The sequence below is a fragment of the Medicago sativa genome, chromosome 7 (genome assembly GCF_051527215.1).
Source record: "Medicago sativa cultivar Bolivia chromosome 7, Bolivia_mono, whole genome shotgun sequence".
Lineage (NCBI taxonomy): Eukaryota > Viridiplantae > Streptophyta > Magnoliopsida > Fabales > Fabaceae > Medicago > Medicago sativa.
Genome location: NC_140755.1, coordinates 19,350,749 through 19,411,696, shown reverse-complemented (window position 1 = coordinate 19,411,696; position 60,948 = coordinate 19,350,749). Strand labels below are relative to the sequence as shown.

The window sequence follows — 60,948 nt, the reverse complement described above, 5'->3', positions numbered from 1 at the left end:
CTTAAACATCATGAAACTTCTTGATATGCAAATGCATGTGGTACCAATCAACAACAAAATGAGCATAATAGGCTCTTCAACGTGTGAGCACAAAGGCTGCCGGGCCTAAAGCCCCCAACTTTAATGAGCACAATGGTTGCCGGGCCTAAAGCCCCCAACTTTAATGAGCACAATGGCTGCCGGGCCTAAAGCCCCCAACTTTAATGAGCACAATGGCTGCCGGGCCTAAAGCCCCCAACTTTAATGAGTATGCAATAAACTCAACTTCCAACAACTTAGACTACAACATAAACAACTCATACGACTCATAATCATGGACCACTCCTTGAATCCTACAACATAGACCGACTCATGCAACTTCAGAACACTAACAGTCAAAAGCAGGGAACAGCAGCAAGATACAACATTTAATAACATTTGAATGCGTTAACATCATCTAAGGTATGAATTACATCAACGTAAATACCATAAAGCATCATTATAACATTCATGCAACCACACTTCTAATCTCAGTCACCTGAACAAACTGCAGGGTCTATAAAAACATCCTAAACATCTCTCTTACTTAATTCTAAGGTCAACTCAAGACTACACGTGCGAAGGGATCGCATCGGGACAATTTTGGGCAACTAACAGCCTAACTCGCAGTGGCGAGTAACTCTGCTCGCAATGGCGAGCAAAGCGTGCATTCTGGGTTCCTAAGTCCTTACTCGCAGTGGCGAGTTATTCTGCTCGCAGTTGCGAGCTTACAGGTCACTCGCAGTTGCGAGTTGCATTGCTCGCAGATGCGAGCTCTGGGTTCTAGCTCGCCGTTGCGAGTGTTCTTGCTCGCAGATGCGAGCGATGAATGTCAGTACGGCCAGAAACCTAAAAATCACAACTTTTCACCTATATTCATGATTCCTTCATCCAAATAGCATCTAATTATCATCTTAAGTCATATCTAAGGTCTGTACACTAATTTTGCATCAATCTAACATCTGTTCTTGATTCATTCATCAAAATTGATCCTAAACCTAATTCTCAATTCTCACCAAAACTTAACCTAATCATGCTAAATTCATCCTATAGAATTATACCCTTAATAATATTGAAAATTAGTCTCACCCTTACCTGATAATAGCAGAATCGCAGCCCTCCTTTGGTTCTTCTCTCTTTCTGACTTTTCTCCCTTTTTCTCCAAAAACGTACGTACTACTTTTCCTAACTTATGTCTGTCTATTTATCTCTCTTTTTTACTCTTCTAACTACTAATTGCTCATCTCACCACGCAGCCCAATCTTTAATATTTTTATTTTATTTCTCATATCTTATTTTATTTAATAATAAAATAAGTCACACCAACATAACAACTTCACAACATCAATATACTTCACGTCATTCTAGAAAATCACATAATTTATCTATAAATCATGCAAACTATTTAAATTCTTAAATCATATAAATATATATATATAAATAAATATATAAATCCTCATTAAATTAAGTAAATAATTAAGACGGGCGTTACAACTCTCCCCAACTTATAGAATTTTCGTCCTCGAAAATTTACCTCAAGCAAACAACTCTGGGTAAGACTCCATCATCTTACTCTCCAGCTCCCACGTCAAGCTTTCACCAGTAGTGCCGCTCCAAACAACTCTCACTAGAGGTATTTCTTTGCCTCTCAACGTCTTCATTTTGCGATCATCAATCCTCAAGGGTAAAGTCTCCACTGTAAGGTTGTCTCTAACTTGCACGTCATCACTCTGAATCACATGGGACGGGTCTGGAACATACTTCCTCAGCTGCGACACATGAAACACATCGTGCAAATTCGATAAATGCGGTGGTAAGCCAACTCTATAAGCCACCGTGCCAATTCTCTCAGATATCTGATAAGGACCAATAAACTTTGGAGTCAACTTCTTTGACTTCAATGCACGACCAACACCGGTCGTTGGGGTAACTCTCAAGAACACATGGTCTCCCTCTTGAAACTCAAGGTCTTTCTTACGCTTATCATGGTAACTCTTCTGTCGACTCTGCGACGCTTTCATCTTCTCTTGAATCATTTTCACCTTCTCAGTAGTCTGTTGAACAATTTCTGGTCCTAGAACCACACTTTCACCGGTCTCAAACCAACACAACGGAGTCCTACACCTCCGACCATACAAAGCCTCGAAAGGTGCCATCCCAATACTTGAATGATAGCTGTTATTATAAGTGAACTCTATCAACGGAAGATGACTATCCCAAGTTCCACCTTGCTCAAGTACACAAACTCTCAACAAGTCTTCGAGTGACTGAATTGTTCTTTCCGACTGACCATCTGTCTGAGGATGATAAGCCGAACTCAATCTCAACTTAGAGCCTAAAGCCTCTTGCAAACTCTTCCAAAATCTAGAAGTAAATCGTGGGTCTCTATCTGACACAATGCTCGAAGGAACACCATGCAGCTTCACAATGTCTCGAATATAAATATCTGCCAACTGAGCCACATGAAAACTAATATTAATCGGAAGGAAATGTGCCGACTTCGTCAGTCTGTCAACAATCACCCAAATTGCGTCATTCCCTTTAGGAGTATTTGGCAAACTCGTCACAAAATCCATGGATATACTATCCCATTTCCATTCTGGTACATCTAACGGTGTCATCAACCCAGCAGGTTTCTGATGCTCTACCTTCGACTTCTGACAAATCAAACAAGAGTACACAAATTGTGCCACATCACGTTTCAATCCTGACCACCAAAACAGCTTCTTTAAATCATGATACATCTTTGTAGCTCCCGGATGAATGCTCAAGCTACTCCTATGACTCTCTTCCAGAATCATCCTTTTTATCTCATCATTGTCTGGAATACAAATCCTACCTCGGAACCTCAACACACCTTGATCATCGACTTTAAAGTCACCATCTTCAGTTTGATTACTAGCAACCAACAAGTCCACAAACTTAACATCAACCTTCTGTGCATCTCTAATACTTTTCAAGAAATCGTTATCAATTTTCAGCATTCCTAACTTAACGCTCCGAGACGACATTTCACAAACTAAGCTCATATCTCTAAACTGTTCAAGTAATTCAAATTCCTTCACCATCATAGCAGACATATGTAAACTCTTCCTACTTAAGGCATCCGCAACAACATTAGCTTTACCCGGATGGTAATTCAAACTAAAGTCATAATCCTTCAACAATTCGAGCCACCGTCGCTGTCGCATATTCAATTCTTTCTGATCAAACAAATACTTCAAGCTCTTGTGATCACTAAACACCTCGAATCTCGAACCATACAAGTAGTGTCTCCAAATCTTAAGGACAAATACGACTGCAGCTAATTCAAGGTCATGAGTAGGATAGTTTCGTTCATGAGTTCTCAACTGTCTTGATGCATAAGCAACAACTTTACCATCTTGCATAAGCACACCGCCTAAACCCAATTTGGACGCATCACAATACACCGCAAAAGGTTCATCAGGTTTTGGCAAAATCAAAACTGGAGCCGTCGTCAAACGCTTCTTCAATTCATTAAAACTGTTCTCACAATGAACATCCCACACAAAGGTTTTACTTTTACACGTCAACTGAGTTAACGGAAGTGCCAACTTAGAAATCCTTCTATAAATCTTCGATAGTATCCTGCCAAACCCAAAAAGCTTCTAATCTCTGTAACTGACTTAGGAGTCTCCCATTGTGATACTGCTTCAACTTTAGATGGATCGACTGCAATACCACTACCAGAAATAACATGGCCCAGAAAACTTACCTCGTTCAACCAGAATTCACACTTAGACAATTTAGCATACAACTTCTTCTCTTTCAGCACTTGCAAAACGATTTTCAAATGTTCTGCATGTTCTTCTTCTGTCTTAGAGTAAATCAAAATATCATCGATGAACACAACCACAAAGCGATCCAAAAATGCATGGAAAATGCGATTCATATACTCCATAAACACGCCAGGCGCATTACTCACACCAAAAGGCATCACCTTATATTCATAATGACCATATCGCGTCCTAAAGGCCGTCTTCTGCATGTCTTCATCTTTTACTTTAATCTGATGATAACCCGACCTTAAATCAATCTTGCTGAACACACGTGCACCCACCAGCTGGTCCATCAAATCATCAATTCTAGGAAGTGGATATCTATTCTTTATAGTTACTTTATTCAGTTGTCGATAATCAATGCACAACCTCATACTTCCATCTTTCTTCTTAACCAACAATACCGGCGCTCCCCAAGGTGAAACACTCGGTCTAATGAACTTCTTATCTAGCAATTCCTCCAACTGTTTCTTCAACTCAGCCAACTCAGAAGCTGACATACGATAAGGTGTCATAGACACAGGCTTCGTTCCCGGAACAAGGTCAATAGAAAATTCAACTTCTCTCTCCGGTGGTACATCAGGGATTTCATCAGGGAAAACTTCAGGAAAATCACACACCACCTGCAACTTATCAATCATTGCTTGATTCTCCAAAGATAAGGATGCCATCAAGGAAAACATCAAGATCCCATCGCGTTCTAATTGCTTCAGCTGCTTAGTAGACAAAAATTCTGCTCCACTTTCCTCTTCAGCAGAAGAGAAACGCACCGACTTACTAAAACAATTAATGAGAACATGGTTGTACTCTAACCAGTTCATACCGAGAATTACATCCATTCCACTCAGAGGCAGACAAACTAAATCAATCTCAAAATCACGATCAAACATAGACAAAGGACATCGTAAACAAACAAGAGAAGTAGTCACCGAACCCTTAGCTGGAGTTTCGACGACCATTTCTCCACTCATATCAGACACAGCAAGACCCAACTTAGAAGCACAATCAAAAGCAACAAAACAATGTGTAGCACCAGTATCAATAATAGCAACTAAAGGAGTATTGTTAATATAACAAGTACCTCTGATCAAACGATCCTCATTTTCAGTCTGAGTACCAGTCAAAGCAAACACCTTCCCTCTAGTCTGAGTCTTCTTCGGATTCGTACACTGAGACCCAATATGACCCTCTTCTTTGCAGTTAAAACACACAATGTCCGCATGCTTACACTCTGCAAGTGTATGTCCTTTACTGCCACAACGAAAGCACCGTTTAATATCCTTAGTGCAAGCATTACTCTTATGGCCTTTCTCGCCACAAGTGTAACAAACAACCTCAACACCAACATCCTTCTTGTTTGACCTCCTCTCATCATTAGCTCTTCCTTTTCCTTTGTCAGCAGGAGCACTGTAAGGCTTTGGGCGACTTTGTTGGCCCTTACCCCTCTTCTCACTCATAATCTTATAATGAGCTTTGCTGTCATCTTCATAGATTCTGCATCTGCTCACCAAAGCAGAAAAGTCACGGATCTGTTGGTAACCAATGGCTCGCTTAATATCAGCACGCAAACCATTCTCGAACTTGATACACTTAGAGAACTCAGCATTGTCCCCAGTGTAGTGTGGATAGAACTGAGCCAGCTCCACAAACTTTGCTGCATACTCTGTCACCGACATGTTTCCTTGCTTCAGCTCAAGGAACTCGATCTCTTTTCTTCCGCGAACATCCTCAGGAAAATATCTGTTGAGGAACTCTCTCTTAAACACAGCCCAAGTAATAACTGCATCATCCTGCTCTAGGGTAGGTTGGAGGCTCACCCACCAGTCATCAGCTTCCTCAGCCAGCATATGCGTTCCAAAACGCACCTTCTGATCATCAGTACATTGCATAACTCTGAAAATTCTCTCAACCTCCTTGAGCCACGTCTGTGCTCCATCAGGGTCGTACCTTCCTTTGAAGGTAGGAGGATGATTTCTCAGAAAGGTCTCCAACATTCTCACATCAGCATTCGCACCAGCACCAGCATTTGGATGTTGTCCCACAGCTTGGGCTACAGCTTCCAAAGCAGCAGCAATCGCAGCATCATTTCTTCCAGCCATTCTAGTCCTCTTATAGCAAATAAGATTCGCAGCCTCCAGGTCTCTTCTCTGCACAACACACAACATTTAGAATATCATAATAGTGGTATTCCAACTCCTAAAGACACAACTCGACTCACTACTTGGCCGAACGGACCGACCTGCTCTGATACCAATTGTAACACCCCGTTTTCCCAACATAAAAATTTCATTTAAAATCAGAGTATTTAATTCATAACAGAATGCTACACACTACTTTAACATCTCAAAACAGATAATAATAATTATCCTTCAAATTCAACATCATGAAAAATCTTAAACTGTTGCAGCGGAAAATAGTTCAACATTTTAAAGTCTTGGCACGCAGGCCTTATTGGAAAATCTCATAAATTAGTTCATAAAAGAGACACGTAAGGAATAGCAGTAAAAGCAAGCCCCCATCCCGTTACGTATCAGAGCACCTAAACACCAAGTGAGGAGTCCACTCACGAATGCCTCTAATCTTTATTACCTGCACATTACCCACGGTCGAGGCAACATATACGCAGAAGGGGTGAGATTTCATAATCAATACATTAAGCATATAATCCAATAAAATGCATTTAACAACTTAAACATTAATAACATATCAACAAATTGACAATTAACATATTTTTCATTTCATAACAAATACAATCATCAAATACCATTACTAATTTTCATCACAAATCATAATCAACTTAACACTCAACTTGACGACACAACTCATCTTTGACCATGCAACTCTATCAACTCAACAACAACTTGACAACACAACTCATCTTTGACCATGCAACTCTATCAACTCAACAACAACTTGACAACTTAAACATCATGAAACTTCTTGATATGCAAATGCATGTGGTACCAATCAACAACAAAATGAGCATAATAGGCTCTTCAACGTGTGAGCACAAAGGCTGCCGGGCCTAAAGCCCCCAACTTTAATGAGCACAATGGCTGCCGGGCCTAAAGCCCCCAACTTTAATGAGTACAATGGCTGCCGGGCCTAAAGCCCCCAACTTTAATGAGCACAATGGCTGCCGGGCCTAAAGCCCCCAACTTTAATGAGTATGCAATAAACTCAACTTCCAACAACTTAGACTACAACATAAACAACTCATACGACTCATAATCATGGACCACTCCTTGAATCCTACAACATAGACCGAATCACGCAACTTCAGAACACTAACAGTCAAAAGCAGGGAACAGCAGCAAGATACAACATTTAATAACATTTGAATGCGTTAACATCATCTAAGGTATGAATTACATCAACGTAAATACCATAAAGCATCATTATAACATTCATGCAACCACACTTCTAATCTCAGTCACCTGAACAAACTGCAGGGTCTATAAAAACATCCTAAACATCTCTCTTACTTAATTCTAAGGTCAACTCAAGACTACACGTGAGAAGGGATCGCATCGGGACAATTTTGGGCAACTAACAGCCTAACTCGCAGTGGCGAGTAACTCTGCTCGCAATGGCGAGCAAAGCGTGCATTCTGGGTTCCTAAGTCCTTACTCGCAGTGGCGAGTTATTCTGCTCGCAGTTGCGAGCTTACAGGTCACTCGCAGTTGCGAGTTGCATTGCTCGCAGATGCGAGCTCTGGGTTCCAGCTCGCCGTTGCGAGTGTTCTTGCTCGCAGATGCGAGCGATGAATGTCAGTACGGCCAGAAACCTAAAAATCACAACTTTTCACCTATATTCATGATTCCTTCATCCAAATAGCATCTAATTATCATCTTAAGTCATATCTAAGGTCTGTACACTAATTTTGCATCAATCTAACATCTGTTCTTGATTCATTCATCAAAATTGATCCTAAACCTAATTCTCAATTCTCACCAAAACTTAACCTAATCATGCTAAATTCATCCTATAGAATTATACCCTTAATAATATTGAAAATTAGTCTCACCCTTACCTGATAATAGCAGAATCGCAGCCCTCCTTTAGTTCTTCTCTCTTTCTGACTTTTCTCCCTTTTTCTCCAAAAACGTACGTACTACTTTTCCTAACTTATGTCTGTCTATTTATCTCTCTTTTTTACTCTTCTCACTACTAATTGCTCATCTCACCACGCAGCCCAATCTTTAATATTTTTATTTTATTTCTCATATCTTATTTTATTTAATAATAAAATAAGTCACACCAACATAACAACTTCACAACATCAATATACTTCACGTCATTCTAGAAAATCACATAATTTATCTATAAATCATGCAAACTATTTAAATTCTTAAATCATATAAATATATATATAAATAAATATATAAATCCTCATTAAATTAAGTAAATAATTAAGACGGGCGTTACATCCAGGGCATCAAGCCCTCACCCATCATGTGAATGACTAAGCATTCCAGGGCATCAAGCCCTCAACCAACTTATATGAGTATTCAATGGACTCAACTTTCTACATATTAGACAACTTCATGAACATCTCTTATAATTCCATTAATGTGGACAACTTCCTAGATATTTACAACTTGAACTGACTTATACAACTTCACTAAGATTCAACAGTAACATAGACAACATATGAACAATTCACAACATATTATCATCAATGTATGAATCACATTAACTTAAAACACCACAAGTATTCACTTAATGTATTTATATCAACGTCACTTTGCTTATAACATTAATCAAGGTTCAACAGCAACAATCAACAACAAATGCAGCATATAATAGTGCTTGAAGATCATATCATCATTAAAGGAATGCATCATATTAACTTAACATCATAAATAATACTTATAAACCAATACTTCTTTGCTAATAATCACAATCACCTAACTCGGCTTCTGTGCAGCTTTAATCAGTCTAAACAACTCTCATTCTTAATTCTATGATCACTCATCACTACACGTGTGAAAGGATCGCAAACAAAACGAATTTGGGCAACTAACAGCATTACTCGCAATGGCGAGTGTTCTTGCTCGCAGTGGCGAGCGTTTCTGGGTTGCTCGCAATGGCGAGTGTTCTGCTCACAGTGGCGAGCATCTGGGATACTCGCTGATGACATCCTGTCATTACGTAATATTAGGGACTTATTGTGACATTTTGATAGAGTTCTCATGCAATTTATACTGTTCTGGAGTGCAAAAAGCTTAAAATTTGAAGTCTGTTCGAAGGAAATCGCGCCACGCCAATTTACAGCCGTGCTGCGATTTTTGAAACAAAATTACACACTTCCTGTAAAGAGGAAATCGCGGCACGCCATAATACAAGGCGCGGCGCGATTTTGATGGGTCAGGCCCATGACTTCTATAAATACTGCACTCAAGCTGAAGAACATGGGTTACGATTTTGGAGAACGAAAGTGCGATTTTAACACCCAGAAGGCTGCAGCGGAGAGGATTTCATCATCTCTAACCCAGTTTATGTATGTTTTAATTCTTTCATTGATTATGCTATTTGTAAACTCAATTATGAGTAGCTAAATCTCTTAGAGATTAGGTCGGAGATGAACCTATGTAACCCTAATTGATCATATGTTGCTGTGAAACTCTATTACTTATTAATGATATTCTAGTTTTCATTCAATTCAATTGTTCTTACTGCTTTTTATATCCTGATCAAATATAAACATGATTTTGTGAGATCGAATGACTACTGACCATAGCTTTCGACTTAGACCTAATTGAATTGTTCTAATAAACATGGTTAGTCTAGGAATGGATAATCGTTTGTTAGTGATATTAGGTTAACGTGCTTAAACCTTTGATGATTATTAGACCACCTAAGGAATTAGGGGCTGTAGTTTAAAAAGAGGGTCCTAACTCAAGGGATTGATTAGGGCTAATTTGTTAATCATCGTAAACTAGAAGAGGGTTCATAACAAATAGGTGCAGTAGACCAATTAGGGGAACTTAGAGGATTCGACGGATCTGATCTCATCTTTCTCTCATATTTTCTTAATCAAATCTTTACTATTTTATTTGATTTCTTAAAATCAAACCAAATCTACTGCCTAGTGGCAAAACAAAATAAACTTTTATACATCCTACTTTTATAACGAAATTGAATTATTGAAGTTAAAAACAGTCCTCGTGGGATCGATATTTTTACTACTTCGATAGTATTTGGTGCACTTGCCAGAGATCTATCAAGTTTTTGGCGCCGTTGCCGGGGACTGTTGAGTCATTTCAACAAGGCAATTACGTTATTATTTAGGATTTCTGTCTTTTATATTTTTGTATATATATATTTAAAAAAAAATATTATGTTCTTTGTTTTCTTCTCATTGTACTGTGCTACTGAAAAGTTTATCCAAGTTTTGCAGCTATGATAGACAGGGTACTCCTCTATGACACAGAAGAGATTGCTAAGTTGCAGTATGAAAAATATATGTTATCTTTTAAGATCAAAATTTTGGACAACAAAATCTCGAGTTGTGATCATCATGAGGCAAATCAACCAGGTAGTGATGGTGAAGGGAAGAAAGAGATGATCAACATCGATTACAATACTCAACTTCAGAATATTTTAGATGATTTCTTGGTGTCAAATCAAGTTTCATTTGAGAAGTTTGATGTTCAGTGTGGTGATCTTGTTGAGAAAGCACATGAGTCTCAGAGGAAGCTGGTTCAGATGAAGAGTGAGTGTCACAAGGTTGAGGTGGAAGAAAAACCCAAAGTGAGGAGTGTTGATATATTCCCAAAGTCTGAACCAACGGAGGTTGAGGAAATCACTCGTGTGCAGATGGATGCACGTCCTTCTCTACGGTGGGAGAGCTTAAACTCTAAAGGTTTAACAGTGAGAGCATGGGAGCATCTACTTCTTTGCTACAAATTCATGGAATTCCTACCAAACAAGAGGAAGAAGAAGGATGATATATTCTTTCTGACATATTTGCCACCCTAACAGTGGTTGAAGCGTCAAGCTCAATGACGTAAAAGAAAGCGCTGGGTGGGAGGCAACCCACTATTTATTTTCAGGTATGATTTTATTGCTTTCAAAAACAAAAACACAAAAATATTTTTCTTTTCTTTTTAATATGAGGCAGGAAAGTTTTCGAAAAATTGTTCTAGTACCTCCTATCAAGAAAATCATGCAAGGTACTGATGTCTTGCATGATTCTCTCTTCAAAAGTTTTTCAAAAATTCAATGAACTCAGGCATTTTTCAAGAAAACAAAATTTTTGGCCTGAGGAAGCAAAGCATGCTCCCTGTTTGATCAAAATCGCGCCGCGCCTTGTTATATGGCGTGCCGCGATTTTGCCTACCAGTCTATAAAAACCCAGCTTTTCCACCATTTTTCCCATTCCATTCTTCCTACCTTTCTCTACCAAAACTTCCCTAAACTTCCCATTCACGAATTTTTCTCATATTCATCTCCTTATTCACTTACTAAACATCATCAAATCACAATCCTATCACAAATTCATCAATCCAAACCACCATCAAACCACAATCATTCCCAACTTTCCCAAACTTCACAAAACTCCCCTTTCACCATCTTCCTAAACCACAAATGGCCTCTAACCAACGAAACACCCGCTCAAAGAAAGCCACCAACCCCAAGCCATCCACAAGCAAAGCCAAACGCCCTCGTACCGCATCCGAACCACCAGAAAACGCCATTCATTTTATCAATGACCAAGCCCAAGAGTTCCACAAAGCCATGAAAAGTTTTGAAATTGTGGGGGAGAGGAAGTTTGAATTCACAAAGCTTGTGAATTATCCGTTCTTTGAGGCTGAGTTACGAAGGAGAGGGTGGACGAAGTTGAATGAGATGATCGATGAAGCGAACAACAAAACCGTGATCGTTGAATTCTTTGCAAATGCACGGGTTTCCGATACACCCTTTCAATCTTTTGTTCGGGGCAAGACCATTGATTTCAGCCCTGAAGCGCTTAATGAATGGCTGAATGTTCAACCACCGGAGGAGTGTTGGGTTGAGAAACAAAGGAGGGAGAGATTTGGTATGACAGAGGATACATTTTAAGACATCATTACCACGATGTGTAGGCCTGGGTCTACTTGGAAAAAGTCCCGGATGCTTACCTATGCTGAGATGTTACCACGATGATGTGAACATGGGCTGATCTACTGATGGATTAGCATTTTCTGCTTTGTATTTTATTTTCAGTCATTTTTCTTTTGATGTATTTTCTTTCTTTTCTTTTTAATGTCGAAGTCCATTGAACTATTTCCCTATTGTAATTGCTCCTGCACTTGTTTATTATTAATGAATTTGTTTTGTTTCATGTGACCTATTCCAGTTTAGTAACAGTTGTTTGATGAAACGGTATTCCAAAAGTTCTCAAGGAGGGGTGACTTGATTCAAAGGCGAAGTGTACGGCGTTGCTAGGTAGTCACATACTCCCAGAAATCTCAGCCATAAGGTTCATTGCCAAATCTTGTTTTTCAATTTACTTATATTTAGATTAGTTTTCCATGCAACTACATTTCTAGAACTTGCATTGTTTCTCTATTATTGATTGGTCTTTGTCAATTACACACTGAGGCAAAAGTGCTTGGTCCTGTGAGCCTTTTTGAAGCCTACCCTGTTTTAATTTGTTGAATTTATCCTTTCTTAACCAATTGTGAGCCGGTAGGATTAGAACTTTTTGTTCGGTGACAAACTACATTACAAGCCTAGAGACTTTTAGGACTTGTCCCTTAATGTATTTTCTGAGTTAAGGCATTGTAGAATGTTGCTAAAGATTAAGTTTGGGGTTGCTATTGGAATTTGCAACCAACTAAGTTTGGGGTGGGGGTACTAGAGAATTAGAGAACAAAAATGAAATTGACATGCAAAATACACACAAAAATGGTGTATTAAAAAAAAAAGAAAAAGAAATTGAATGATGAAAAAGGGACAAAACATTGAAAATCCGAGTAACTTCAAACTCGATTGTCCCTAAATGTTAAAAATATTCTCTAGTACCTTTGCATTGATTGCTATTTCAAAAGGTGAATGATCGAAGGATTGAATTTTGTGCTTTAATTTCCGTAGGAATGCCTAACTCAAATTTTGTGTAGCCTACTTATCCAAATATATCCCACCTTTCACCTAAGCCCCGTTATAACCCTAAAGACCTCAAAAGTGTGTAATGATATTGACTTTGATTGATGTTTAGAAACTTTTCAAGCATATGGTAATATGTAGACCTGCATGTCGACTGGTAGAACCCTATTTCAATTTGATGCGAGGAGTTGTGAATTGGTGGATGCGAACAAGTCAAACTAGCTCATCTTTAGCTAGAAGGAGAATGAACTTTTGGGTACTATCGTTTTGTCAGGTAACTGTTATTTTACTGTCGTTTGTCACTGTTGCAAGCAAATTCCTTGAGGACAAGGAATGGTTTAAGTTTGGGGTTGTGATGACATCCTGTCATTACGTAATATTAGGGACTTATTGTGACATTTTGATAGAGTTCTCATGCAATTTATACTGTTCTGGAGTGCAAAAAGCTTAAAATTTGAAGTCTGTTCGAAGGAAATCGCGCCACGCCAATTTACAGCCGTGCTGCGATTTTTGAAACAAAATTACACACTTCCTGTAAAGAGGAAATCGCGGCACGCCATAATACAAGGCGCGGCGCGATTTTGATGGGTCAGGCCCATGACTTCTATAAATACTGCACTCAAGCTGAAGAACATGGGTTACGATTTTGGAGAACGAAAGTGCGATTTTAACACCCAGAAGGCTGCAGCGGAGAGGATTTCATCATCTCTAACCCAGTTTATGTATGTTTTAATTCTTTCATTGATTATGCTATTTGTAAACTCAATTATGAGTAGCTAAATCTCTTAGAGATTAGGTCGGAGATGAACCTATGTAACCCTAATTGATCATATGTTGCTGTGAAACTCTATTACTTATTAATGATATTCTAGTTTTCATTCAATTCAATTGTTCTTACTGCTTTTTATATCCTGATCAAATATAAACATGATTTTGTGAGATCGAATGACTACTGACCATAGCTTTCGACTTAGACCTAATTGAATTGTTCTAATAAACATGGTTAGTCTAGGAATGGATAATCGTTTGTTAGTGATATTAGGTTAACGTGCTTAAACCTTTGATGATTATTAGACCACCTAAGGAATTAGGGGCTGTAGTTTAAAAAGAGGGTCCTAACTCAAGGGATTGATTAGGGCTAATTTGTTAACTATCGTGAAACTAGAGAATCATTAGTAATAATAGGTGCAGTAACCAATTAGGGGAAACATAGAGGATTCGAAGACCTGATCTCATCTCTCTCCTATTTTCTTAATCAAATCTTTACTATTTTATTTGATTTCTTAAAATCAAACCAAATCTACTGCCTAGTGGCAAAACAAAATAAACTTTTATACATCCTACTTTTATAACGAAATTGAATTATTGAAGTTAAAAACAGTCCTCGTGGGATCGATATTTTTACTACTTCGATAGTATTTGGTGCACTTGCCAGAGATCTATCACTCGCAGTGGCGAGCGATTCTGCTCGCAGTGGCGAGCGATTCTGCTCGCAGTGGCGAGCGATGACAGTAGGCTCGAGCAGAATCCTAAAAATCTCAACTTTTCATCTATTCTCATGTTTCTAAACATCAAACTACTTCTAATAACATTTCTATGGGATATTTAAGGTCTGTTCATGATTCTCTCCTCAATTCTACAGTTCTTCATCATCTAATCATCAAAATCGCTCATAAACCCTAATCCTCTTAATCTCACAAACTCTCCCCAACTTGTTAGATGTAATCTAATGATTTAACAACTTAATATTAATGCAAGATAGTCTCACCCTCACCTTAATATGCAGAAATCGCAGCTTCCTCTCTCCTTGGTTCTTCTCTTCTCTTTTCTCCTCTTTTCCTCCAAAACTGAACGTACGTTGTAAACTATTCTCTCAACCTAGCTTCCTCTATTTATATCCTTTTTATTCTTTCTAAATCTATTTTGGACCCAACAACTTATTCTTCTTTCTATTCTAACCCCCAATTCTACTTACACTAATAATTCTCATATTCTAATAAATAATAGAATAATGTCACATAATAAAATACTAACACCTCATATAAATAATTAAATCACATAAATAAATTCTAACTTAATAAAAATAATTAAATAAAAGGAGGGCGTTACAACTCTCCCCAACTTAAAGAATTTTCATCCTCGAAAATTTACCTCATATCAATGATCCTCACTCTCCGTCTGAGTACCAGATAAAGCAAACACCTTCCCACTAGCCTGAGCCTTCTTAGGTTTCTTGCACTGTTGTTATACCTTAATTTTGGACCTAAAAATACTTGTTCAAAATTTTCTTTCATCTTTGATATATGTCTATTATTCTTGAACATTTGCCAATTTGCTATTGTTTACGCTGACATTTCACTCTGCTTTATCTCTCAACTTAGCTTCACAAATCTTTTCAACTGTGTATTTGTCCATGTTTTCTTGCATTTCAAGTCATCCAAAACTGTTTCTTGCATTTCAAGTCATTTGAATTTGTCTCTGATCAATTGCATCTTCCTCTGCATCTTATCTCAATGTTATTTGCAAAATTCATGAAAACGGGTATTTTAGTCATTTCCTGCATTCAAATTCATTTTAGTCCTTGAAAATTGTTTGTGTCTTTTCATGTGATTTGTATAAGTCCTTGTTTCACTCTCATGTTAAAATCCACTTCAAAAAAAAATTACATTTAAAGTCACTTTGAGTCAGTTTAGCCCCTAGGGGCATTTTAGTCATTTCCTGTGTTAAAATTCTTTTTAATCCCTAAAAAATTGTCTCTGAGTCTTTTAATTTGCCTGTATAAGTTCTTGCTTTAATTCCCTGTTAAAAAACCATTTTAAAATTGCATTTGAGTCTTTTTGAGTCGTTTTAGTCCCCAGGGGCATTTTGGTCATTTCACACGAAATTTCGACAGAGAGAGGTTACGTTAAAGTACCTCATTTAGTAGTTGGTTCATTTTAGTCCGTTTTGTTATTTTTAATCGTTTCACTTTACGTTAATTTTCAAATTACTTTTTTTAATCAATTTTAGTTTTAATTGCATTTTAGTCCTCAAAGTCTTGTTATTTGCATTTTGGTCCTTTGTAGTTTGTTATTTTGCAGGTCAAAGTTGGTCAAAGTTGGTTAGGGTCCAAGTGCCACATGGCATCATATCATTGGGCAAGCATCCCTTTCATCACCTATAAAGGTCAAAGTCATGATCAAGGTCAAGACAACTAATTATTCAATCATTTTCACAAAAAATCCACAAAAGTCATAAAACTTTTTCTCTCAATTTTTCCTCCCACTTTCTCTCTTCTAACAAACTTCTTCCACCACCCTAACAAACTTTTACCACCACCTTCAACCTCCACAACCACCATAACAACCTCCATAACCTCCCAAATTCATCACAAATTCACCAACTCCACCAATTTTCACTGACTAACACAAAAACCCTCACAATTAAACCAACACAGTTTCTATAACACCATTTTCGAATCAATTTCACTCAAACCATCAAGAAGTTCGAACTTGAACAAAGGAGAAATGTATGAATCCAACAGAACTACAACACAACACAACGATTAGAAAGAGAAAGTTGAAGTGAAAGAGTAACCATTCATTCATGGCTGAATTAACCGTTTCAAAGTGTAACGAACAACAACAACAAGAAGAAGAAGTCGATCTTTCCTCCGATCTCAAGCACTGGCAAAACCTCACTGATGGCGAACGTAACTTCATCTCTCACGTCCTCGCCTTCTTCGCCGCCTCCGACGGCATCGTCCTCGAAAGTCTTGCGGGTAGATTCATGAAAGAAATCCAAGTCTCCGAAGCACGTGCCTTCTACGGTTTCCAGATTGCAATCGAAAACATCCACTCTGAGATGTACTCTCTTCTCCTTAGAATATATATAAGCGATTCTGCTGAAAAGATTCGCTTATTTCATGCAATTGAAACCATTCCATGTATCGCGAAGAAAGCTGATTCGGCGATGAAATGGATCGATTCAAGCGATTCTTTTGCAGAAAGAATTGTTGCATTTGCTTGTGTTGAAGGAATCTTTTTCTCCGGAAGCTTCTGTGCGATTTTCTGGTTGAAAAAACGTGGTTTAATGCCGGGATTAACCTTCTCAAACGAGCTTATTTCACGTGATGAAGGATTACACTGTGATTTCGCTTGTTTGTTATACTCGCTTCTACGCAAGAAACTAAGTTCAGAGCGTGTGAAAGAAATTGTTTGTGATGCTGTTGAAATTGAAAGGGAGTTTGTGTGCGATGCGCTTCCTTGCGCGTTGGTTGGGATGAATGGGGGTTTGATGAGTACGTATATTGAGTTTGTTGCTGATAGGTTATTGGGTGAGCTTGGTTGTGAAAAGGTTTACAATGTTCAGAATCCGTTCGGTTGGATGGAATTGATTTCGCTTCAGGGGAAGACCAATTTTTTTTGAGAAGCGTGTTGAGGAGTATCAGAAAGCTTCTGTTATGAATAGCTTGAATGGTTTCAGGAAAATCAAATTGGTGGATCCACCTGCTATCCCCAAGGCCCTGGGCTTTGTTCTTGCCCATTGCTACTTCTTTGCTATCTGCACACTACTTCTTGCCAAGTAGGTCTCTGTTTGCCTCAAATTGCTTGGTAAAATTTCTAAAACTTTTCTAGTTGTTTTTCTTGATAATTTTGTTAATTCTTGATGTGTTTTACATGTTAGAATTGCTTAGGAAAATATATGTGTAAAGCGTAATTGATATTGTTACCTTTTTTTTAATTCTTGATAAATGTTTTGTTAAAATATAGATAAAAGTTCCATATGCTTTGTTCCTTTTGATTGTCCCTTGATCATTTTTAGGATTGAATCTCGTTCTTGAAAATGTAAAAAATGTATATATTGTCCTTTGTTAGTTTCAATTTTCTTTGCAAGTTGTTAAAAATGGTTCTTTTTTACTTGCACTTTGTTTGATTTTCTTGCCTATGAAAAACGCTCCAAAAAAATAGGTGCCATGCCTTGTAAATTTGTTCTATCTTTTACTTGTGATTTGGTTAATTTTTCTTGCACTTGAAAATGATTCTAAATGTATGTTATGATGGAATTTTTCTACCCTATGTTTTGATACTTTTCTTGCCTAAAAAAAAAAAATTACTTCAAACATGTGCTTAGCTGCAATTTTCTTGTTCTATGACTTGATCGAAATCCTTGCTTCCAAGGTGTGTGAAATGCCATATGTGAATTTGCCTCTTGTATTTTCAATATTTCTATGCTTACTACCGTTTCAAAATGCCTGAAAAGTCTGTGTGATTTCTACATGTTTCTAGCTACTTTTGTTGGCATCTTTACCATTTCTTTTATGCCACATTCCCATCATTTCACGCATTTTTGTTCACTAACCCCTTTATTTCCATCTTGTGTTTTAGCTTTATTTTCCTTGCCATTTAAATTTTCATGCAAAGGCTTAGAATGTAAAAACCTAGTGATATTTGTACTTTACTTTCATGCAATTTAAATTCTTGCAAGACCATAGCATGTATCTAGGCCAATGATGTAAAGGACAATGGACTCCAAAGATGTACACCGACACAAGCACCGACACATGCACACACATCACATAGATATTTTTAGATGTATGCTTAGGATATGCATGTTTAGATGTATGTTTAGGATTGCATGTTTAGATGAATGTTTAGGATTTACACTTAGAAAAATCAATTTTCCAAAGAAAACTTGAACAACATCACTTGAAAACCTTTTCCAAAAAATATAGGAATCAAAACTCCTTTGCATTTTCTCTTTATTTTCTTAATCAAATTTCAATGAAAATTAATCATACTTGACTCTTTTGCAAAATAACTAAATTCAACCTCACAATTTCACAATCTTATGCCCTTGAGGCCTCTCTCTCTCATTCTTCAAAATTCCAATTTTCAAACTTAAAATCAACCAACAAAAACAAAAACATTTTTTGGAAGAGAACTACGGCGGATTTGATCCCTTAAACGGGTACGTAGGCAAGGAATCAAAATTCCTTCAATTCGAATAAAACAAAATTTTAATCACATTCTTCTCCCTCAAATTCTTCACTTAGTAAACTCTTAGGTGTAAATATCACTTTCAAATAGCATTTAAAAATAAAGCTCGCGCGTAGAAAGTAAAGACGGTTCCTATAGGATACTATAGTCGTTATGGGTGCCTAACACCTTCCCGTAGCGAAAACAACTCCCGGACCTCGATTCTCAAGGGTTTTTTCTTATTTTTTCCCTTCCCAAGAAAAAATGAGATATCAAAGGTTAAAAAGGTTCAAACGTAATCAATGTTTGATACCCGAAAACCAAGATAAAACAACTGTGAACCCATGTGACCTTCTTCATTGCAATTAAAACACACCACATCATCATGCTTACACTCTATAATAGTATGTCCCTTTCTACCACAACGAAAGCATCGTTTCACCTCTCCAGTACAAGCATTACACTTATGGCCCTTCTCACCACATGTGTAGCAAACAACCTCAACATTAGTATCTTTCTTTCCAGGTTTCCTCTCATCATTCACCCTTTGACTACCTTTATCAGCAGGGGCACTGTAAGGCTTATGACGATTCTGTTGGTTCTTACTCTTCCGCTCATTCCTGATCTTGTAATGGGTTATAGTATCTTCTTCATAAATTCTGCAACTGCTCACCAGCTCGGAAAAATTACGGATCTGCTGATATCAAATGGCCCGCTTGATCTTAGGACGTAAGCCATTCTCAAACTTAATACACTTAGAAAATTCAGCCGTCTCAGCAGTGTAGTGTGGATCAAACTTAGCTAATTCCACGAACTTAGCAGCATACTCAGTCACCGACATTTCACCTTGCTTCAACTCAAGAAAGTCAATCTCTTTCTTCCCGCGAACATCCTCCGGAATGTACCTGTTTAGGAACTCCCTCCTAAACACAGCCCAAGTAACAACCGCATCATCTTGCTCTAAGTTAGGTAGAAGACTCACCCACCAGTCATCAGCTTCCTCAGCTAGCATGTGCGTACCATATCGCACCTTCTGAACTTCACTGCATTGCATAACCCGAAAAATTCTTTCAACTTCTTTGAGCCACGTCTGAGCTCCATCAGGGCCATACCTTCCTTTGAAAGTAGGGGATGATTCCTCAAGAACGTCTCTAACATCCTCACTTTCGCATTAGCACCAGCATTCTGATTAGGCTGTTGCCCCACAGCTTGAGCCACAACTTCCAACACAGCAGCAATCGCAGCATCATTTCTCCCAGCCATTCTAGTTCTCTTATAACAGATGAAATTAGCAGCTTCTAGGTTTCCTCCTCTTCTCTGTACAACACCCAACAATCAAAATAACATAATAATGGTATTCTAACTGTTAAACGACACTACTCGACTCAACTACTTGGCCGGATAGAACGACCTGCTCTGATACCAATTGTAACACCCCGTTTTTCCAACGTAAAAATTTCATAATAAAAATCAGAGTAATTCAACTTTAAACGGAATGTTACACTTCTTAAAAATTCATAAACTGAATAAATAACAATTTATTCTTCAAAATCATTTAACATAAGTAATTCAAAACTTCGCAGCGGAAATTAGTTCAACATAATAAAGGTCTTTGGCACGCAGGCCTCATCATAAAATCACAAAAGTCTTGTTCAACATTTATTCATAAAAATCCATAAGTAATACGTAAGGAATAGAAATAGAAGACATAATCTCATCCCGTTACGTATCAGAGCACCTAAGACACACTTGTGAGGAGTCCACTCACGACCGTAACTAATCCTGGCTACCTGCAAGTTACCCTTACGAAGAGCAACATTTCCAAGCAGAGGGGTGAGATTTCTCAAACAAAAATATTAAGCATATAAATCATATAAAGTACATTCAACAACTTAAACATCTTATAACTCATTAATCATATCTAACAACTTAAACTTCCCTAACTAGTGTCATTATTCTTCCTACATTAGTCATAAACTATCATAACACTAATCGTGAACATCTTCATATATCATCAATTACTAATCTTAAACATCATTATATAACATCAAATAATAGTCACCAACAATCATCACATAGCATCAATATTAATCATAAGCATCAACATGTAATTCACATAAGTATCATTATCAAAACATAGCATTACCGAAAACAACTTCATAATCAAATTCGTAATCAACTACATATATCCACATAATTATAAACATCAACTTATAGCATCCTAAGTACAAGCACAACGTTATCATGTATCGTCATAATTATATTCATAAAACATCACATATCATCATATCATAATTCACGTAACATCTTATCATAAATCATATGACATCATAATCAATCATCAACATAAACATCATAATCATTCGTCTTCATTCATCATAGCACTTCATTAATGACTTATCAACGTGACATCTTGACATCTTAACAACTTGACAACTTGACATCTTAACATCTTAAATCATCTTAAAACCTCTTGATATGCAAATGCATTTGGTACCAATACAGAGCATCAAGCTCCCAACCAACTTATATGAGCGTAAATAGGCTCTTCAGGGCATCAAGCCCCCAACATAGTGAGCAAAAGCTCCAGGGCATCAAGCCCTCACCCATCGTGTGAATGACTAAGCATTCCAGGGCATCAAGCCCTCAACCAACTTATATGAGTATGCAATGGACTCAACTTTCTACAACTTAGACAACTTCATGAACATCTCTTATAATTCCATTAATGTGGACAACTTCTTAGATATTTACAACTTGAACTGACTTATACAACTTCATTAAGATTCAACAGCAACGTAGAGAACATATGAACAATTCACAACATATTATCATCAATGTATGAATCACATTAACTTAAAACACCACAAGTATTCACTTAATGTATTTATATCAACGTCACTTTGCTTATAACATTAATCAAGGTTCAACAGCAACAATCAACAACAAATGCAGCATATAACAGTGCTTGAATATCATATCATCATTAAAGGAATGCATCATATTAACTTAACATCATAAAACATCATAAATAATACTTATAAACCAATACTTCTTTGCTAATAATCACAATCACCTAACTCGGCTTCTGTGCAGCTTTAATCAGTCTAAACAACTCTCATTCTTAATTCTAGGATCACTCATCACTACACGTGCAAAAGGATCGCAAACAAAACGAATTTGGGAAACTAACAGCATTACTCGCAATGGCGAGTGTTCTGCTCGCAGTGGCGAGCATCTGGGCTACTCGCAGTGGCGAGCGATTCTGCTCGCAGTGGCGAGTTCATTGGGTTAGCTCGCAATGGCGAGCGATTCTGCTCGCAGTGGCGAGCGATGACAGTAGGCTCGGGCAGAATCCTAAAAATCTCAACTTTTCATCTATTCTCATGTTTCTAACCATCAAACTACTTCTAATAACATTTCTATGGGATATCTAAGGTCTGTTCATGATTCTCTCCTCAATTCTACAGTTCTTCATCATCTAATCATCAAAATCGCTCATAAACCCTAATCCTCTTAATCTCACAAACTCTCCCCAACTTGTTAGATGTAATCTAATGATTTAACAACTTAATATTAATGCAAGATAGTCTCACCCTCACCTTAATATGCAGAAATCACATCTTTCTCTCTCCTAGGTTCTTCTCTTCTCTTTTCTCCTCTTTTCCTCCAAAACTGAACGTACGTTGTAAACTATTCTCTCAACCTAGCTTCATCTATTTATATCCTTTCTATTCTTTCTAAATCTATTTTCGGCCCAACAACTTATTCTTCTTTCTATTCTAACCCCCAATTCTACTTACACTAATAATTCTCATATTCTAATAAATAATAGAATAATGCCACATAATAAAATACTAACACCTCATATAAATAATTAAATCACATAAATAAATTCTAACTTAATAAAAATAATTAAATAAAAGGAGGGCGTTACATTGATCACTTCCTCCAAGTTGGCTACTCACTATTTACCTCAAAAATGACCACCATTTACCGCAAGTGACTAGAGACTATTGAAGAAAAAAAAAAGAAGAGAAATAGAGGGAGAGAGTGAGGAGGGGGAGAAAGTGATATGGTGTGAGGGAATAGGGAATTGACACGCGCCCAGGCCAGTGGTGCATGACTTAAGTCACGCAGAACTCATAAGGTGCGTGAGTTAAGTCACACAGCGTGACTTAACTCACGCAAGGGTATAACTGAAAATCATGCTGGGCGCGAGTAAAATGTGCTGGGAGAAGAGCAGAATTCAGATATTTGCTATACAGAAAAGTGGAAAATTGTCCTGCATATGTCAATTGTATAGATTACTTATTAAGCAAGGCACTGCAATGCATACCCCCAAAAACAACGAAAGAGTGGGCAAGCTTTGGATATCTGGCCCGTTTTATAAATATTACGCGGCCTTAAAGTTACTCTAAGACAAATTCCACTAATAAAGCACATATGTAGATATGATCAATACTCTGGAAAATTGGATCAATTAAATGGGGTAATTAGAAAATGCAAGATAGGAAGATATGAAGGATTTCTCCACAGAAAATGCAAGATACATATTTCTTATATTGTGCTAGGCAATGCACTAATGTAAGCCATGAATTGGCATGCATATATGTTATAATTAGATTGAGTTTGAGAAGAAATTATGTGGTTGGCTTAATTGGCTAAGCTTGACAACAAATCTTAATATGTATTGAATATCCAAATAATTGATAAACATAAAGACTACGGTTGCCATGAACTGACAGACATATAGGCCATAATTAGATGGAGTTTTTGAAGAAATTATGTGGCTGGATTAAATGTATTGGCTAAACTTGACAACAAATCTTAAAATGTATTGAGTATCCAAATCAATGATAGACATATAGATTATGGTTGCCTTAAAGTTGATAGTAAACTGTGGTAGCTTATATGATCATTTGATTCGAAAACACAGATTGTTACTTGTTCAATTCTGATGTGCAATTCACTACTGAAATTTTTTTGCGTACAACTAATTGAAATACATAACAGCAATCCACGCCGTCAAACAAAAGTTCATTCTTTATTTTTTACTTAGTTTCAGCATGGAGGTTGCTATATTTTCATAGAATACATGAAAAGAGATTATAGTAGATTGAATCACATAGTTTCTAACCATTCTTGAAAACTTAGAGATAAATCAACATATTTTACAGCATAAATGTGATGCAGTAAATCTGCAAGTGCACGGTTTCAAACCAATTTTGAAGACTTGGAGGAAAATCAACATATTTTACAGCATAAATGCCATAGTAAATATTTGAGTTTCATGAAAATTTGAGTTACAAACATCACTCAAATACATCTGCCAGTGCCTCCAGAATTTTATTACAACTGTGTTCATACATTAATACAAAAGCATAATGAGTGAGTCCAATTTTGATGATGTAAAGTTTGATTCAAAACCTTCTTACTTTCAAATTCTGCCTCTTTGAAATTATCCAGCTGGCTTAAGAACGTGAAAAGCACGACCTTTGTCACTGCCATGACAACATGGACAAAAGAAATCAATTTCTGCATTGATATACAAAAAATATTATGGAATTTGTTCAATCAAAATCGGTAGAAGAAAATGTATATGACTATAACCTAAAAGTATAAAAAAATTAAATTGTAGTCATTTTAGCTTTCTCCCAGAATAATAGTATCCAAATTGAACACAACATAACAATAGAAAAGCAGTTGGAGTCGATAACTTCAAAGTATATTTTATGTAAATGAATCTGACCTGTCTAAGTATTAAGTTTTAACTTCCATATTTTACTTTGATTTTATGTAAATGGAAACCAATCAGAATTAAGTGCACTCTAACATCATACCCTATAACAAAGAGTACTCCACAAAGATTCTTGACTGAGATCTTCTGATAAAGGTCAACGTAATTAACCCTATAAGTAATTTTTGGTTTTAGTTATTCTAAGAGAAAAATTTAGTATAATTAATTAATTACACTGGATACTTAGAAACAAAGGCTTCTTTTCTAAGGTTACCTACAATCCGAATGAAAACAATGGTGAAAATCAGATTACCTAGTGAGTAAAGAAAAATTGGTCCAGTTCAGAGGAAAACCAAAAAATAAAAAAATAATCTAAGATTCTGAGTGTAAATCTTCATCATCCAATAAACTTAATAGTATAGCATATGCAGAAAAAGAACCATTGAACTGCATTAGCATTATAGGGATATATTATTAGTTAGTATAAAAAGATGACAGTTAAGCAAAACCATATTAATCCTTCACATCTTTGCATTTTTATCACATTCAAGTTCAAACTAAACTAACTGCATTGCAAAAGCTAAACCAGAAAAATTGTGCTCAATAAGTTAAATGCACATTTACCTTGAACAATCTATGATTTCAACCTTTACTGAGGGTGAGTTTTGAAGCAAAAAGTTCAAAGTTCCAATAGGTATGGATGAATGTGTCCACATTTTTACTCTAAGTGACTTCAAATTACACAAGGAATGGAACTCAACCTTCAATAAATCAAGAACTGCGGAGAGAACCTAATCAATGAAGGATGATTGTGAATCAGAATCAATTTAATGCAAGTCCACTAAAATAGAAAAGGAAGCATTCTAAGAAAATAATAAAAAGTGAAAATTAAATATGAACTAACTAATAATTCCACAAATCAAACTTGAACGAAAGTACCTGTAGAACAATATGGTTGATTGTCAACGATTTGATATTAGCAAGTTCAACCAGCCATTTAAGAAGAACCAGAGAGTTACTGGCAGCATCAATACGCCGGCCTATGCCTGCATCAATCATTACATGCTTGACAGAAGAGAGATTGCTCTCTATCCCACGTAGTTTCAGATCAGGAATATCCCCTGAACAAACAAAGACAAGGGAGCAAAGACTTGGAGTAGATAACTCAATTTTGTCATATTCATTGTGCATTTCTATAGTTAAATCATCAAGTGTAGCACTTGATATGCAGAGGTTTTGTGCACCAAGAACTCTACAGTACCGAATAGTCAAACTATTCAAACTGCTAAATGCCGAAAAAGGGTCAACACGACCATCATTGCCAACAGGAAAGATGAATGACCGAAGAGACAAGGTGGCTAATGCTGGCAAATCAAGTGAACTAGGAAATAATGTTCCCATATAATTTGTAGGGTGAATAAGAGCCAGTTTAAGAGAAGTTAAAGTGCGACATGAAAATAAGCAAGTTGGAAATTGTTGAATATCAAATATGAGATTGATACTTAATTGTTGGACATTGTGTGAAACAGCATATTTGACCATCCGTTGGAGTAGACGGGTCTGCACAGTACGGGTCCGCACACATTCATCGCGCTGAATATCAAGAGCATGCAATGGTGTTTTTGCATTACGACGAGACAAAATACGAGACACGAATTTATTGAAATTTGCCATACTCGTAAAGTTTGAAGTCTTTAATATAAGGATAGGAAGATGTTTCCAAAGATTGTTCCATCTTTTGGAGAGAATGCAAGTTTGAACAGCGCATTCGGCGTCCAAAAAAGAGAGTATGACAAGAATAACACAATCGGGTAAATCACTGAGGCGGTCTTCTTTTACATCGTCGCTGTATTTTCTTCTTCCTCGTTTCATTGTTTGTTTCATAACCTGTGAGTGAGTTAGAAGTGATTTAAAAGAAATCGAAGGGAAAGGGAAAATAAATGCCTCAATGGTTGGAATTGAATCTCTTGATCTTCCTATTAATTATTTCTGAATTCATTTCCACAAAATAAGCAATCTAATGAAAAAAAAATCCAACAGAAATCATCTTCAGTTCACTACTAACTAGGTTAAAAAATCAAAACCCTAGAATGTGTTATTTCATGAAAAATGAAACATTAATTGGGAACATGTTGAACTGATGAAAACTAATAAGGTTAAAAAAAGAAAAGCATAAAATGAATGTGTAATTTGAATGAAGCAAACGAGACACTTACCTTTACACCGTTGGAATCAGATAGCGAAGAAGAAGCCTTGTTCCATTGTTACACTGTCGATGGGTTTTGGAGAGAGAGAGAGGTGAGAGTTAATCGCTATTTATTATCGACGTGTTTTTTTCTTTTTGGCATTTCACCTGTCTTTTTTTTTTTTTTTTTAGGGAAGCATTCAACCTGTCTATTTATCTATTACTCCCTCCATCTCTAAATAATAGTCGTTTAAGGTTGATGCACGATTATTAAGGAAATGATTAATTGTGCTGGTTTTGATGGTAAAATTAGTTTAATTTACTAAAACACCCTTATTAATTGTAGTTAGTGGAGTAGTTAAGTTGGATAAAGTTCAATAAATAAAGGTATTATAATGGAAAATAATAATAAATGTTACATTGGTATTCTAAAGCGATAATTATTTTGACAAAAAGAAAAATGGGTACGGAGACAATTATTGAGAGACGGAGGGAGTATCTCACTATATTTATTTTTATCTTTATTTTACTAGAAAAAAAATGCTAACCCATATTTTTAACCCACGTTTTAACCCATATTTTTCAACACACTCTTTTTTATTCGTTTAAATTCACGCGTGTTCTACTAAATCATATAGGGTCCTGTGAATTTGTTGGGACCTATGCAAATTTTAACCAATCAAAAACAGTGTGTTAAAATGTGTGTTGCTAGCATTTCCCTTGAATATACTAAATGTTAAACAGTCTACGCTCATTTTATATATAAAAGTTTTTAAGTCTCACAACTTTTTGGAGCAAAAAATATTGTTGCAAATTTTATTTCTAATTTTTTTTTTTAAAAAAAAATTAACCTATATCTTATCATATAGATGAAAGTTCTCAAGTTTTTTGACAATTTTTTTTCTATGATATTTTTGTGATGACGGAGCATCATATGATATTTTTTGCTATGTTTTTAGTATCTTTCGTTGCAATTGAAGACAAATAAGATGAGAATTATATGAGTTGGCAATGGTTTGGGGAACACATTGTATTGTTTTCACTCGAGTCGTTGTAATTCACTTTTATCCTAGATCATGCGACTCCATAGGTGTTTTTAGTGTTTTGTAGTGAGAAATCATGTAAACCGGAAAATCAAGACATCACATGAAGGATCAAAGATATGAAATTGAAAACCAATGATTCTTAGAAGTTTTTTGAAAACAATTAATTCAAAAGCGAAGAAAATACATTTCAAATTTCTAGGAGTTTCCAGACGGAATAACAATCGAAAACGAGATGAAAACACAATAAATCGCACAGGAGAGGCTGCCAGATGTGCTCATGCGCCTGACATATGCAAAATAAATACCGCAAATCAAACCACATTGCGTGCTTGAATGAAAAGTTGGCCCAAGTACAACCAAACCATACGCTGTTTTTTGTAGTTTCGGTTTGGATTGGTTCGGTTTGTGGTTTTTTTTATTGGGTTGGTAAATTTTGAACACCCTTAGATAATATAGACAGATAAATCAACTCAAGTGGATTCAACCCTAGTCAATCCTAACAAATGAGCATCAATGACAACCAAAATCCAGTGAACTAGTGTACTAGCACGAAACTAGGTTGCAAAAAAAGGTGATGCGTGAACAAAGTTCAACGAATTAATTACTGAATCGAGTCTCGAACTATTTTCGAGTTGGTTCAGTTCATTGTCATCCCTAACATCAGAGTATCTTTCCATGGAACGCTTAGTTTTTTAATGACCAAATTCTTCGCTTGAAAATTGGTATTAATTGATTTTCACACACAAGTTCGATTGGTGTCATGTTGTTGGTGATCACATCAACTCTCTCTAACTATAGTTGCTTGGTTTTTTAGCACCTTATCTCTAAATGAAACAAATTCTTGTGTTTTTTTTTTTCTGCTCTTTTTGATTTCATTCAGTTAATCGATTTCCACTTTTTTCCATCACACATGTATTTATATTTAGGAAAATGCTACTTCATGTGAAGCATTACTCGTGAATTCATCCTGAGAGAAAAACTGTCATATTTTGATTGGATAATAATAATTTGATTCCCATGCATTCCGCCCAACAACAACTTCTTATTGGTCTTTTTTTCTTGCAATCACTTCGTGAGTGCATGCCTCGCATTATATAGCACTGCTGTTATATTTGTCTACTTTCAAAGACAGCGACGAATATATTTAAAAAAAAACCAGCGGATAGAGTTTTTTTGATACAAACCTTAATGTTAGCCTCTCTATATTTTTGGCCGCGCCTGTACTCTCTCTATCTCTCTCAAACCATAAAATTACTTGAAAGTTTTCTTAAAAAAGTGAAATCTACAATCATTCATCCATTCAAAGTTTTCTTAAAAACACAGAATAGAATATTTGAGGGGTCATATACAAATTAAAACGAAGAAAAATATAATAACAGCGTCTGTCCAAATTGCAATTGGTTGGTAAAGGTAAGTCTCGTAGCTTATACTTTATTATTTGAAAATATTTGTGTTTGGAATTTTCTGCTATGCGGTTTGTCATTGCAAATTGTGAATTTTGTTGGTTTTACTTTGTTATGTTATTAGGGTTCAACTTCTTAACATTAACATCATTAATCTCTATTTAACTGCTGTTACGGCGCGCCACTGCTTTCGCAAAATGAATTTCCCTCCATCGCCATCCAATGCGTCACCATCATCAGTATTCCTCCCTGACGAACTCATCGTTGAAGTGCTATCATGGCTTACCGTAAAACAACTTATGCGACTGAAGTGTGTGAGTAAGTCATGGAAGTCCCTCATCGCCGAACCCACCTTTGACAAATTGCATCTTAATCATTTTGCACAAAACACGGACCTCACACTTGTATCTCATGAGTGGAATGAAGACAATGAAACCATGTCCTTCACTGTTCTTTGTTTGCTTGAGAACCCTCCAATCATTATCAATCTTCCTGGAGATCCTTACTATCAACTAGACAAGGACATTATCATTGGTTCCTGCAATGGATTGCTCTGCTTGCTTGGGTGTTAGTGGATATTCATTCGTTAAGAAAAGAGAGTTGTTGTGGCTTTGTTTTTGGAACCCAACCATAAGGAAATTATCGGAAAAAGTATATTTCTATCCTAATTACAATGCTACAATAGATTTTGGTTATAATAATTCAACTGACACTTATATGGTGGTGGAATTCCTTCGGGAGAACACAAAGATAAGAGTATTCACTTTAGGTAGAAATGTTTGGAGAAATATTCGAAATCCCTGTGTTGCTCATCATCAAGTTGTTAATGATGTTGTGCATCTTGGTGGTAGTGTTACTTGGTTGGCAATTCGCAATTACTCCACTTTACGTTACAATTGGAAGGATATTACTATTGAGCAATTTGAGATTATTTCACTTCATTTGGACACTAAGATACATACTCGTTTGTCTCCTCCTCAGGGTTTCATTGAAGTGCCAATTGTTGCCCCGAATCTAAGCGTGTTAAAGGACTGTCTCTGTTTTTCTCATGATTTCAAACAAACTCATTTTGTAATATGATTGATGAAGGAATTTGGAGTTAAAGAGTCTTGGACTCAGTTCCTTAAAACTAGTTATCATAATCTTCAAATAGGTGATCATGTTTATGTTGACTTTAATATGGTGCCATTATGCCTTTCGGAAGAGAATGATACACTATTATTGAGAAACAATCGCGGAAACCAAGCAATTCTCTATAATTGGAGAGATAGTAGAGCAGAAAGAGTCCAGAATTTTTCGCGCTCAAATGCTAGGGTTTATGTTGAAAGCTTGGTTTCGTTTTGTTGAAAGTAAGTTCCTCTTCAGCTATTTACTTGTTTGAATTTGATTTACTTGTGTGATCATTTTTTAATGATGGCTCTGATTTGATTCTATTGTTGAATTAATTATGATGTATTGCCTATTGTAAACGGGTTGACAATCTCTGAATCTATTGTATATGTTTTCCTCTTATATTCAATATTATAACCTATAAGTTAGATGATGAATTTTCTTTAATGGGATCCATATTTAAACGAAACTTATATATAAGGATAGTATGCTAGAGTTAAGGATAGTAACAACATTATAAACGAAACTTTAGCATTATATAGTACTCAACATGGGAGGTGAAAGCTGGAAACTATTAAATGAGCAAGTATTAATTTCATTCACTTCTAAATTTTGTTGCAGATAGTATGCACAACGAGTTATCCTATTTCCAATTTTAGAGCTTGAAGTATAAAGATATTGCTATAGAATCTAATCTTTAATAACATATTCCTCATGTTACTTGTGGTGTAGGCTTGTATGATGACAGCAAGCTTGAAGGTTGTTGCAGCTTACTTCAACGTTGATCAGTTCCTCGACAAGAAAAGATTTCAGCTCACATTTTTTCTATTTCTTTCATTAGGATTATTTATGTCTAGATATTATGTTAGATGGTTCAGTTTATTCAAACTTTTTTTTTGAAGGAGATGGTTCAGTTTATTCAAACTTGTTCTTAATTTATCTTGGATTCATGCTATATTTGGAGATAAGACAACTTAAATATGACTCTAATGTACAACTTAATTCATCTATTTGATTATATGCTTCATGAAACATTAAACTAGGGTATTCTCTAATCTTAGTTGTTGTTGCGCTTACGTTAGAACTGTAATCTATAATGATGGCATTCTTATTCTTCTCGGGTGTCAAAATCATTTTTGAAGTTGCAAGCATTATGGCTTGTGTTCCTCTTTGAGATCTCTCTTTGTTTCTCTGCTTTTTGGTTTATTTGCAATTTTGCAGATCTAATAATGATCATCTTCTTGTATAAATAATTGATCATCATTTGTTTAATCATTCCTTAATTTTCATATTATGATTCTTCAATGAATTATAGTTTCCCTTTCATTTCTTAAATTCCACTTTGGTATCAATTACACAATTTTCACCTGAGGCCTGAATCTTATTTTTAGCTATTACTAGTTTTATGAATCCGGAACCACAATTCCATGACCTGCTGGTTGATTTTGCCAATCCTACTGCATAATGAAGAATCTGCTGCCAATCCTACTGCATACGCTGCAATCAAAAGCAAACATGCTCTGTCCAAATATTGTGATACCCTTTTCTAATAATTGCCAATCCTACTGCTCATCATGTGTTATACGAACATGATCTTTAAGTTTTTCTTAGATATTTATGTGGTTGTATTTAGGGATGATCTGTTTTGTGCCTGCATTGCTTGTCCTTTGCTTCCCTTAGACTAGAGATTGTTAACATGTTAATCCATAATTAGAATAATAATTGGTTAGAAAGGGATATGAGTTGGTTAGGATAAATTACGAGCTGTTTTGAAAAACCAGTTTATTAGTTAACATTTATTTCTTACCTAGCAAGTATGTCTATAAATAAGTTGTAAGTCACCACTTTCATTCTCTAATGAATTTGTTACAACATAGCATATTTTATCTCTGATTTTTCATCATCAATCTTTCATCCACCATTCTTTATCTATTTTACTTGCACCGTAAGAAATTGAATGTTGTGCTAATAAAGATGATATTTTGATCTATCATGAACTTGGTTTTAACATAACACGAACATGCAAATTTAGCCTTTTTTCTTTTGAATGACAAATGAGTATAGTTAGAATTATGCGAGGATGAAGATCGCACCTTCGACCTTCTTAAAACTCCATTTTTTTACTCTCAAATCAATGACCAAATCAGCCTTTTATCCTCTTCTGTGAATTTTTATCTGCATTGTTACATTTTTAAAATTACTCAACCTCACAAATTGTAGTAGTCTTTGTAATTGTGAAAATAAAAAGTATGAGCTTCTAGGTTTCGACAAACCACACAAACTCGGTTGGTAGATATATCAATTTTTCTTCTTTTTTTTGCCAGCAAATTTGTTTACATGAGTATAAAATTTACAAAGTCCAGTGTAAGAAGGGAAACGGTAATTATATACGACAATAGACATAAGAGTATGCTTAAACAAGAGCAACAGTAAGGCATCAGCGAGGAACAATAGTAGGAATGATATCACTGACAAGATCACTTCCTGACACATATGAGGGCATGTGTTGTTGATCCTTTCTTGTCAATCCTGATGTTGTTGTTGATGATGATGAAGATGAGGGTGCCATTTTACTAGAATTATCAAAAGAAACATCCGATAAACTAATTTCAGTTTCAGGTACCAAGGAAATAATGTCTTCCAGTTCTCTCACCACATCTAACATTGATGGTCTCTCCTCTGGATGGTCATGACAGCAACTGAGGGCCAGAGCTAAGAACTTGTCTGAGCATTCAGATGGATACTCGCCCATTCTGTTATCTATAATGGAATCTATTACGCCAGATCGACAAGCCAGATTAACCTGATATAAAATATATTGTATACCATAATAGACATAAGAGTATGTTTAAGCAGTAGTATTTCTTTCAACTTGGTAGGAAAATGAAGAGTGTTGTTGGACGATGCCGACTTAGTCTCTCAAGTTAACGAAATTTTAAAATGGTTTATGAATTTGAAAATTCTCAATCACATGCCAGTAAAATAACTAATATAATCAACGGTTTTCAATTTCAAGGACTAGTTTGGAATATTATAAATTTCTGAGATTAAATTTGGAGTATCTTACAATTATAGAGACTAAATTGATGATTTATTTGAAAATAAATTAGACATATACAAGAATACAAATGTAACCTTTTTTTATAGATAAAAATTTAGAATAGGAGAGGCACGTCCATGTAAAGTTAACGAGAATCGCTAACCTCACTATGGATTTACTATGGAATTACGCATAACTTACTCATATCTTAACGAGATCATGGACTTGAACCCAAGTCACAACATATGTGAGTAGAAGTTTTATTATCTTAATATACGGAAAAAAGGTGTAAAAAAATAAAAATGTACCTCACGGACAATGTTTTTCCCACGTGATATTGCATGCATGCCGGTCAAAAGCTCCAAAAACACAATTCCTAGGCTGTATACATCACTTTTATCAGTTAACTTATGAGTCATCATATATTCTGGGTCCAGGTAACCCTGCAGGAAAATTACAAATTAGTTAGTATATTCAAACCTAATATTCATATTTCTAATTGGACAAAAAAGACTACAAGCGTGTGTCAGAACTCTTTGTAAACACCATTATAAGGATAAGCTAATAAAATTGTCAAAACTGCATAAAAGGTATCAGTCGAATGATTTAGAAGTGAATAACCAGCTGTTAAATCCCTAGGATCAAACAATTTGTTTCTTGAAATTAACAAAAAATATCGATCAGTTTAGGAACTTAAAGTCTTCAACATTGGAATTGAAATCATTCCTAAATTTTCTTTAGCAAACTTACCGGTGTTCCCTTCACAACTGTTGACACATGTACATTTCCCTCTTCATCTGAGTATGGTGCAAGTCGTGACAATCCAAAATCAGCAACTTTAGCTGTAAACTTTGAGTCTAGGAGTATGTTGGCGGCTTTAATATCTCTGTGGTATACAGGAGGATTAGCCTCTGTATGCAGATATAGTATGCCTTTGGCTGCATCCTTTGCTATCCGTAATCTCATGAAAAAACTTAGGCCATCGTTGCAATTTTTACTTTTACCTGCCAAATATATCCATTTTTAGTTGTAAATATTGAGTAACTTAATTTTTTTCGTGAAAATTGAAGTTACATTTGTACTTTAATGTTATTCTCCCTCAACAGACATAGTAAATGCATATCAAACATAAAATACTAACAGTTGAGGTGTCCCAAGAATTCATATTTGAAATGCTTATAAAAATTCAAACATTAATCGAGGAGATATTCAACTTTGCACGAGCATAAACAATTTGTTGGCAAGAAAAACCCAAAATTGAGAGCAGAAAACAAGAATATGAAAATGGTAAAGAGTCCATTTGCACAACCAACATAAAGGAACCAATATCTATCTAAATATGGAGTAATATATGACATTTCTAATTTCAATACTAAAATTCCTATGATTCCTTACCAGAAATCCATTCCCTTAAGGTGCCATTGGGCATGAATTCATAAACCAGCATCTGAACCAAGAAAAATAGTATATGAGATGATATTATGGTCTGGTATGGAATTGTTTAATAATTATGCATAGTAGAACAAATTTTTTTTTCTCGTTTTCTTTTAGCTTCTTCAATAATATTAGTTGCAATATGATATACATAATATTATAAGCTTAGCTATAGGTTATATACCTGCTCTCCTTCTTCGTTACAGTAACCAATTAGTGAGACAAGATTTCGATGATGTAACCTTGATAAAAGCTCGATCTCAGTTAAGAACTCTTTTTGTCCTTGTAATGAATTTTCACCTGCTCGCTTAACGGCAACAACTGTTTCATCAGATAAAATGCCCTTATAGACATTTCCATAACCTCCTTCACCAACTTTAGTTGAGATATCAAACTTGTTAGTAGCATGAGTCAACTCTTTCAAAGTGAATGATTTCACACCATCTATATTGATATATATATCAGAGGCTGCAAAAAGAGATATCGATTTAAATCTGTGTTTTTTCAAAGATTAATCAAATTGACATTATCATAAGAATGCATTAAAATACTTACACATACGTTTCCTGGAAATCAAGTGCCGGTATTTCATATTTCTTCTAAAAAGTAGGAGATTGAGAATGATTATTACAGATATTACTAAAATACTAGCAACAGCTGCTATTATAATCGCAACTTTTATGCCTTTTTTTCTTTTTCCCCCCTCTGTATTAATAGTCACTATAACAATAAAATAAAAGTTATATCAGAGAAACTCAATAAAGGGAATACATTATATTAACTAAATCTCAATACTAAAATGTTGAGATTTGAGAACTTACTATTTGGAAGAGTGACATTCAGGAGTTCATATGGTCCAAAAAAGTCTGTGCGATTAAATTCCCATGACGCAAAGATGCTACCAATCTCACTTATGTTGAATGTGAGAGAATCATTGGATGAAGGAAAAAACTTTAAATACATTCTAAGACGAGGACCCTTTTCCCATTCATAAGAATCTATTGATAACTGATAAAGGCTTAGGTTTAAGGACGCTGTTATGTATGATTCAAAACTAGTTATATAGGGAGGAAAGTAAGAAAAACTTGGACTTTTAAGCCTATATCCTATTCTTAGAGGTGCTGCACAAAAACAAGGAACTGGGGATGTAGGTGAATATTCAAAGAAATTGTCTACTGGACAAGATTGAATGTTGCAGACAGCGGTTGAGTTTGTAAATTCTAATTCATCTACATCACGTCCTTGGTGAGCACAAAATTGACCAATTCTTTGTATGTTGGACTTTTTGCATACAGGATTGCCAGAAAGCCTTTATGGAAGAAAACAATAAAAAATAAAATGATAAGATATTTATGTAACAAGAAAGGTATAAAAGCTAACAACAATATAGTCGTGGTGACAATAAAAATGAATCATATGAGACTAAAATTAAACATAATGCGGGGAATACTATGCACATAAATTGAACTAGAGAGAGAATTTGATAATATGGTTGCATGGCATATATTACTGAACATATTAATTAGATTACCTTAAGGTAACATTTCTTGGGGGATTCAAATCTCCAAAAATGTCAGAAAGCAAGTTGTTATCAAGATCACTGCAATGGTAAAATTCACTCCATCAGCTTACAACAGTAAATCTTTTCATAAATTTATTATTCAATGCCAAAAATCAATATTCCTGTAATAACTCAGATTTAGAAGTTACATTATAAGTTTCGCCTTCTTGCTAAAGGATATGTTCTGCCATATGGTAGCAGGGACGGACCCAGATAGTAAATTGTTCTCTAGTTTCCTGTTTTTAACACAGTAAGTGAAGAACTGCACCAGACTAAATCTAGCTTGCTGCTCATAAAGAGTTTTTTAATAATTAAAGAAATATTATGTGAGATATAAGTTGATGAGTAAATTCTCACAATCTTTGAAGATGTGGATATACTACACCATGAGGAATTGATCCATTGAGCTTGTTGTGGGAGAGATCACTGCAATAACAAAAAAAAAAATACTACATAAATATTCTAATGAAGATAAGTAAACTAGTTCAATATCGATACAAAGTTTATAAATAAAATTGGCTATTTACATACAAAGTTGTCATATTGTCGGCAAGTTTCTTTGATGGAATAGGTCCAGTGAACTGATTCCAGCTTAGATCCCTAAAACATGAACCAATCACAAATGGGTTTGTATCAAGAACAGAAGTAAATGATTTCATTATCATCTGCACAATAAAGCCACAAGATATACTTAAACATACAAATATGTAAGTTTTTGTATTGAACTGAAATCCGGAATAGCTCCTTGCAGACTGCAATTTCTTAGACTCCTGTCAAATCCATGAGGAAACATTAGCTCAAGTAAAGAACACAAGACCAAATGGCTAAGTCTGATTTGGAGGCTATTTCAAATAACATTTTGACCTATTGTGTGTCTAAATAATATTAATTAAATTTTTGTAACATCCTATGTCAAATGAGAAACGGGGAAAAAAAAAAGGACATAGAGTACTTACAGCTTTACTAGACTCAGAAGATTTTCGAAGGTGGACGGAATTCCATTTCCACTGAAATTATTGTTATCAAGTTGGCTGTAAGGAAACAAGAAAATATCAAAACCATAGACTATACTAAAATCAACAAGAATATATATACAGGCATGCAAAATGATTGGGTGCATAAAAGACTATAATAACTTATTGCTGAAGTAATGCAAGAAGTGAGATTTAAATTTTCAAATCAAAAAAATGATTAATCATTTAACTATTGCATTGCATGATCAAAGAATCAACAAGAATGTTAAACAAAATAAAAAGGATACAATATGATTATTAACATACAGTATTGCCAAACTCTGTAGCTTGGAGAATTCTGGTGGAAGATAGCCAGAAAAATTATTGTTGTCCAAAAGCCTATAAAGTCATGTCAACAAGCAGACACAATTAAAACTTTGTACAAAGGGTCAATTTGGAGATGCATATAGGATGCAACTCTAAAGTTTTAGGATAAAGGACATGTTAAAATTTGGCTTCAAAACTTACAAATGAATAAGGTTGGATACATTTGAAAGTTCGGATGGAAGTTGACCATTGAATGAGTTGTTGTTCATGTGGCTGCAAAGGTAAAAAAAAAAAACAATGAAGCAGATAAATTATTGTTGTCCAACTCAGTGTTTGTTTACGATGCGTTTGGTTTAGAGATGCACTTACATGTGTTTAATAAGGACCAAGTTAGCAAATGATTTTGGCACAGGACCTGACAATTGGTTTTCATCTACTTGGAGTCTATCCAATTTTGTAAGGTTACCAAGCTCATCTGGTAAACTACCAGATAATTTATTTCCACTCAAGAGCCTGCATAGAAAATATGTCTGAATAATAACAATTCATATTACAACAGTGTCTTTAAGACTTGCAGTGTTGTATGAGACATAGCATTTGTAAAATAAAGTCAAAATATTTTCATATATGCTATAAGCTTTTTTCATAAGCTATCTTGGAGAGTTTCTGGAATTAAGTTGAAAACAACTTATCCATAAGCTCTCTCGAACAATCTCACAAGTGCTTATAATTGTTGTCAAAATCCCGATTTAAATCCTAAAATCCAGGATTTTGCGACTTTCTTCACCTTCAACGACTCAAATCCATAGTAGAATCCCAAAATAGACAAAATGCATCGATTTCGATTGCGATTTTACGATTTCTTATAAACTAAGTCATTTATGACTATATACCATTTATAACATATATTTAGTATTAATTTTTTTTGGGTAAAATTAATGGATTTTAATTGCGATTTTACAATTTTCTATATCGATTATACAAAAGTCCTTGAGTAAAATCCTTCAATTTTAATTGCGATTTTACGAGTCCCGATTTTGCTATTCCCTTTCCACCAGAAGTAAAGTCCAGATTTTACAACCTTTCTTACATCATTAGATAAGCTAAAGCAAATCAATGAAATAATATTAATAATTCATCTTCTTTGGTAAGGTTCTTACAAGAGTTCCAATGATGTAATGTGTCCAATTTCCTTTGGTATTGTACCTGTCAGATTGTTCCACATGAAATTCCTTCAAGCATAAAACAATGAAGATATTAGCACAAGCAAACAAAATAGCCTTCTCATACATGCACAAGCAAAATAGCCTTCCACCATGCACACATGTCTTTTCCACCATTAGATCAAAAAGTCAAATTAAATTTCATTTAATTTGATGTTGAGATTTATTGATCCAATGATGAAAACTAGCTTATGCATGATGCAAGACTCGTCTCACTTGTGCACCATAGAATCGTCATACTTTTGTTCAGAAACATATAAAATGAGAAAACTCACATTATCACAAGATGGGAGAGCAGACCAAGCTGCGGTGCTAGAGTTCCCGAGAGGTTCAAAGTCATCAGGTAGCTTAAGTAAAATTCAATAGCAAAACAATTTAGAAAGTTAGTGTTAACCATTAGAATACTATAGACTGACGTTGTAAAGTTATTTTACACATACATTCAATGATGTGTTGCCACATCATTTAATGAATATGAAAAATAGTTGATGCATGTGTAAAATAGTTGTACACTGGCAAATGAAACTAATATAAAAAAAAATAAAATTGAATTGAGGTGAAATACAAAACAAAAGGAAAAAAGAATGATAAAATAGCCATACAGCTCTCGAATATGAAAGTAACCATCATGGAAGTAACCATCATCACCCTTCTTATCAAAACAACAAACTCCAGTCCAGTTTGCTGCACATGGATCACCCTTATTCCAGTTCCTCAGTTTGTCACTGGGATCAATCAAACTCTTTTTGATGTCTATCAGTGCTTTTACTGCATACATACCAAAATTAGAACAAATATAATTTGACTTTAAAAACTTCAAATACCAAATCAAATTGCATGAAAGTAGCATAGGAAAAAAAATGAAGAAAACACAGTATCTTATTCTCTCTAAAGCTTATAATTGCCAAGAAGGGTTTTAAAAAAAATTGATCCGAGCAACGACATTACATGAATTGGTTTTGCGGCAACAAAAATTGATTTTGTAAAATCGATTCTGTCTAAAAGTTAGTTGACCAAAGTCAAGAAGTGGATGATAAAATGGGGGAAAAAGAAAATAGTAATTTTGTGGAATGGAAAATCAACATATAAGAGCCCGTAATGAAAGGTGACTTATACAAAAATTGTTTCAAACCAAGCAAGGATCCGGTAAAAAGAGCTGGTGATGAAAGGTGAGTTATGTAAGAAATGTTTCACATTGAATAATGACCCAGTAAAAAGAGCCGATGATGAAAAATGAGTTATGTAAGAATAGTTTCACGGCGAGTTAGGACCCGATAAAAAGAGCCGATGATGAAAGGTGAATTAAGTAAGAATAGTTTCACAGCGGGCAAGGATCCGGTAAAAAGAGCCGGTGAAGAAAGGTGAGTTGTATAAAAATAGTTTCACACCAAGACATGGTAAAAAGTGTAGCCAGTGATGAAAGGGTGAGTTACAGTAATCGAGTTATGTTTAATGATTGCATGCATGTTTGTATGTATCTAAATAGAAATATACATATCTTCCGCACTTTGAGACTAAAAATGAATTTTAGAGGCAAAGGATCCAAATTCTAGCTTCAAATTAGAATCAATTATGAAGTCAAGATCAATTCTACTCGAGCACAATCAAATCAAAATCAATTATACACCTACAAAAGTGAAGTCAAACATGCACAATAGATTTTTTATGTCTTTGCCACTGTGGTTGAGCTGCATTTGGCAGTGATTCTCCAAACAACACCAAGGGTTGTGAAAACCTTCGTTAAGATAACAAACCTCTCCCTAATTTTTCAACTAGAACTGAAATTTAAATCATAAATTCTAAAATCACAGGACAGAAAAAACAAAATGAACCAGAAAGATTCAGAATGTTATAAGCTCTTCTAATACAACAAATCACCTTCTAAAGGATCTGTTTTTTCTGAGGCTGCCATGAGGGTGATGACACAAAATGACACAACCAAGGCATATCCATGAACTCTTAGAGCCCACATCACAATATTCCCTAGAAATCAACCAAATAAAGCATTAATATAAATAAAATGCATTGAATCATAGTAAGGAACAATTTTCAGTTATATATACATACATACATCATACAATTCAGACAAAAACTGAATGAGCAACAGTGAAAACTAAATTAACAGAAAGGTATGTAACAGTTGTTAATTGCTGCTTAAGTAAACTAATTAAAAGTCTCACCGCAGAAGGTAGCTTATGATGAATGAAATGTCAAAAAATGTTGAAAGTATTGCAATGTAAATCTGCGGGGAACTTATTATAGCTAAATCATTCTCTTCACCAAGATTCACACATTATATGATAACTAATTCATGATAACCATCTATTTATAATGCTTATCCTTTTTTTTTTTTTTAGAAATATATATATATATATATATATATATATATATATATATATATATATATATATATATATATAATGCTTATCATTATCAAAAAATATATAATGCTTATCCTTTATTTTATGTATCAGTGATAAGTGACTTGCTTTAAGATTAGACAAATTAATAAATGTACTCGTGAGTTTAACTCGATTGGTAGGGACAACACATAATATATATATATATATATATATATATATATATATATATATATATATAGATCCGAGATTCAAACTCGGGCACCACAAAAAAAAAAAATTAATAAATAAGTGTTAAATATTTGTATTTTTTTTTTGAGAGAAGGTGTTAAATATTTGTAGGCTTAAATATGCCTTTAGTCCCTGCACTTTCATCAGATTTTGGCATTGGTCCCTGCACCTTTTTTTGTTTGGAATTGGTCCCTGCACTTTGTAAAAATATTGGTATTGGTCCCTCTTAGAGCTGTCAAAACGGGCGGCCCGGCCCGTTTAGAAAACGGGCTTTTTAGGGCCGGGCTAAAAAGCCCGGTTTAAATATGGGCTGGAATAATTGAGCCCGAGCCCGGCCCTATACGGGCTCCCGGGCTAACGGGCCAGCCCGGCCCGCACGTATCTAGTTTTTTTTTTATTCTTTTTTTTGAAGAAACTTAATTTTTTTTTTCATTCTTGTTATATTTCATGGATTAATAAGTTTTCATCTTGTTACCCAGGCAATTAAAGAAGGTGGTATTGATCTAGTACAGAATCAAATTAATGAAATGAAATATTCGGTCTCCTTGCTTAGTCCTTCTATGGCTATTATATATTAGTCTTTTCATAGTTTTGCTGAAATAAACACTTGCACCAAAGTGTTGAATGATACATACCCTTCAACATATTAAGCATTAGAGTTTCCATGTTCAAATCATGCTATACAATCTTTTATATATGATCATTATCTAATATTTGTTTGAAGAGTTACATCTATTCAGTTCAGTTTAAAATGTCAATGCTACTTATGAAATCGATCATACCATTCTGCTATTAATTCTGAAGGCAACTGCCCTCCTTTGTTCATAACTAAGTTGCTAAAATTACTAAATTATATACTCCTTGCTCGTAAATCCTCTGATCAGCAAAGTTAGCACTTAAGATATTATACACCGTACAAGTATTATTAAGATTATTATTTGAGGGATCAAAATTAGACGTTTACTTTATGCTTTGTTCTTCTATTCTCGCTATTATGTATGTTGTTTTGCTGCTGAATTTTGACTGTCATGTTGAATTTAGTTATCAGGAGATGTTTCCACAGTAAATATCATGTAATGAAATGTTTAGTTGTGGAGATAAGTTTGATAGAAATAAATAGATTACAATATATTTTGGGTTTGGCTTTGGGGACTTGCTTCGGTTCCTGTGGCTGTCTTGCAGGTGCTGTTTTAGTTGGTTGGTGTCTAACAAGGGTTTTGTTTATCTCTTTTTTGGATACTTTGGCGTTTGTATTTCCTCTTCCATGGTTCTGTTTCTGTTTTTATTCTGTTTTTTATGCTATTCCCTACGCTCTGGCCTTCTGTTATGCTTGCAGGGCTTTTGTAACACTTTGCCAATTTTGCACCACTGGTGCCTGGCCAATTTATATAAGCTGTTTCAAGAAAAAAAGATTACAATATAAATGGCAATAAGATACAACAAGATTTAAAAAAAAAATTGTATTTTTTTTGCGGGTTGGCGGGCCACCCGGAGCCCGAACGGGCCAGCCCTGACGGGCTACGGGCTTTTTCGGGCCGGGCTAAAAAGCCCTGAAAAAATTCGGGCTGCAATTATTCAGTCCAGGTCCTACATTTTATTCGGGCTTTCGGGCTGACCCGTACGGCCCGGCCCATTTTGACAGCTCTAGTCCCTCTGTTAACTTTCTGTTAAAAAAAAACACAAAACTATTGGTATTGGTCCCTGCACTTTGTAAAAATATTGGTATTGGTGCCACGTGGCATGAAATGATTGGGCTACGTGGCACTCCGTTAGTTTTGTGTTTTTTTTTTTTTAACAAAAAGTTAACAGAGGGATCAATACCAATATTTTTACAAAGTACAGAGACCAATGCCAAACAAAAAAAAGTGCAGGGACCAATGCCAAAATCTGATGAAAGTCCAGGGACCAATGACACATTTAAACCATATTTGTATTAGTGACCGATATTTGTCAATTTTTTAAATATTTAACTATGTTAACTCTATGTCACATGTTTTTGTTTGAGTATTCCCTTCTTTCGTCTGAGATTAAATGTCATTTTTGGGTTGTGTGCGTTTTTTAAGAAATTTTTTAGTTGAATTTATTTTAGTGGTATTTATTCCTTGTCACATTTATAAAAAAAAAAAAAAAAACTTTTGAGTCTCATTGAATAAATAATGTATCCGGTCTATATATATGTTAGTTATTCAATAAACCTAAAAAAATTGGTTTTTGCTTATAAATGTGACCGGAGGGAATACTAAAATATTGTATTAATTGTAGTAAATGGACTAATTAAGCGGAATAAAATTCAATAAATAAAGGTATATTATAGGGAAAAAATATTGTATTAGTATTTTAAAGTGTTAATTATTTTGTGACTAACAAAAAATTTAAAAGTCACGATTATTATTAAAAAATAGAGTATTTATCTTATATTTTCTTGATTTCTTTCAAAAAAAAAATCTTATATTTTCTTGATAAAATTATTTATTTTTGTTTCACCAATAATTATCCCGTCTCTTTTCTCCGTGGACCCACTTGAGATAAGTCTATTTAAGTGAGATAAAAAAATTTGTCTCTTCTCTCCAACCCAGCAAAACTCCTTTCCACCCTCACATTTCACTTTCTTTTTTCTCCCTATTTCTAAAAGAAACCTCCCAGGAAGAAAGCATGGGGAATGATAGCCTCTCAGAGTTTTAAACTTCACATGCAAGTTAGTGTTAGGCAACATAGTATCAGAGGCCCTTGCTTCCTCAGACTTTTTTTGTAAAGGAGCTAATAATTATGAACGTGGAGTAACCAACACACAATTCTATAAAATAAGGACCAACTCCACAGGAAAAAGCCAACAACAGTATGAGTCAAGTTCTATTCCAAGTAGTCATGTGTTCCAAAGGCAGAAAAAAACGACTCCGTGCGCTGGTTTAATAAGATTATATTTAAGGAAAGACTTTTTTTAAAGGAGCTAATAATTAGGAACGTAAGGAGTAACTAGCACGCAATTCAATAAAATAAGGACTAACTCCACAGGACAAAACCAACAACAGTATGAGCCAAGTTCTATTTCAACCAGGCATGTGTTCCAAAGGCTAAAAAAACGACTCCATGAGATGGTTTAATAAGATAATATTTAGAGAAAGACTTTTTTCTAAAAGAAACTAATAATTAAGAACATAAGGAGTAACCAACATGCAATTCCATAAAATAACGACTAATTCCACATGATAAAGCCAACAACATTTTGAGTCAAGTTTTATTCCGACCAGTCATGTGTTCCAAAGGCAGAAAAAACGACTCCTTGCCCTGGTTTAATAAGATTATATTTAAGGAAAGACTTTTTTTTAGAGAAGGTAATAATTAGGCACGTAAGGAGTAACTAGCACGCAATTCTATAAAATAAGGACTAACTCCACAGGACAAATCAAACAATAGTATGATCCAAGATCAATTTCAACCAATCATGTGTTCCAAAGGCTGAAAAACGACTCCATGAGATGGTTTAATAAGATTATATTTAGAGAAAGACTTTTTTCTAAAAGAAACTAATAAGTAAGAACATAAGGAGTAACCAACACGCAATTCCATAAAATAAGGACTAATTCCACAGAATAAAGCCAACAACACAATATGAGTCAAGTTCTATTCCAACTAGTCATATGTTCCAAAGGCTGAAAAAACAACTCCGTGAGCTGGTTTAATAATATTATATTTAGAGAAAGACTTTTTTTTAAAAGAAATTAATAATTAAGAAAGTAGGGAGTAACCAACACGCAATTCCATAAAATAATGACTAATTCCACATTATGAGCCAAGTTCTATTTCAACTAGTCAGGTGTTCCAAAGGCTGAAAAAACGACTTCGTGAGCTGGTTTAATAAGATTATATATAAGGAAAGACCTTTTTTTAAAGGAGCTAATAATTCGGAATGTAAGGAGTAAGTAACAAGCACGCAATTTTATAAAATAAGGAATAACTCCTCAGGACAAAGCCAACAACAGTATGAGCCAAGTTCTGTTCCAACTAGTCATGTGTTCCAAAGGCTAAAAAAGCGACTCCATGAGATGCTTTAATAAGATTATATTTAGAGAAAGACTTTTTGTCTAAAAGAAACTACTTCCTTCGTTCCTTTTTAATTGTCTTTTTAGAAAATTAACACCAAAATAGCGAAGTGTATTTTTGCACATTTTCTTCATATTATACCCTCATTTTAATCCATCAATAAATTTCTATTTTTTTGCACACACTTTATCTTTTAAATAAATTTAATATGTTATCTTTCTATCGTAACAAACAATTGTCAGTTATTATCATTTACACACTCTTTCTCATAACGAACAATTGTCAATTTTCTAAATATTGTGCACATCTTTTTAATTATTTTTAAGTCAATATAAAAATTATATTGATGAAACTTCTTCTTCTTCATTGTCATCTTGTTCTTGTTTTTGTATCTTGTCAAATGAGTCTTCAATTATTGCTCCATCTTCACCTCTCATCAAAAATTCCAATGAGTCTTCCACTTTTTCTTCCTTTTGAACATTCATGGAGGCTCTGTTTGGTAAAAATAGCGGATAGCTTATAAGCTAGCTGATAGCTTTTAGCTGATAAGCTAGCTGATAGCTTTTCGCTGATAGCTTATAGTTGATAAGCTAATTAAAGTGTTTGGTAAAAATAGCGGTTGAACTAGCTGATAAATGTAAAATTACATAAAAGGACATTATTAATTCATATAAAATTTATACTACTATAAATTAATATTTAAGATATTTGATAATTTAAATATTTTAAATTTAATAACTGTTTATTTTATTTTAGTTTTTATACTTTATATAAAAAAAAATTAAGCAAAACCTTTCCAAAAAAAATTAAACAAAAGTTACTTGTGACCCTCTTAAAAAAAAGTTAATTGCGACAACAATTTTTTTTTAAAACATAGCGTAATTTTTTTAACTAAAAAGTAACATTTTTTTTAAGGGAAATGTTATGTAAAAGCAAGTCTATATTTTGTAACCAAAACATAACGTGAGCATGTAATTTTATTATCAGCCTTTTTTTAAAAAAAATTATTATCAGCCAATGAAATCTGAAATTTAATTAAACATAAGTACATAACATGTCTTTTTTTTAAAATAGCTATTTATTACAAAGGGTAAACATGGGTTTTAGTTAAAGTGGTAAGGGTATAAATGGAATAAAACATGAAAAACTATAAGCTATAAGCTCAAACGCTACTTGAAGTAGCTTCTGAAAAATAGCTTATAAGCTCATTGAAATTCGTGAAATAAGCTATAAGCTCGTTGTAAAAAATGTTACCAAACAGAACTTATTTTGTCAAACGAGCTTATAAGCTATAAGCTATAAGCTATAAGCTAGTTATGTGGCCTTACCAAACAGTGCCGGAGTCTTTTATTTCTTCTCTCAAATATGTTCTTTTACTTTGCACCTAAATTTTTTAACAATTCCTATTGATCTTATTTATAGAATTTCAACTCTTCTTGAAACTATATTGTTTGTAACAAAATTTTGTTTAAATTTGAAGATAACAAGAAAAAAACTTTGTTTAAAAAAAACTTTGTTCCAAATAGATAGAATTAATTAGTTTAATTGAAAAAAAATAAGAGTAAATGATAAAGGTATAATTGACAAATCGTACACTTAAAATACCAAAAAGACAGTTAAATAAGAACGAAAAATTTGCCCTAAAAAGACACTTAGAAAGGAACGAAGGGAATAATACTCCATCCGTTCCTTTATAAGTGTCTCTTTTGCAGAAATTTTTTGTTCCTATTTAACTGTCACTTTCAAAGTTCAATGCAACATAATGTTGTTTTACCAATATTACCCTTAGTTATTTACTGCAGAGAAAGAAGGACATGAAATAAGATATTAAATGAATAAGGTTATTGTAGTAAAAGTATAAATTATTGTATTAAAAGTAATAGCATTTATTGGTTATCTTGATTTGTGTAAAATGTCAAAAAGTGACAATTAAAAAGAAACAGAGATAATAATTAAGAACGTACTCCCTCCGTCTCTAAATAATAGTCGTTTAAGATTGATGCACGATTATTAAGGAAATGATTAAATGTGTTGATTTTGATGGTAAAATTAGTATCATTTACTAAAACACCCTTATTAATTGTAGTTAGTGGAATAGTTAAGTTATAAATAAAGGTATTATAATGGAAAAAAATAATAAATGTTGCATTGATATTCTAAAGTGACAATTATTTTTGAAAAAAAGAAAAATGGGTAAAGAGACAATTATTGTGAGACGGAGGGAGTAGGAAGTAACCAACACGCAATTTCATAAAATAAGGACTAATTCCACATTACCAGTCAAGTTCTATTCCAACTAGTTATGTGTTCCACGTGCTGGAAAAAAGACCCTATGAGCTGTTTTAACGAGCATCATAATTTCAGGGTTCAAATCACGTCCTAGACAATATGCCATATATACGTCTTGTCAGAAAAGAAAAAAAATGCCATATTACGTACGTCTGTTTTGTAAGAATTAAAAAATGCCATATTACGTACGTCTGTTTTGTAAGAATTTTTCCATTAGCCAATTGCTAAATAAACTATTGGATGTTATTTGCCATTGACTTGACTAATATAATGAAGCAAAAATGACTTGTAAAAAACAAAATTAAATGTGAACTGTATATTTATTATATTTATGTAAACTTGGTATGGTATATTTTTTAGGAGGTCTTTGTCTTTCTTTTCAACGTCAACTTTCGAATTTATGCTATAAGCCCGGCTGAATTAACACTCAGCCGCCATTCAATTATTCACTTGACTTGACTATATCCATCTATAATTTTTTTTTCTTTTTCTTTCTATAATCTAAGATTGCATTGTTTTTATATAAGTATTGTGATGATGGGACACTCTGCAAAGATTTTTTTTTTAAACCTTTTAACCTTTCTGTCTGCCAATTTAATGTATAATTATATAATCGATCTCGTTAAAGAGTGTTCTGGGATACTATTTAAGGATTTCATAAAAAGAAATTATTTTATATAAAAGTTAAATATTTTGATTTCTAATACATTGATTACATACATTTTCATTAAAAGTTATTATATAAAGGTTTTAAAGAGTGTTCAGTAAGCGGTCATTAACATTTCCCTTATATAATTCCTACAATAAAGAAAAACTGATGCATGAAATAAATATTTAAATATATAATACTAATACAAATTGGTTCGATTTTTCTTTATAAGGATAATACAAATTGGTTTGATATGTTTCGATTCGTTGTCTTCTTTTTGAAAGAAAAAAAAAACTGATTTCTTTGAGTGAAAAATCATGAGTTGTGTTATTTGAACATCCATACATGTGACAACTTTTGTGACAACCAAAATTTTACAAAGGAAATGAGGTATTGGCACAAAAACCAAAGCAATAGAGAGAGAGAAAGTAAAAAGATAATGTGAGTATGAGAGAGAAAGTTGTTACAAAAGTTGTCAAAAATGGTTGTTCAAATATCATTTCTCAAAGATCATTGCATATATAAGCTAAATAATCTATTTATTTTGAAAAATATAAGTTAAATAAATTAAAATAGACGGTACTTAAATAGATTAGTTATTAAACTTTACTTACAAAAAACATTATTTACACAGGCGAATTAATAAGGTTTCATTAAAAAAAATGATTACTTACAAAAAACATTATTTACACTGGCGAATTAATAAGGTTTGATTAAAAAAAAAAACGAAATTCAAATTGGCAAGAATTTGGGAGGAAAATATATTAGGGTTAACATGCTTAGGAGTTATGCAAAAAGTCGATAAGTTGACATGTTGCTCATTTCTGAATAAAATTGCTCTTTAGACTTCAAAAATTGCTCCAGTCAGTTCAAAAATGACCAATTTATCCATAATTGCAGTTAATTATCGTTTGCTCTTCAACTACAGTTAAATGCACAACCAGGGCACAACGACTTGTCAAAAAACATGTAACTCTGAAACATCATTCAACAAGCAGTACACCAAATTCAACAACAATTATCGCTTATTTAGAGGGAAATTATTAGGTCTAGGTGTGCAGAAACTACACGCGAGGACCAAGATCTTTGCTATACAGAAAAGTGGAAAATTGTCCTGCATATGCCAATTATATAGATTACATATTAAGCAAGGAATTACAATGCATACCCCCAAAAACAACGAAAAGATCATCTGAGAGCATTTATTAGCTAACCATAACAACATTTGTCCTAATACATTCTAGAGCGCCTCATTATGTCATCATTTCCAAATGTAAAATTTCGTTATTAGTCATCATTAACCCCGGGGCACTAGTTAACATTTTCCTTAAAATATTAGTTATGGTATATATGTTAGCTAACCAAGTACAGGCCTGTTGCAATCTGAGCGCATGGAAAATATTAATCTCTATATGAAATGCAAGAAATGCAAGAGTGAATAATTTATAAAATATAGCCTACTTGATTTCTGTCAAACCCAACTTTGCAACCGTCTGCTTTATGGTTTAAACAAATACCATGCTTTATTCTTGCATTTCTTGTGGTGTTTCATTCGTAAAGAATAGCACTGCATGCTCGGAAAGAAATGTTTTTTCGTACAATTAAAATAAGAGCATTGCTATTCCCTTTTCTGCAAGGGGGTTGCTATATTTTCCTAGAATGCATGAAAAAAGATTATAGTAGTTGAATCACATAGTGTCTAACCAATGTTGAAGATTTATTTAAAGGAAAATCAACATATATTACAGCATAAATGTCATAGTAACATTTGAGTTTCATGAAAACATTAGTTACAAACATCACTCAAATACATCTGCCAGTGCCTCCAGAATTTTATCTCAACTGTGTTTATACATAAATACTAAAGCATAATGAGAGAGTGCAATTCTGACGATGTAAAGTATGATTCAAAACCTTCTTACTTTCAAATTCTGCTTCTTAAGAACATGAAAAGCGGGAACTTTGTCGCCACCATGACAACATGGACAAAAGAAATCAATTTCTGCATTGTTATAAAAAAAATATATATTATGGAATTTGTTCAATCAAAAATTGCGTAGAAGAAATGTATATGAATATAACCTGAAGGTATAAAAAAAATGAAATAAAATTGTAGTCATTTTAGCTTTCTCCCATAATAATAGTATTCAAATTGAACACATTATTCAAGTTCAAGAACAAACTGAAAAACTAACTATTAACTAAGCATACAAACAGTTCACAAAGATTGTAAAGGCCTCCATCATTATTGTAGCTTCAACAAAAGAAGCTCAAAAAGTTTTATTGCTAGGTTTATTCTCATTTAAACTCGGTGTAAATTAGATATTGGATGTAGACTTAAAATCTTCACTTTTATTGCTAAAAGTATATACAAATAATCAGCGAAACAATACCAATCAATCAAAACAAATAGGAATAGCAAAAAATAAGTTAATCAACAATAGAAAACCAGTTGGAGTACATTCCAAAGTATTTTTTATGTAAATGGATCTGATCTGTCTAAGTTTTAAGTGTTAAACTTTCATATTTTAATTTTATTTTATTAGGAAGCAATTGGAATCATATGTCAAGAATAAAGAGATGCTTAGTTTCACTTTTTAGTGTCTAACACCAACACATGTTGACATTTGGTTCAATTATTTATATTTTCTAAAATTAGTACTGATGTCTCTGTGTCAGTGTTAATGTCGAGTTTGGTATTTGTGTGGTACACTACTTATGACTATTAGTAATTTGATTTATTTTGCAGAAAAACATGAAGATGAGAAATACTTACATTCATCTACTAGTTGAGTTAACAGAGGTAACTACATTTTCCAAGATGGTTTAAAGACAAAAGACATTATTGTTTTGGATAGTCTGCCAAATATCTTTGTTTAGGTTTTGCTAGCAGCATAATTTAGTGGATAGTCTTTTTAGAATCCATGATAATGTTAGCTACTCTGAACTGCATGGAAATTGAGTTAGTGTATTTGGAAATTATCTGCTTCCATCATCATACATGTTGAAAATTGAGTAGGTACTTGGTGGAAACAAGGTCCATATATAGATAGCATGCATATCATTCCCGTGAACGATATATATGTAAAGTCCGTGGAAATTGAGTTAGTGGATTTGGAATTGTGGATCCATTATTATAATGTTGAAATTGACCATGGACTATTAAAGATAGTTGAGTTTGGATTGTTGAAATTCAGTTAGTGAATTGTGGAAATTGTGTCTATTGTTTGGATTGAAGGAAAAAAGTAAAAAAGAAGGCTGCCATAGCATGACCACAATTTCTCCCACTTTCTTTGTTTGTGCAATCATTTTCACTCTACTTTTTATCAGCACTATCTCTTGCCACCAATATTTAAATCCAGAGTATTTTTTATGTAAATGGATCAAGATTGAGTGCACTCTAACATCACTCTTTAACAAAGAGTAATCCACTAAGATTCTTAAGGTCAATGTTCCACTAGTGTGCTAGCTTAGTCATTGGCTTACCAATAACAGAACTCTATATACCGTTATATCAGTACTTATAAAATGAATTTGAAACTTTATTTGGACAGCTATGCACAAGATGAACCAGTTTATGAATGTCTATAAGCAACTAAACTAAGATGCTTAGGGTCCAAAATGTGGTTTGATAAACCAAATTTTGATTTTTAACTTTAGAGATTGTTAACTATTTATCCTCTTTGAAACCCGCTTGGTTCATCATGAGCTGGATTTGCTTATAGAAAGAGGCAGATAGAAAGACTGCGCCAGAGATTTTAATTTAAATCCTCGAAACTTACAAATCAAAATAAAGTGCCAATAGACATTATGCATCGAATAGAAGCAACAATGACCTTCATCTAAAACTATCAGATCAAAAAGATCACCAGACAATGAAACTTTGTTTCAATAAAACTAGCATTGCGTACTCAAAATATGAGTGTCAACTACCATCATCAAATAAGCTTAGTACTATAACATGCAGAAAAAGAACCATTGAACTGCACTACAGGGATATATTATTGGTTAAAATAAAAAGATGATAGTAAAGCAAAACCATATAATTCCTTCAAATCTTTGCATTTTTTTCACATTCAACTTCAAACTGAAGCACAAAATAGTGACCAGCAGACAAAGGACAGGACAACTTTCAGCAACCTAAACTAACTGCATTTCAAAAACCAAACTAGAGAAATTATGTTCAACGAGTTAAATGCACATTTAAGTTAACAGATTTATGATTTCAACCCTTGCTGAGGGTGAGTTTTGAAGCAAAAAGTCAAAAGTCCCATTAGGTATGGATGAAGGTGTCCTCGTTTTTACTGTAAGTGACTTCAAGTCCCACAAGGAATGGAACTCAACCTTCGATAAATCAGGAACTAAGGAGAGAACCTAATCAATGAAGAATGATTGTGAACCAGGATCAATATAACGCAAGTCGTATTTGTTTTAACAAAAAACAAAACTAAAATATAAAAGGAAGCATATTAAGAAAATAAAAAGTGAAAATTAAAAATGAATTAACTAATATTTCCTCAAATCAAACTAGGATGAAAGTACCTTTAGAGCATTATGGCTGATTGTCAATGATTTAATATCAGTTAATTCAACCAGCCAGTTGAGAAAAACCAAAGGAGTATCCGCATCAATAGACCCCATATTTAAATCAATATTTACATATTTGATGGAAGAGAGATTGCTCTCTCTCCCACGTAGTCTTAGATAAGGAATATCCCCAAAGACAAAGGTGCAAAGACTTGGAGTAGATAACTCGATTATGCCAGATTGGTCGTGATACGTTTTTAAAGTTAAATTGGCAAGTGTAGCACTTGATATGCAGAGGTTTTGTCCATTAAGAACTCTACAATACCGAATGATCAAACTATTCAAACAGCTAAATGCCGAAAAAGGCTCAGCATAACCATCATCACCAGCACGAAAGACGAATCCCTCGAGAGACAAGGTGGATAATGCTGGAAAGTTAAGAGAACTAGGAAATAACATGTTTTTAATAGTTGTAGGGTGAACAAGAACAAGTGTAAGAGAAGTTAAAGTGTGACAGGAAAAAAAGCAAGTTGAAAAATGTTGAATATCACAACTGATACTAATACTTAATTTTTGGACATGATGTGAAAAAGCATATTTGAAGATCCGTTGCAGTAGACAGGGCTCCACAATACCATGGCGCTCAAAATCGAGAGTGCGCAGAGAGGTTGACGCATTACGAAGAGATAAAATACAAGACACAAAATTATTGAAACTTATGATACTCATAAATTGTGTACAATTTAATCTAAGCGTAGGAAGATGTTTCCAGAGATTGTTCCATCTCTTGGAGAGAATGCAAGTTTGAACAGCGCATTTGACGTCCAAAAAAGAAAATATGTGAAGAATAACACAATCAGATAAATCACTGGGGCGATCTTCTTTTACATTGGCGTTGTATTTTCTTCCTCCTCGCTTCAGTGTTTCAGAACCTGTGAGTAAGTTAGAAGCAATTCAGCGACAATTAAAAGCGAAGTTAGGTTTTGATTGCGAAGGGAAAGGGAAAAAACATACCTTCTATGGTTTGGTCGCGCATTCGCCTTATGAATCGGAGATACCTCTAAGGTTTTGAATTGAATCTCTTTATCTTCCTAGAATGTGATAGCAAAAATACGCAATTTCATGAAGAAAAAAATCCAACAGAAATCATCTTCACCGCTAACTAGGTTAAAAAAAAACCCTAGAATGTGTTTTTTTTTTACAAGAAACCCTAGAATGTGTTATTTCATGAAAAATTGAAAATTAATTGGGAACATGTTGAACATATCAAAACTGAAAAAACAAAACCCTAGAATTGAAGAGTTATTTGAATAAAGCAAAAGTGAAAAGGGTAAGAAACACTTACCGTTACTATTGAATCTCTCGGACTTCTCTGCTCCTAAAAATTTTTTTGGTACATTTTGGTATTGAATAAATTTGAATTAAGTTGCGTATTGAATAAATTTGAATAAAGTTGCATATGTTGAATAAATTCGAATAAAGTTGCACAAGTACACGAAATCAATTCAAAAAATACACAATTTTACTTAGTTTTAATTTCATCTATGTTACATTACATTCTCCCTAAATATGTGGTATCATCATGATGTTGGGTTTAAATTATATTCATGAAAGTTTGCTCAAAATGTTGGGATTAAAGTGTCTTATACTTAGCATAGAGATTAGCAGCATCCTTTGAAAACTCAAAAGAATGAAGAGGACACAACACTTGTATTCTACCAAATCAACTATAAAGGTTATCACATCGAATCCCCTCATATAAGATGAGTAGTAACAAAAAAGAATGCATTCCAATATAATATTTTGAAATTAATTATACTACACTGCCAACTTACAAGTTTCAAGTGACAAAGGAGCATGATCAAGCACAAACAACATCTTAGAGGTACATTCCCTTTCGTCACACTCATCTTATACAAGGGAATTCGATGTGAAACCATGTATAGTTGATTTGGTAAAATACAAGTTGTGTTCTCTTCATTCTTTTGACTTTTTAAAGGATGCTACAAATCTTACGCTAAGTATAAGACACCTTATTACCAACATCTTTAGCAAACTTTCATGAATTAAACTTGAATTCCAACAAGATAAAGACACTACATAACAATGATGCTACCTAAACATAATCTTGTGGCAGAATCAAACTCTTGCAAAAATCTTCAGGCGATCTCAGCAACGTAGCTTCCATCTCAATCCTCGGGAACATGCGGTGTTGACGATATATGAAGAACATGTTCCTCTCGCAGTCATCTTCTGTTTGCATTATCTTTTCAGACTGCAAATAACCAGGATGTGCATACTGAAGGTCCTCCACCCTCCTTATGTCTATGGGGTTGAGTCCTTGATTGATTTCATTCAGTTGATCCTTCAGATTCTTTAGTGTGACGTCGACCCGAACCTTGAACAAATGAGGGTTTCCACCATTGAAGCGTACTTGAGCATTGAACAAACTGTCCAGTGTTTCAGATCAACACTATAAGAAATTAAACAATCAATGAAAAATTCATTCAAACATTTCATCAAACACTTGGGGTGCAAATTATACATGAACGTTAAAACTCAAAACTACAACGTAAACATGCAAACATCTAAACAATTAAGCAATATAAGTCATTTACATGTAAACATTGTATCATTTCTTGCCAAAAAACTCAAAATTTAAACAAACTCTTAAACTAAACAATTTCTAATTTAAGAGGAAAAATATAACATATAAACATACAATGTTAATGGTGTTTGATTATGAAAATTTACTTGTTATTAGAGTGTTGTTTGATTTGAACTTGACGAGATTAGAAATTTGGATTATTTGAGAGAGTTTTTGGAGATTTTAGGGTCCAATTGTTTTAGATTTTAAAAAAAACTGGATTTTCCTTTGTATTTTTGAAAATAGATTTTTTTGAAATTTACTCAAATAGTTAAAGTTTTTTCAAACACATTTGATATAAGTTAAAAAAAGAGATTTTGACATTCACTAACTTAAATATTCATTGTTCGAGTTTTTACATGGTAAAAATCACATATTTTTTCAAAATGACATCTTTCAAAAATGATTTTTATGAAAAGCTAGTTGAAATAGCTTTTTCTTTTTAGAGATTTTTCAAAATTTTAGTATCCAAAAAAATTTATAACCAAATGATGAAATACTTAGCATGACATTTTAAGATAAACTATTCAAACGGATTTTTCATTTGAAGCTTTCCTTGAAAATTTCTTTGTTAAAAAAATTATAACAAAAATACATTACACTACCAAAATCTATTTTAAAAAAAGCTATAACAAACGGACCCTAGATGTGAAAGAGGAAATGAGGAAATAAGTTGTTGTCTGATCTTTAAAAGGACACGCAATGTGACTTAACTCATGCTGGCCTTCAGCGTGACTTAAGTCACGTAGGTTGTATTTCAGTGTGACTTAAGTCACATTGCGTTTAACATCTGAGTGACTTAAGTCATGTTGGAGGCATTTTCGGAAGTTCAGTTGGGAGTGAGCAAAATGTGATGGGAGAAGAGAAATTTTCAAAATGTAGTAAGGACATATGAACTTCAAATCCACGATAAATTAAGCCCAAATTGAGACCCTAATATAGCGGGAAAAAATATTAAGCAGAAATGTGAACGGCATATTATGTAATATAATTATGTAGACTCTTTTTTTGAAAGGATTATATTTAAGGCAAATTACACTAACCTCCCCTAAGGTTGTCTTAAATAACATAAACACCCCATCTAGTTTCAAACTAGACACTAACCTCCCTTATTTTATTATCAAATGAACAAACACCTCCCTTCCATCTTAACACCATTAAATCTCTGTCAACTCTCTCACCTTCCCTCACATTGTTATGAGCTCTTTTACTTCACTTCATTGTTGAACATTTCTTCTTCCACTGTTAAGTTTTCTCTTCTCTTCTATTTATTGTGATTGTGTAGGTTCATTCTATTTCATGAATCTGTATTCAGAATTTTTGTACGTTCATTCTATTTCATGAATCTGTATTCAGAATTTGTGTAAGTTCGTTCTATTTCTAAATCAATTGCACATGTAAATCTCATTCTCAAAAAAGGTTTATTCAATGGTCATTCGCTATTTTTTAATGGAGTGACCACTACAGTGAATCTTGAAAGTAGGTAATCTAGAATGGGAATTTGAAGTTTTTTATCCCAAGAAATTTTAGGTGTTTGCAATTCTTGCTTTACATTCCATTGCTCGCTTTTGAACAAGATTTCATTCTTATCAACACAAGCATATCTTAGAGCTTGAAACCCCCTTCTTTGTTTTGTTTATACTCAATTGGCATTGTGTTAAACATCTGTCACAAATGTAGAATGGAAACTCTACTTTTCTACACTTCAATTTTTTCAAAGAATGTATTATTTTGGGTAAATTGTTCATATCTAAAACATGAGCAAGTACCTTATATAAAAGAAGAAGAAAAATCTCTCCTTAAAATATTCTGTCAAAATAGACAGACGTTAACTTAGAGAGGTAGCGAATGTTTGTTTTCTAGAATAAGGATGGTTAGTGGTTGTTTTAAAACTAAAGAGGGTGTGTTTGTTATTTCGTCAAAACTTAAGGGAGGTGAGTGCAATTTGCTCTTATACTTATGTAAAGTTTGTATGATATATTGTTTGAGATATGATATTTGTCTTGTATTTCTTTTCGACGTCACTTTCAAGTTTATGATATATAGGACCGACTTAATTAACACTCAACTGCCATTCAATTATCAACTTGACTATCTATTTATCTTCTATATCTTCAGTTTGTAATATAAGGTTGCATTGTTTCTTTGTAAGTATTGTGATGATGCAGCACTCTACAAAGAGTTCTTTCTATCTCTTCTTTAACCTTTCAACTCTTCACTCTATCAATTTAATGTCTAATTATATAACTCTTACAATAAAAAAAACGGATGCATTAAATTAAGAACTATTATTCTCTATGGAGAATTTGGTTGTTTGTGAGGGGCAAAGCACGACATATTATATTTTTAATAGCTTTGCTATTTGTCCCGAGAAATAATTTCCAGAAATCATCCCGAGAGAGTTTAACCAATTAAAACTCATGCCTTCCACAATTCAAGGAAACCAGTAGTGTGTGTAGTGGGAATGTCCATCTCAATTTCCACAATACACAGAACCTTTCCACAATACAGGGAACCGTTTTATAATAATTCAACATGAAATTTTTGTAAAAAAAAAAAAACAGCATAAAAGTGTATTCGGGAAACTCTCGGGCAGTGTTTTGTCGTGAGAAAAAGCATTTTTCTATTTTTAATAAAGGACTTGTTATAGGTCTCAGCTCAACAAATTAACGAGCAAACAACCACTTTTGTTTCTGAAATTGTCACTTGGTATGTAGTCCTCCTTAGATGATATATTTTTTTAGAAAAAACCCTTTCAAATATCTGATTGCAGAAATAGTCGCATCTTTATTAAAATTTGTTGGGTCATGTTAACCAGTGCCCCCGGGGCACTGGTTAAGGAAGCCAAAAGAGGAAATTTTAAATAAAAAAAAACATACTTTTTCAGCTTTTAATGCAATGATTACACATCTCTCAATGCAAATCCTACTATATTTGACCCTTAACCAGTGCCCCGGGGGCACTGGTTAACATTTCCCAAATTTGTTTTAGATCAAATGTTGACATATTGGACCAGAAAAAGGCTATTTTTTTAGTCTCGTAAACGAGTGTCCTAAAGGCACTCTTAAAGGATTCTCAATTATGAAACTATTTATTGAAAAAGTCTTATACTTTAATTTCTGATGCATTGAATGCACAAATTTTCATAAAAACTTACTATTATAATGTGTGGAGACCCTCAACTTTGAGGTCTTAAATGGGTCTCACATGGACACATCATTTTTTTAAAAACTTTTTAATAATAGTACTTAATAGGTACTCAACCACTCCAATAGAGACCCTCTAACAAAATGTCTAATTCGGTCCCACCAATATTATTTGTTTAAAACATTGTATCAATTTTATAATATTAAATTGATTAAAAAGCCATGAAAATTATTATTTTAATAAAAAGTGTTGTGGGTCCACTTAAGAATGGAGGTCTTAACTTAGACCTTTGATCTTTTAAGACCTTCAAAAAAAATTCCACAATGGGGGTACCTATTAGGTACCAGGTCTTAAATGGTGAAGACCTCACCATTGTGGATGCTGGCACTCTTCATTATTTCTCTTTTTTTTTTATCCAATTATCATTTCCACCATTGTTTGGCCAAAAATAAATCATTTTCACAATTGCAATGACCGGATCGACAATGAGAATCAACTTGGGAGATGAATAGTTACTTTATTGGAGATATAGATTAATAGCATACTAATCCTAATAGTAAATAAATAGTAGTATAAATAGTTTGTAACCATGTAACTTTCACTCATTTGTAATATTTTATTTCCACCAATAGAAATTAGAGTTCGTTTACTTTTCTCGTATTCCTTTGATGAATGCCATGTCTTATAACATACTTCAACTTGGTCGCTTTCTTGTTGTCTCTTTAATAGTTAATGGTTGTCTCTTTTTTATTACGCCGTATGCTTTATTCTTGCATTTCTTTTGGTGTTTCATTCGTAAAGAATAGCACTGCTCAGAAAGAAATGTTTTTTCGTACAATTAAAATAAGTGCATTGCTATTCACTTTTCAGCAAGGTTGCTATATTTTCGGAGAATGCATGAAAAAAGATTATAGGAAAATCACAGAGTTTCTAACTAATCTTCAAGACTTAGAGGAAAATCAACACATTCTACGGCATAAATGCCGTAGTAACATTTGAGTTTCATGAAAACCTAAGTTACAAACATCACTCAAATACATCTGCCAGTGCCTCTATAATTTTATCCCAAACTGGGTTTATACATTAATACTAAAGCATAATGAGTGAGTGCAATTCTGACGATGTAAAGTTTGATTCAAAACCTTCTTACTTTCAAATTCTGTTTCTTAAGAACGTGAAAAGCGGGAACTTTGTCGCCACCATGACAACATGGACAAAAGAAATCAATTTCTGCATTGTTATACAAATTTTTTTTTTTAAGGAATTTGTTCAATCAAAATTTGTAGAAGAAATGTATATGAATATAACCTAATAGTCTAAAAAAAATTAAATAAAATTGTAGTCATTTTAGCTTTCTCCCAGAATAATAGTACTCAAATAGAACACATTATTCAAGTTCAAGAACAAACCAAAAACCTAACTAAGCATACAAACAGTTCACAAAATCCTCCGTCATTATTGTAGCAGAAGAGATAGATTTTCAAGTTTGCTAAGTTTATTCTCATTTAACCTCGGCCTAATTGATATTAGATGTAGATTTAAAATCTTCACTATTATTGCAAAAAGTAAATACAAATAATCAGCCAAACAATACCAATCTATCAAAACAAATAGGAATAGCAAAAAAAAATGAGTGAATCAACAATAGAAAAACAGACATAACTCCAGAGCATTTGTTATGTAAATGGATTGGATCTGTCTAAGTCTTAAGTTTTAACTTTCATATTTTATTTTAATTTTATTAGGGATATATGCAAACCAATCAAAAGTAAGTGCACTCTAACAACATACTTTTTAAAAAAGAGTATTCCACTAGTGTGCTAGTCATTGGCTTACCAATAACAAAACTCTATATACCGTTAATTTGAAACTTTATTTGGACAGGTGTGCAGAACATAAACCAGTTTTTGAATGTCTAACCAACTAACCTAAGATTCTTATGTTCCAAAATGTGGTTTGATAAACGAAATTTCGCTTTTTAACTTAAGTGATTGTTAACTTCTACTTATCCTCTTTGAAACTCGCTTGGTTAATCATGAGGTGAATTTGCTTACAAATCAAAATAAAGTTCCAACAAACATTATGCATCGAATAGAAGGAAGAATGACCTTCATCTAAAACTATGAGATCAAAAAGATCACCAGGCAATGAAACTTTGTTTCAATGA

General features: G+C 34.0%; 5 protein-coding genes, 1 long non-coding RNA gene and 3 pseudogenes across 9 annotated transcripts; 2 read left to right on the top strand and 7 right to left on the bottom strand.

The window, feature by feature from the left end:
* Nucleotides 1-4,451: 4,451 nt before the first annotated feature.
* LOC146904844 (uncharacterized) lies at nt 4,452-6,036 on the bottom strand (annotated as a pseudogene).
* Nucleotides 6,037-16,496: 10,460 nt separating this feature from the next.
* LOC146904843 (ribonucleoside-diphosphate reductase small chain-like) lies at nt 16,497-17,478 on the top strand (annotated as a pseudogene).
* A 2,093-nt stretch (nt 17,479-19,571) lies between these two features.
* LOC146904842 (uncharacterized) lies at nt 19,572-20,131 on the bottom strand. The gene is made up of 2 exons (XM_085728380.1): nt 20,025-20,131; nt 19,572-19,911 (listed from the first exon to the last, which is right to left on the bottom strand). Exons 1-2 carry the CDS (start codon nt 20,129-20,131, stop codon nt 19,572-19,574), a joined length of 447 nt encoding a protein of 148 aa, XP_085584506.1.
* A 3,834-nt stretch (nt 20,132-23,965) lies between these two features.
* On the bottom strand, nt 23,966-26,926 carry LOC146904841 (F-box/LRR-repeat protein At3g26922-like). 2 transcript variants are annotated; one of them, XM_085728077.1, is made up of 4 exons: nt 26,825-26,926; nt 25,548-26,495; nt 25,233-25,399; nt 23,966-24,406 (listed from the first exon to the last, which is right to left on the bottom strand). In XM_085728077.1, the coding sequence occupies exons 2-4, from the start codon at nt 26,490-26,492 to the stop codon at nt 24,400-24,402; spliced, it is 1,119 nt and encodes a 372-aa protein (XP_085584203.1). In that variant the 5' UTR covers nt 26,493-26,495; nt 26,825-26,926; the 3' UTR covers nt 23,966-24,399. The 2 variants fall into 2 exon arrangements, with proteins under 2 accessions (XP_085584203.1, XP_085584204.1); XM_085728078.1 differs by lacking the exon at nt 23,966-24,406 and having other exon boundaries at nt 25,229-25,399.
* Nucleotides 26,927-29,439: 2,513 nt separating this feature from the next.
* Nucleotides 29,440-30,589, top strand: LOC146904840 (F-box/kelch-repeat protein At3g06240-like; annotated as a pseudogene).
* A 2,065-nt stretch (nt 30,590-32,654) lies between these two features.
* LOC146904839 (putative LRR receptor-like serine/threonine-protein kinase At1g06840) lies at nt 32,655-41,189 on the bottom strand. 3 transcript variants are annotated; one of them, XM_085730960.1, is made up of 21 exons: nt 41,071-41,189; nt 40,769-40,873; nt 39,493-39,658; nt 39,166-39,237; nt 38,828-38,899; nt 38,037-38,180; nt 37,869-37,940; nt 37,668-37,739; nt 37,344-37,418; nt 37,089-37,157; nt 36,919-36,987; nt 36,745-36,813; nt 36,537-36,623; nt 36,358-36,426; nt 35,648-36,135; nt 35,382-35,546; nt 35,011-35,294; nt 34,788-34,839; nt 34,143-34,396; nt 33,701-33,835; nt 32,655-33,155 (listed from the first exon to the last, which is right to left on the bottom strand). In XM_085730960.1, the coding sequence occupies exons 2-21, from the start codon at nt 40,860-40,862 to the stop codon at nt 32,790-32,792; spliced, it is 2,874 nt and encodes a 957-aa protein (XP_085587086.1). In that variant the 5' UTR covers nt 40,863-40,873; nt 41,071-41,189; the 3' UTR covers nt 32,655-32,789. The 3 variants fall into 3 exon arrangements, with proteins under 3 accessions (XP_085587086.1, XP_085587087.1, XP_085587088.1); XM_085730961.1 differs by having other exon boundaries at nt 35,388-35,546; XM_085730962.1 differs by having other exon boundaries at nt 38,874-38,899.
* An 8,987-nt stretch (nt 41,190-50,176) lies between these two features.
* LOC146904838 (uncharacterized) lies at nt 50,177-51,423 on the bottom strand. The gene is made up of 2 exons (XR_015019092.1): nt 51,237-51,423; nt 50,177-50,462 (listed from the first exon to the last, which is right to left on the bottom strand). It is a non-coding gene; the product is annotated as an uncharacterized LOC146904838 (long non-coding RNA).
* A 1,192-nt stretch (nt 51,424-52,615) lies between these two features.
* LOC146904837 (F-box/LRR-repeat protein At3g26922-like) lies at nt 52,616-54,023 on the bottom strand. The gene is made up of 3 exons (XM_085728379.1): nt 54,002-54,023; nt 53,003-53,919; nt 52,616-52,834 (listed from the first exon to the last, which is right to left on the bottom strand). Exons 1-3 carry the CDS (start codon nt 54,021-54,023, stop codon nt 52,664-52,666), a joined length of 1,110 nt encoding a protein of 369 aa, XP_085584505.1. The 3' UTR covers nt 52,616-52,663.
* Nucleotides 54,024-55,103: 1,080 nt separating this feature from the next.
* Nucleotides 55,104-59,460, bottom strand: LOC146904836 (uncharacterized). Its single transcript, XM_085728378.1, has 2 exons — nt 59,432-59,460; nt 55,104-55,437 (listed from the first exon to the last, which is right to left on the bottom strand). Exons 1-2 carry the CDS (start codon nt 59,458-59,460, stop codon nt 55,104-55,106), a joined length of 363 nt encoding a protein of 120 aa, XP_085584504.1.
* Between the last annotated feature and the right edge of the window lie 1,488 nt (nt 59,461-60,948).

Excerpts from the sequence above, each read along its gene's own strand:
- LOC146904842 (XM_085728380.1), bottom strand. The coding sequence starts at position 20,131 with ATGGCTGGGAGAAATGATGCTGCGATTGCTGCTGTGTTGGAAGTTGTG. Across the intron at positions 19,912-20,024 it reads GCTAATGCGAAAGTGAGGAT|TGAAGTTCAGAAGGTGCGAT; the intron begins GTTAGAGACGTT and ends TATGCAATGCAG.
- LOC146904841 (XM_085728077.1), bottom strand. The coding sequence starts at position 26,492 with ATGAAACAAACAATGAAACGAGGAAGAAGAAAATACAGCGACGATGTA. Across the intron at positions 25,400-25,547 it reads TCAACCATATTGTTCTACAG|GTTCTCTCCGCAGTTCTTGA; the intron begins GTACTTTCGTTC and ends TTCATTGATTAG.
- LOC146904839 (XM_085730960.1), bottom strand. The coding sequence starts at position 40,862 with ATGTGGGCTCTAAGAGTTCATGGATATGCCTTGGTTGTGTCATTTTGT. Across the intron at positions 39,238-39,492 it reads TACTTTCATATTCGAGAGCT|CTACCTGATGACTTTGAACC; the intron begins GTATGGCTATTT and ends ATTTTACTTAAG. Across the intron at positions 36,624-36,744 it reads TATCCACATCTTCAAAGATT|GAAACTAGAGAACAATTTAC; the intron begins GTGAGAATTTAC and ends TGTTAAAAACAG.
- LOC146904837 (XM_085728379.1), bottom strand. The coding sequence starts at position 54,023 with ATGCGCGACCAAACCATAGAAG. Across the intron at positions 53,920-54,001 it reads GCGCGACCAAACCATAGAAG|GTTCTGAAACACTGAAGCGA; the intron begins GTATGTTTTTTC and ends ACTTACTCACAG. Across the intron at positions 52,835-53,002 it reads TCAGCCATAATGCTCTAAAG|GTTCTCTCCTTAGTTCCTGA; the intron begins GTACTTTCATCC and ends TTCATTGATTAG.
- LOC146904836 (XM_085728378.1), bottom strand. The coding sequence starts at position 59,460 with ATGGCATTCATCAAAGGAATACGAGAAAA. Across the intron at positions 55,438-59,431 it reads ATCAAAGGAATACGAGAAAA|TTTGTTCAATGCTCAAGTAC; the intron begins GTAAACGAACTC and ends AACACTGGACAG.